This window comes from Platichthys flesus, chromosome 2, assembly GCF_949316205.1.
Source record: "Platichthys flesus chromosome 2, fPlaFle2.1, whole genome shotgun sequence".
Lineage (NCBI taxonomy): Eukaryota > Metazoa > Chordata > Actinopteri > Pleuronectiformes > Pleuronectidae > Platichthys > Platichthys flesus.
Genome location: NC_084946.1, coordinates 3,161,674 through 3,233,762, shown reverse-complemented (window position 1 = coordinate 3,233,762; position 72,089 = coordinate 3,161,674). Strand labels below are relative to the sequence as shown.

The 72,089-nt window shown below is 41.6% G+C and overlaps 4 protein-coding genes across 6 annotated transcripts; 1 reads left to right on the top strand and 3 right to left on the bottom strand.

The window, feature by feature from the left end:
* Positions 1-7,154: 7,154 nt before the first annotated feature.
* Positions 7,155-12,971, bottom strand: pdrg1 (p53 and DNA-damage regulated 1). 2 transcript variants are annotated; one of them, XM_062394604.1, is made up of 5 exons: positions 12,825-12,971; positions 11,613-11,688; positions 11,196-11,270; positions 10,478-10,558; positions 7,155-8,526 (listed from the first exon to the last, which is right to left on the bottom strand). In XM_062394604.1, the coding sequence occupies exons 1-5, from the start codon at positions 12,894-12,896 to the stop codon at positions 8,444-8,446; spliced, it is 387 nt and encodes a 128-aa protein (XP_062250588.1). In that variant the 5' UTR covers positions 12,897-12,971; the 3' UTR covers positions 7,155-8,443. The 2 variants fall into 2 exon arrangements, with proteins under 2 accessions (XP_062250588.1, XP_062250589.1); XM_062394605.1 differs by lacking the exon at positions 11,196-11,270.
* Positions 12,972-18,855: 5,884 nt separating this feature from the next.
* Positions 18,856-23,938, bottom strand: LOC133959522 (protein FAM217B-like). 2 transcript variants are annotated; one of them, XM_062394601.1, is made up of 4 exons: positions 22,341-23,938; positions 21,977-22,064; positions 20,905-20,972; positions 18,856-20,831 (listed from the first exon to the last, which is right to left on the bottom strand). In XM_062394601.1, the coding sequence occupies exons 1-4, from the start codon at positions 22,463-22,465 to the stop codon at positions 19,493-19,495; spliced, it is 1,620 nt and encodes a 539-aa protein (XP_062250585.1). In that variant the 5' UTR covers positions 22,466-23,938; the 3' UTR covers positions 18,856-19,492. The 2 variants fall into 2 exon arrangements, with proteins under 2 accessions (XP_062250585.1, XP_062250586.1); XM_062394602.1 differs by lacking the exon at positions 22,341-23,938 and having other exon boundaries at positions 18,856-20,824; positions 21,977-22,061.
* Positions 23,939-24,093: 155 nt separating this feature from the next.
* aldh1l1 (aldehyde dehydrogenase 1 family, member L1) lies at positions 24,094-47,641 on the bottom strand. The gene is made up of 23 exons (XM_062394600.1): positions 47,556-47,641; positions 45,186-45,324; positions 44,511-44,745; positions 44,263-44,428; positions 42,772-42,873; positions 41,745-41,834; positions 40,317-40,454; positions 31,991-32,116; positions 31,810-31,901; positions 31,140-31,287; positions 30,922-31,041; positions 29,912-30,039; positions 29,142-29,292; positions 28,922-28,992; positions 28,467-28,572; positions 28,279-28,366; positions 27,990-28,083; positions 27,808-27,907; positions 27,199-27,297; positions 25,732-25,897; positions 25,535-25,640; positions 25,228-25,427; positions 24,094-24,554 (listed from the first exon to the last, which is right to left on the bottom strand). The coding sequence occupies exons 2-23, from the start codon at positions 45,310-45,312 to the stop codon at positions 24,499-24,501; spliced, it is 2,709 nt and encodes a 902-aa protein (XP_062250584.1). The 5' UTR covers positions 45,313-45,324; positions 47,556-47,641; the 3' UTR covers positions 24,094-24,498.
* Positions 33,704-37,376, top strand: LOC133959548 (zinc finger protein 333-like). Its single transcript, XM_062394603.1, has 2 exons — positions 33,704-33,966; positions 35,969-37,376. The coding sequence occupies exons 1-2, from the start codon at positions 33,768-33,770 to the stop codon at positions 36,763-36,765; spliced, it is 996 nt and encodes a 331-aa protein (XP_062250587.1). The 5' UTR covers positions 33,704-33,767; the 3' UTR covers positions 36,766-37,376.
* Positions 47,642-72,089: the final 24,448 nt, after the last annotated feature.

The window sequence follows — 72,089 nt, the reverse complement described above, 5'->3', positions numbered from 1 at the left end:
CACAGATGTAAAATGCATTTATGAAACCATTAGGAAATGTATTTTTGCATGGGCAAAACAAATATTAGTACGGACTGAAATGTTACTTTGAATTGTCGTCTCCCTCACACATAACCGAAGACATGTACGTATATTGAACTATAGAACACACTATACAGCAACACATGCATAAGTATTTGAAAGTGCAATCTTATCCAATGAAAGAAACCAAAGCATTACATATTAATCATCAATGTTGCCACTGTAATATAAAAAAATTAAGCCTGCAAATAAGAAAAACAGAACCGTTCAATTAGTCACACCACATTCATCGAACTAACATGTAAAACTTGTAGTTGGGCTTTTTTGAAGCCAATTGTACTTACTCGATTCTTGCTGTTCTGGGTTTGTACCCTCATGGTTGAATGCAGTGATTGTAAATTTCTTTGAATATAAGCGTCAGCTAAATGATATATAACATGAAAATGTCCCTTTGCAAAGTCAGTATATATAGAACAACAGAACTGTATAGTGACTCACACAAAACAGAAGATAAGTTACAAAATAGACAGTATATATTGCATTACAGACATTTTCAGCAGTTGTGGAATGTTCTACAGTACAGACTCACATGTTCTCATTTCATTCTAAGGCAGGGACCCAGGGAGCCATGCACAGCTCCAAAGGCCCGGAGAGGAGACTCCGTAAGCAGTGTGAGAGAAAGTAGAAATGACCCCCCCGCCTAACTACAATTCTAGCACCACCACCCCACCATGCCTTCGCCCCAAACTTACGTCACCCTCCAACTGCTTAATGATCTTCCTTCAAAGCCCTTTTTTCCCATTTCAAGAAGAACACACCGTGCACACCACCCCTGTCTGCGGAATTCCTCCAGCAGCTCTGCATACTTCTCCCACTTCCGCTCTCGTTGGCCTCCTCCATCATTTCCTCCCATGGCACCATGAGCTCCGGTACTTCCACTTCTTGTCTATTGCAGCACCTCCCTGGTTTGGGTAACCCTGAACACCTCACTGAGGCACTTTAAGTTTAAGCCAGATACTGCTGCCATATGGGGCAATGCTTCTCAGGCTTCTTGGTAGTCCCAAGCACCTGCGAAGGCAACCAAGTGAAGAGTTTCTTCAATGAAGGATCCATCTGTTGTGCACTATGTAGAATTTTCCGCTAGGTCCGGTCCACTGATGCCATTCTCTTCATGGTAATCATCAAGTATTTTCCTGGAAGTCACTGGTATAGCGAAAATTGCTGTGAAATACATCTTGTGATGCACTTGGACACATCTTCAGTGCTACATCTTATAATTCTTGATAAACCTCATCATACTGTAAGTTGGAATACTTGATTCTAAATATTAAAAAGCTTAAAAATTCTATTAATTTCTTGTGAGTTTGATTATTATACATTAAACGTAAAATCAAATGACGTTCATATATTGTTATTCTACACACCAAATATTATATTTATATAAACATTGTACTTGCCATTTAATATTTACTTTTTTTATATTATTAACTTACTATTTTCAAAAGATAATTGTACTTGAGCCCTGGCAACTAGATCAAAAAGTTTGATATTCCAAACTCAGGAATATGGCAGAGAAACAGTTACCAAACACAAGCGGGCCACACACCTCATCTGATAAACGAGGAGCATGCGTTTATCTAAGAGAAACGCTCCGTAAGGACATAGTAAACTACTCAAAATATTGTTTTCACAAGTGTGAAGTGGTTGCAGATGTCACACCATGTCTGCTGACGAAGGCCAGAGGTGAGGAGCAGAGCCAGGGCTGGCTTCTCTCTCCAACAGGACTGAAAGCTGGAGGAGCAGCTCCCCCTGTGAAACACGCAAGAGAGGTAGTGGTCCAAGAAGAAATTGTCACATTGTCTGCAAAATAAATCATTTGTATTTGTTCTGGAGAGGCTCTCAGGTAATTTGGCATTGTTTGTGAGCAAAATCAGACTGCAGTTGAATACCTTCATTTCAATGTTGTTGTGACATGACGACAATATGAATTTGTTTTCATCATATTATCATCATACCGTAGGTGGTCGATTTAATCACAGTTTCACAAAGATAATTAGTTTTCTATTGAGTGTTTGGCCAGGCTTGATTTTTTTATGTTTCTTTTTCTAAGACACCATTGGGACAAAGTCAATTTATACAAATCAATATCATACCACAAAGGTTGTAATATCTGCCTCACACATTATTCTTAGGTTTCATTTTCAGGTTTATTTAACATTTGATACCCAAAATTGAAAGAATAAAAACTAGAGCACCTTTTCACAGCCTAGTCTCTTTACATCACCTCCAGTGCTATTTATTATAGTTGGGCAGGTGCACCATATAGATCCCCACACATTACTCACACCAGTTTTGCATTGCACTCCTATAACACTGTCAGACTCACATCTTCAGACAGTTTACAGGATCAAAATTGATGCGGCAGAACCAGATATGTCCTATTTATCTATGTCCAAACCTGCCACTTCAAGCCTCTAACCTGAAGCAGAGATGAGGGGTGAGCTCCAGATTTCTGCTAAACTCCCTTTTCATATAAGCTCCAGATAAGCTGAAGCTAACTCAAGTTACAATTAATCTGACTTGGATCCTCAAAAGCCACAGGAGGCTTTAAACAACTTAAATGCCGTACTGCTCCCTAATACGTGTAAGGAGACTTTGATGTGCAAAATTAGTAGAGTTCTGCCCCCATAAATAATTCTACTCTTTTGAAGGGTTTCCACTTATCTTTTGGAACCCCTTCCAACAGAAACCAAGATGTATTGTAAGTCGCTTTGGATAAAAGCGACTTAATGTAGACAGACAACACGTTTCAACCAGAATCCAGTAGTATAACGTCAATATGGGTATGGGTGGTCTTGGGTATCTGTGCCACTCCTTGGCACTGGTAACCAATGTAATACAGATTTGAATTTTTATAAACATCTGAGACCTGAGTTTGTATATTTATAAAGATAACTTGCTTCTTCTTAACAGAATTTGATTTCCCTGATTCTAAACATACAACGTACTCAGTTCCTTTACTTAGGTAACAGGTGTCATCAGGAGATGATATTTCCCCCTGGCACTAAAAAACTAGACAGAGCAGATCACTTGGTGCTATCGTAGTTTTACTGGGGTCAGACGATATTATATCATTCCAATTATAGCCTGACCCCGAACATGTGAAGCTCCAGGTGAATTCGGAAACAATGAAATGGGCATCAGGTGTGATGATCCTTTTACTGAGCGTAGGGTGTCATAAAGGGCGACAACCGACGCAACTTCTGGGGCACCTTGCAATAACCTAACAGAAAGAAGGGCATGTTTTTTTTTTTTTTATAACCCTTCATGACAGCTATTGTTGACCAGTAGGAGCACAGCTGAGAGTCTGCTTGAAGAGATAAAATGTAAACATGGTAAAACAAAGTGAAATTGTGACACGAAGCAAAGGTTTTTTTTAGCTTTTCAGAGCACAAGTACAATATCACAATATCATTCACACTGATTGTTCAAATTCTTGTCCCCAGAAGTCAGTCCTGAGCGCTTACTTTCCACTAATGTCACGCATCTCACAGAGGAAAGCAGATGGTGTTCGGTCAGGAAGGAATATACACTGAATGGTAAGATGTCTGTATTTATATAGTGCTATTTTCTTTCATTGATGACCACCCAAAGTGTTTTAGATTTCAGTTTTGCCATTCACCCATCGACACACACATTCATACGTAGCATCGGGGTGCAGCACTTTCTCCTTTCTCCTTTTGAGTTGAGTGTCTTGCCGAGGACATTTTGGAAAGAAATTATGATTCTATAATCATCTTAAATGACACAGTGGCCATCTTGAAAGACAAGATTACATTGTAGTCTCCCCCCAGCAGTACCTGAAGTTCTCAAACCCAGAATATCAAAAAGAACCACTTCAATAACCAAGAACATTTTTGAAAGTTGATGAAAAATAGTTATTACAAGAGTTAAATTATATCTGTTTAAAGTACAACTCCCACATTTTAAATTCTAAAAGCAAAAGAATTTAAATTTTGAAGCATCAATAGCCACTGGAGTCCAGTTGTTCCATTTGTATGTGTCAGGGTCGCTTTATAAATGTCAAGGTCACATTCATTAAAAATGAGCGCCAACATGTTACTCCTATTGTGCAGTGTCAGTTTTTGCGTTGATGTTGTAAGATGTCCAGCCAGCCTAATACAATGGAGAAAATCTGAACAATTTAAAAGTATAAGAAATCTCAATAGTTAAATGTATCTATATAGTATTAAATATTATTATTAATCTACACCTCCTCTCACCTTAATATGGTTTCATTTCATAGGACATTTCAAGGCTCATTCCTGAAGGGAGGAAATGAAAACAGGGAAGGGGGACTTTAGCTGAATCTCCTGCATCACAGGAGAAATAATATACTTTCTTTACATGGACTTCAAACATTAACTGTGAGTATTAACTGCCCCTAAATCAGACATTCCTGTAGAGCTGTGGAGATGAGGGCTCATACCAAACTCAGCAGGGAGGAGAAAAGAATAATAGCATCCGATTACTGTGGGTGTGAATATCGAGTCAATGTTATATATTATAAGAAGATAAGATGAGTAAATTATTGATCCCTGTTGGACTGTTTAGTTGTTGAAGTAGCTAAAAAAGATAAGAAAACAAAAAACGAGAGACTTCAAATCTAACACATGCAAAACTGCCTCTGAATATTTATCTAACTGTCATGTTTTGTGCCATTTGATTGACATTCATTTCCTGGAGGGACCTCGGTATGTGTGGATGTTTTAGCGAGGTCAGAAGGTTAAGGCTTCATGAAAAGGAGCTACGGTAAAAGGGACTTTAAAAAGCAATAAACAGGAGTGAGTGCCTGTTTTTGGATTTACATGTTGTACACCAGCAGTGTTGTTATATCACAGCTATCAAAATCCTGTTGAGTTGCCAGAGAATGTGAAGTATCTGTACCACAGACACGACTAGGCCTTCAGACATGGTCATCAAACAAAGGAGGTTTAAAGGTTCAGCTTCATAGGTTCTCATGTAGATTCTTGTGACCTGCACAAATTGGATGTGAGCCTAAATTGGTCTTCTTGTAAAGTATAAACCATGGCCCAAATATCCTAAAACAAATGGCAAACATGTGTGCTAAAATAGCACAAAACAAGTTTGGTCCTCCTTTGGTTGACATTATTGCTATGGCTTAATTGTTGTCCATTTCTGGCAAATAGAAGCAGACCGCCCTAGTGCCATGTGTTTCACATGTGGAATGAGCAAAATCTGTGCCAAAACTATTTTGCTATATGGGATGGGAGACTGTTTCTGGAAAGAGAAATTGCTATAGATGTCAAGGTCACTTTTATCTGTAGTGACAAGGTGGCTAAAACAGGCCTATGCGCTGCCGACTTCTGCTGTTTACACAGAATGAGGACTGGTGAGACTTATGCCTAAAAACAACAAAGTGAACTGAGCGAAGCCACATGGATACATGAAAGCCCTGCACAAACTGATGCTGACATTGTGGCAAACAAGCTTGTTCCTGTGTTTGGACCTCTTCACCACATGCAAACAGAATTTTAAGTCTTACAAACAACTTCTAAAGTGAAGATTTCCAAAGATTTGTATCCGTGTGAACATTTAAACAGAGCATTTAGGAACCAATGACATCACAGCATGACAGCTGTTGCTTTGTGTTATGAGCATGCACTAGAAACAACAACAATGGCGGCTACAGACCAGTTTCTCTATGTTAGTTTAGCACTGGGTCTAATTACAAGTTAGCAGCTAAATTTAGCATCAATGCATCACAATGCCGACATTCACAAGCATCTGCCTCACCCAATATTACGTGGATCCCGGCGCTCTCTGATATTTTGTTGGATCATTGGTGTACAATTTATCGCCACCTTCTGGCCAAGCATAGTTCACCTAGAAGAGTACAGAGGGAAAACAAATATTATGTAGTGCAGCTGGGAGACGTGAATGTTTTGGATCAAGCAGAGAAAACGCGGTAATTTTAGGTTATTTTTGTGGAGTGACATTACTGGGTTGGACGGACATTACTGGGAAAATAAAGCATTGTAAATCAGCGCTTACTATGGAGCTCAACTTTGCACTCTCTGACTGACTAATTTGTGAACAAACCCCTGCCAAAATCAGACACTTATTTCCTCACTCTTTGGCTTCACCCACACCTCAGCAACAGAACATACTCAGGTTTCTGCGCTCATAAATAGTCGATAACTTTCAGTAAAGCACTACTGCAGCTCTGCAGATTATGATGACATGGGAATGACAGCTAAATGAGATCTTTGTACTAGAAAGCCATTAAATAAGTCAGTTTCACATGGAACCATAGCCACACACACACACACATAGCTAACATGCCTAGCAGTACTCAGAGCTTCTCATGTGTAGCAAAGATGTTGAAATTCAAGTTCTCTTCCAAAGGGTGACAGCCGTTGAATGTGTTGATTATACAGCTTGTTAATCCAACTGTTGCAGCAATATCGCTTTCTGGCACACATCTGACCTTCACACTGTAATTTGATACGTCAATATAGCTGAGATACAATTCGAGCTGTATATCTGGCCTTTGCTATCTTTCCACTTAACACTGTCAAACGCACTATAATTACACAGTTTATGGATTTACGTTCACTCTTCTTGGTTGTGATTAATTTGGCTCTTGTAATCGAGTGAAGGTAAACAAAATCACAGTCAAAGTGCGGCGCGTCAGTATGTAACTCTTAGCGTGTCCCAGTGTTTGCTATAATTATCTAACATTTGATACGATCAGCAGGTTCCCATCCTTTGACTCATAAAGTCATCCCTCAGAGCTTATTCCAGGTCTGACAGCGCTGGCACGCAACCACAGTCTGAGAGTGAGCCAGGGCTACTACTGTATCACCAACGCCTCCGCACACACAAACAACCTACACATACCTCCTCTGTGACTGTCCCTCCCTTTCTCTTGCTGCCTCAAGCTATTCATGTCTTCTCATGCTCTGTGGCATGTCAGGCTGGCCAATTATAAAGCAATAACAACTATTTTGCAGTTAGCACATTAGTTGTTTATCACAGATTCTGACTTCTGATGCCTCCTTTGAAAAAAAATTAAAAACTTTCACAAAAAAAAAAAAAATTAGCCCGAATGGAAAAAAATAAATTTATTCAAAGATTGGATGGTGAATAAAAAGAGGACAAAACATAAAGGCAATATAATTCCTAACTTTCAAACAGGATGCAAACAATGACGTGTTATACAATAAAGAATTTTTTCACACAACACAAAATCAAATCTTCATTTCCAAATTTCAGTCAATACCTAGCCACATAACTGGTGTGTATTACATAATGTGTCAGGCAGTGCATTGATACTCCCAGAGAACAAAGAAGGGTTGTGAGGCTATGGAGGCAGAAGGTGATATCAAGGCGCCATGTCTGCGCTGTACACCTTCACTGCACTGCCATCTTGTGACTATGAACCAGCCTGTATTGATTTTTCACTGGACTACAAACTAAAACTATATATATATATATTATAGAGTCAGTTATTCTGCTCAGTTCCATTGTTGGTTGTAACATTGTACCTACAAAAGTAACCAAACACCATCAGTTTATAAACTGATTGTGATCTATTGGTGTGCACACTGTGAAATGAAGGGTTGTTAATGAGCTCACATTCAGTTTGCAGTGTGGAGCAATTTATCTATGTTGACGTATTTTTGGTTACGTATCCTGTTGTCATTGTTGGCTACAATGACACTAACAGTTGATGAAAGGCTTTTGACATTGCAGTGTTTTCACTAGGTAGGTGCCTCGGCGTCACCCAGGCGAGATTCCAAAGAAGCATCATCACTGCCGGTTTTTCACACTCGGCAATTTTTACAGATGCAGGACACCACTTTCTGTGGTTAGATCAACTTTTAAGCATTCAGCTAATTTAGCTGGTTGAAAACTGTTGATGATAATGTATGTAAAATATGATGACAATAATTCAATATTTATGGTTGTGTAACATTGTTGTAATACTGCTATATTTTACAGTATAAGGTCAACATTACTTTTTATTTCTTGGCAAAAATGTTGTTTATTTTATTAATTCATAATTTCCCTATTTAACTGCCTATCAATACTATATAAAATCACATATCTGGTGATATGGAATTTCATTAACATTGCGCATCCAGTTTGCATGGAACCTCATCAAATAAGAGATTAGCGAGAACATTGAAATGTACTTTCAACCTTAAATGATCTTTGTGAAGTTTTTAATGAGAATACGATGTTTGACCGAAGCTGAAAAAAAGTTGACAGGATATGCAGATGTCAGGATGTTGTGGCTCCATCGGGATTCTGATTTACAGTGTCATCACATCATCCACAGGATAAAACATTAAAGCTCAGAGGTGGCAGGGGAAGCTCATGTCTCAGAAAATCTTCATATCTTGAAAATGCTGTTCATAGCTTTGATTTCACCAGTTGACAGAGGAGAGAGATTGTAGCCTCTCAGCTCAGGGTTACCTGCAGACAAACACAAAGACAGATATTTCACAGTACTGTTGGGATGATCCTGCATACAACCAAAATATTTTCACTTGCACTGGATGTTATTGTGGCTGAGGCATTTTTCCAAAAATAACATGAAGGACATGAACTTTATCAACTGTTTTACCAGGGGAATAATTATTGAATTGAAACCCCTCCTTGTTTGTTCCTCCAAGTCTGCAGCTATCTGACTGAACACAGAGCAGACTCAGTTCCCTGCTCACTCCTCCAACAAGTGGACCACTGGGAGACATTTTTGTTTAACGACACATCTGCATTAATCAAACATCTGGAGACTGGACGTTCCTCCTATGGAGATTGCAGAAATATTTCACATGTGATGACAGCATTTCCCCATTTGCTTTTCCTCTCAACTTTGATGGGTCACACAATTTCAAGGGACAAAGGTTAAAAGATGAACAGACCTGTTAACAAAAAATAGATTCTTTTGACCCTTTAGTTAGTCTATAAAAGCTGAGTTTAAACAAAACCACACATCATCCCTCTAGAGCTTATCTAAACATCCTCTCTGTGGAGACTCTAATTTGAGCTCAGTCGATTTTGTGCAGAGATCCAATTAGCATGATGCGAATGGTACTCTCATTGAGATAGCATGTCTAAACTGCATCACAGGTATTAAAAGCAGTCGAATCTCTTGTAACACTAATTGAATAACCATGTTAAGGCTGGATAATGTAGCAGCACACCACCATCTACCGCCTTAAAAAGGACCTTGAAATCATTATATTAGACCTTGGATTTAATCAAAACAAACAGTCTCAATAGTGAACTGATTATTGTTGAATTCTGCAAATGAACTTACAACAGCATATGCTAGAAACACCATTATCAACATCAGGTGGATAAAAGCACCAGTGTCTGTGTCTCTATCTTTGTTCTCATTCTTGTTTCCATACATGTCTGCATTTGGTTTGGTTTGGAAGCATTGAGAAAGGAACTTAAAATACTGCTCATAGTCGAACAATTGTATTCACTTCAGCTGCTTTGGTCCTCAGACTTTTGTAAGATCACATTCATGTATTCAATTTTAGAAAGTAGGGTTTTTTCAGAGTTCATAATCTGCGTCATTGGTCAGACCTTCTGGAGTGAAACAAGATTCCCTCTAGGAGTAAGACATGAAGGTGCCCAAGAAATGAAGACATGTTGATTGCCTCCTGGTGGCTGGCTGCAGTATAGTAGATAAACACTGCTCCCTCTATGCTTGCAGGTGTGCTGTTTGCCGGCCTTGAACTATGCATGGCACCGGATGTAAGATGGACTGTGGCACACTCCATCTCTCTATGGTTCCTATGAACTTCTAGCATCCTCCCCCATCACAACTTTCACCATCACTCAAAAACGACGGAGTGTTATACAGAGGTGTATAATGAAACCAGTGTGTTGACATATCTATTGACTCAGCTTAATCTGAACATAAAAGGCATCACGTATTGAATGTCCAGGGTTGCACTGCATTGTGCAGATGTTCACTGTGTTTGTGTTAAAAGATAAAATCTTAAACTGGCCTAATTGCCCATATAAATTTCAGACATGCATTGAACTCTCCTGATAATCTCCTGACATTCCCCAAGGGGCTGTATGAGATGGCATATGTTCGAGTGAGAGGGTTCGGAGTTCCTCTTGCCAGCCCCCTGGTAAAAACTCTGGATAATGTCTAATAGAGCCCATGTGAAAACACAGCAGGAGATCGTCCGCAGGACATCCTCCATAGTTCACGTCTGAAAACGGCTATAAAGTGGAAAGAAACTGAGAAGAATGAGTGAGCCTTAAATTAAATTCTGTCTTTATACTAAGCTTACTGCCTCCTGTCTTTTTATTCTCAGTCATGAGTGTATTTCTCAAAAAATCTTAACTTTTCCTTTATCACATTGTGTTGCCAGCTAAACAGTGATGATGCTCTCCATACCTTGCATTTCATTGAGATGGTTGACTTTCGCTTTCAGTTCTTTATGAAGGTCGTTAATCTCCTTCTCCAGCTGCTCCTGGTCTATAATGAACAAAGTCCAGAACAGGTTTGGTTGATCATGTTTTGCGATGATACAGCTGCATGTTAAGTTTGGGATGATTTCATATTAAGCTGATATTGAAGTGATAGAAATAAATACAACCCGTGCAGCAAGTCTGCCTTTCTTCAAATTTTACTTTAATTTTACTGCAACTAATATTAATTGCAACATGTGTAATGTTTGGGCACATATCCACCAAACCACTAAGAACTTAGATTAGAAGATACACGTATTTGTTTACATTTATTTTTAATGTATTTTAGAAATGCCAAGTAAGGAGAACTCAGATGTCAAGACGTGTTGTCTATGTAGGACAGCAGTAAAGACTAAAATAAGCATGTGCAGGACACATCAGCACAGGTAGGGTACTAAGCACTGACTGAGAAGGGTCTGCAAACTTTTACTCATACCACAATTGTACTTTCTTTGTTTCAGTCTATAAAAATAAAAAGTGTCAAGGGCATTACTGTGTGAAGAAAGGCTCATTGTATCATCTATTGCAGGGTGTTCTACTTTTATCACTTCAATACATGGTATTTGCCCAGGAGTGTTCAAACTCAACTCATAATATTGTTGAGGTACGTTGTAGTACAAATGATATAAACGGGTGTTTTTTACCTTTCTCAATCATCTCTCTTGTCTTTGACTTGGGGAATTTGATGAACATGTTTCCAAAGCAAACCTTCACTTTCTCTGAAAAGGAGTTAATTTAATGTTTGGTTCATCTACAACCAATATTACATCTATAGACCTTATGCAAGATCAAGATACTAAAGTGTTGTTTCCACTTGGGGCTGTGGCAATATTCCAATAGAAACAATTATCATAATAAAAATAATCCTAAAATGTATTATTGCTAAAATATTGTGTAAATCAATTTAGCACTGCTGAAATAATTAATGTTTCTTTCTATCCTGATGCAATAACTTTGTGGTCACATTCCAAAATGGCACATATTAGTTATTATTCCTACCCTATGTGCTGAGAAAACGCCTCTCACTACAGTGGAGACACAGATGATGAGGCGTCACTCACCTGAATCGGCCATTTCAGTTTTCAGTGCGTTCAGGGCCTCTCTGTTCTTGTTTCTCTTTGAGTCCAGGTCCACAATCTGAAACATAACAGAGCATGGTATTTGTCAACATTACACAGAAACAAATGCTGAAATGGCTGTGATGGAAATTCCTCTTGAGATTTTAAATTATGAAGTCTTTACTATTATAGTCTTTATAATAGTAAACTCTGCAGAGTTTACACATCAAGCACGGGTGCTCAAAATGGAACAACTGGCTGCAAGTTCAATAGGACATGCCAGAACTAATACAAAGAGGTTCTTGATAAAACATAATAAGAAAAAATATATGAAATCCTCCTCACTGTCTATCTGCTGTAGCAAATTCCCTGTTTGCCAAGGTCACAGGAGTGAGACACCTAGTCAGGGGATTTCACAACCTTAGACACTGGTCAGTAGAATTTTCCATAACATGTCTTTGTGCCTTTTTTTAATGAAATCAAGCTAATGGATTAATGAGTAGAACATATATTACAGTCATGTTAATTGGTTATGCTGTATAAAAGCTAAATCTGTAACATTGTCTTGTGTTGCTCTCTCAAGCACGATCTCTATAAAACAAAGTTTCAGCTCTGACACAGCAGCATGTCTGTGGTATATATGTTTTTTTCTTTTATTCGTTTCTGGCATTTGTGCTCCTTCATATTGAGGTGGGGCAATTATTAGACACCATTTCAACATAATACAGTTAAACAAAGTTTAATAAAGTCCAGGTCAGCTAATGAATCCAATTGTTGCAATCACAGGCAGGGAGAAGTAATATGTTCTGTCTGAGGGTTAGAAAGAAAGACCTTCAGCCTCAAATCCACACGGAATAGGTCGTGGGATTATAGTTAGCATTGGTCACTAATGTTGACAGTATTTGGTTATAGTTGGGCTGTGTTGTATTTGTTATGCCATTTTATTTTCATTCATGAATTATCAACTCTCGGGTTATTTTTCCCCAGCAGATATTTGGACTCGTCACAGTATTAGAGACCCCGGTGTATCATAGTTTACACTGAGACATGACGCAACAAACATTGTAACTGTGATGGGCGCTATTATGAACAGGCTGTAAACCTAGTTAGTTAGCTTAGCTGCTAACACTGTGAATGTCCCCGGCTCTTGTAGCTAGTGTTTCCGCCCCCTGAGAACACATTGCTCTGTCTATGCAGCTGTACGTTCCGGGCTACCTGCTGTTTAGTGGTGAGGACGTCCTCCGCTGCTTCCTCCACTTCTGTCAAACGCTCTACAACAGCGTCCATGTTGGCTGTGTCGCTACAAAAATAGGTCCGGCGTGAAACAACGACGCTTTACCTCGCGTACGCTGTGTAAGTAGACCCGCCCTGCCCTGTTTTTGACTGGCTTAGGTTTGGACATGAAGAGTGATGAAGGATATCAGGGTTAGCCAATCATAGACCAGCTGCCAGAAAGCTGCATAGTAATAATTCCCCACACATTAAAACAACTCTCTAACACACGACTCCACGGTGGTAAATGTATCATGGTTGTTAAATAATGTCTAAAGAAGTTACCACTTTTCAAAATCAAAGCAGAGAACAATAGTTCTACCAAAATGTTAGTTGTCTGTGTTATTCATTATTCGTGTGCGAGTCGCTCCCAGCCACACATACAAACACACTCACAAGAACACGACGTTGCAATTACAACTTTATTAACATCACACACACTGTATCAGCAAACAAACACAACCATGGACAAGTTTCTGATTCGTAAAGGTCAGGCAACCGATGCGCCAGTTGCGAAGAAGCCAAAGCTTTGCAAATATGACGAGAGCTATTTGCAGTTTGGTTTCACCGTCACTGGCACGACTGAGCAACGTCCTCAGTGTGTTGTGTGTGCCGAGGTGCTGGCAAATGACAGCACCTTATGAGTCATTGAGTTCAGTCTCTTCATCGATGCAGAGTCCACATCGTGATGCATTTAAGAATAGAGACATTTCCAGACCTCTAGTGTGGAACGTGGTGAAACTGAACCCTTTCAGGACCCTGAAAAAAATAAAAAACATAACTTGCTCTGCCAGGGTGTCTCTTTTGGCTCTTTTTGCTGGTCCCAAGCCCGGATAAAGGAGGAGTGTTGGACGTAGAGCTGGCAATGCCGCCCCACTTAACAGTGCTGCGCACATCATTGTGCAGCACACATCATCCTGCAGGGCACATCATCAACGTACATCATCGTGCGGCGCACCTCATCGTGCGGTGCACATCATCGCGCACATCATCACCGCACATCATGACCGCACATCATCCTGCAGCACTACAGCGCACATCATCCTGCGGCGCACATCATCGTGCAGCGCACATCATCGTGCTGCCGACCTCATACTGCAGCGCACATTATCCTGCAGCGCACATCATCCTGCAACGCACATCATCCTGCGGCGTACATCACCACAGCACATAAACTTGCTGCGCACACCATTGTGCAGCACACATCATCCTGCGCACATCATCAACGCAGATCATTGTGCGGCGCACATCATCCTGTGGCGCACATCATGCACTCACGTCATAATGCAGCGCACATCATCCTGCAGAGCACATCATGGTGCAGCTCACATCATGGTGCTGCGCACATCATACTGCAGCGTACATCATCCTGCAGCGCACATCATCCTGCAACGCACATCATCACCGCATATAAACGTGCTGAGCACATCATTGTGCAGCACACATCACCCACCGCACATCATCAACGCAGATCATTGTGCTAAGCATATCATCCTGTGGCGAACTTCATCGTGAGGCGCACCTCATTGTGCTGCGCACATCATTGTGCAGCGCACATCATCCTGCGCACATCATCAATGCACATCATTGTGATCATCCTGTGGCGCACTTCATCATGCAGCGCACCTAATTGTGCGGCGCACATCATACTGCAGCGCACATCAATCTGGCGCACATCATCCTGTGGCGCACATCAACACTGTACATCATCCTGAACGCACATGATCCTGCAATGCCCATCATCCTGCTGCGCACATCATCACCGCACATAAACATGCTGCGCACATCATTGTGCAGCACACATCATCCTGCGCACATCATCAACTGTGGCGCACTTCATAGTGCAGCGCACCTCATTGTGTGGCGCACATCATACTGCAGCTCACATCATCACCTCACATCATGGTGTGTCGCACATCATCACCCCACATCATCAAGCACATCATCACCGCACATCATCCTGTGGCACACATCATCCTGCTGCGCACATCATCCTGTGGCTCACTTCATCGTGCAGCGCTCCTCATCCTTCTGCGCACATCAACCTGCAGCGCACATGATCTTGCAACGCACATGATCCTGCTGCGCACATCATCACCGCACATAAGGATGCTGCGCACATCATTGGGCAGCACACATCATCCTGCGCACATCATCAACGCACATCATTGTGGCGCACATCATCCTGTGGCGCACTTCATCTTGCAGCGCACCTCATTGTGCGGCGCACATCATCCTGCAGCGCACATCATCCTGCAGCGCACCTCATCCTGCAGCGCACCTCATCATGCTGCGCACTTCATCCTGCAGCGCACATCATCCTGCTGCGCACATCATCCTGCAGCGCACATGATCCTGCAACGCACATCATCACCTCACATCATCGTGCCGGCACATCATCACCCCACATCATCGAGCACATCATCCTGTGGCGCACATCATCCTGTGGCGCACTTCATCTTGCAGCGCACCTCATTGTGCGGCGCACATCATCCTGCAGCGCACATCATCCTGCAGCGCACCTCATCCTGCAGCGCACCTCATCATGCTGCGCACTTCATCCTGCAGCGCACATCATCCTGCTGCGCACATCATCCTGCAGCGCACATGATCCTGCAACGCACATCATCACCTCACATCATCGTGCCGGCACATCATCACCCCACATCATCGAGCACATCATCCTGTGGCACACATCATCCTGCAGCGCATATCATCGTGCGGTGCAAATCATTCTGGCTCACATCATCCTGCACATCAACACTGTACATCATCCTGCAGCACACATGATCCTGCAACGCACCTCATCCTGCAGCCCACATCATCACCGCACATAAACATGCTGCGCACATCATTGTGGCGCACATCATCCTGTGGCGCACTTCATCGTGCAGTGCACCTCATCGTGCTGCAAACATCATACTGCAGCGCACATGATCCTGCAACGCACATGATCCTGCCGTGCACATCATCACCGCACATAAACATGCTGCGCACATCATTGTGCAGCACACATCATCCTGCGCACATCATTGTGGCGCACATCATCCTGTGGAGCACTTAATCGTGCAGCGCACCTCATTGTGCGGCGCACATCATCCTGCAGCGCAAATCATTCTGGCGCACATCATCCTGTGGCTCACATCAACACTGTACATCATCATGCAGCGCACATGATTCTGCAACGCACATCATCCTGTGGCGCACATCATCACCGCACATAAACGTGCTGCGCACATCATTGTGCAGCACACATCATCCTGCACACATCATCAACCCACATCATTGTGTGGCGCACATCATCCTGTGGCGCACTTCATCTTGCCATGCACATCATACTGCCACGCACATCATCCTGCTGCGCACATCATCCTTCGGTTCACATCCTCATGCAGCGCACATCATTCTGGCGCACATCGTGTGGCACACATCATCATGCACATCATCATGCAGTGCACATCATCCTGTGGCGCACTTCATCGTGCGGTGCACATCATTCTGGCGCACATCATCGTGTGGCACACATCATCATGCACATCATCATGCAGTGCACATGTGGCGCACTTCATCGTGCGGCGCACCTCATTGTGCCGCGCACATCATACTGCCACGCACATCATCATGCCGCGCACATCATCATGCACATCATCATGCGGCGCACATCATCCTGCAGCGCACATCATCCTGCCGCACATCGCACATTATCCTGCAGTGCACATCATCCTGCGCACATCATCAATGCACATCATCGTGCAGCGCACATCATCCTGTGGCGCACTTCATCCTGTTGCCCACATCAACACTGTACATCATCCTGCGTTGCACATGATCCTGCAGTGCACATCATCCTGTGGCGCACATCATCCTGCTGCGCATTTCATCCTGTAGCGCATATCATCCTGCGCGCACTTCATCCTGCGGCGCACATCATTGTGCAGTGCACATCATCCTGCAGCGCACTTCATTCTGGCGCACATCATCCTGCCGCACATGGCACATCATCCTGCAATGCACATCATCCTGGGGCGCACATCATCCTGTGGCACACATCATCCTGCCGCACATGGCACATCATCCTGCAATGCACATCATCCTGGGGCGCACATCATCCTGCGGCGCACATCATCCTGCGGCGCACTTCATCCTGTGGAGCACATCATCCTGCGGTGCACATCAAAGGAGGAGGTTTGGAACTATAGCTAGAAGTTCCACCCCACATAACAGCCTTTTGATTCAATTTGTTATATTAACATTTAACAATAGAGGATAAAATCGATTTATGTATGTATGTATGTTGAGAAGTGATGGCCTATTTCAATGGAAAGATTAAAAAAAAAAAAAAAAATCAACAGAAGAATACCGAAGCATATTGCATTCACTTTTATTTTTAATTTTTTGGTGCATTTGTCTTGGAATTTCCGAGAAAATTATCCCAGAAAACCGGAATACTTTTGTTGTGAAGTGAATGTTATACGCTTCTTTAGCAGAAAGCTTTTTTAAAGTTCTAAACATATTATGGGTGTTTTTTTCTCACTTTCTGTACGTCCTGTAGCAACCATTACATTATGCAAATTAGGCGATGACGTCATTTAGCGATATCTAGCGACTTTTAGGACAGCCAATAGCTACTTTCCTTACTGAGGAGTTGGCAACACTGTGTAAGTGTGTGTTATCAGAAATGGAAGAACATGCTGTAAGGACAACCATCTCAAGAGCACTCAATCAATCAGACCATAACGGTGTCTACTGGACAAGCATCAGACTGTCAGTGAGGGACCAAGTCAACGACCAGACCGACACCACAGATCCTCTGTGGAGAGACCTGGAGAAGAGTTCTGAAGACACCTTCGATTTCAATGTGACGGAGCCTTAGAGGCACTGACAGAAAGAAGGGCATAAACTGCCCAGATTCAGGTGAACAATGCTTGTAGAGACTTTACCTATACGGTTAATCCAAGCTATAACAAAGGGCCTTCTACAAACTAGTGAGTTAGAGGTTTGTGTACTTTTGTAAAATAGGTTTCAGATGTAGATTTTCAACGAACTAGTGCATTGCCTGTTCTAAACCTGCTTGGTTGGAATAGGCTGTCCTCTCAGTCTGTTCAGAATGATTATTTGTCATTAGTGAGTCCTCCTCAAACCGTTCTACTATTTACTGACACTCTATATATTTTTTTTTGCAGAGCTTTCTAAAAAGACTATGATGCAGAGTGAAGTTCAAAAACTTTGTATTTATCCTACCCTGATTTATCTGCAGTGAAGATTTGTAATAAAATCTGACTGATTTGTATCATTACTATTCACTTGTGTGGCTTATATAAACATTTGAATGGTTTCATTCAATTTTAATGATGCTGTTATTTTTTCATACATTGCATGTCAAAATACAAGCCCTGTAATTCCGCTCAACATTAAGCATTGCAGAAGCAAACAAACATTGTGGTTTAACCTTAAAAACAAATTGGCAAAAAGTCAAAGATTGTGTCAATGCTGTTGCCAAATCTGCACCTGTCACAGTTCAGTCCTTCACTATCTCAGACTGATATGGTGAAATAAAAATAATCAAAACATCAAAATAATTTGTTGGGACAGATATTATAGGTCACAGGCTGCGATTTGGCAACTGCTGCTCTGGTTTATCCAAGTATGTAGAGGTAGACACATTCAACTCGGTCCACACACTGACGGCCCTGCTCTGCCCCCACTGACTGCAACAGAGCACTGGTTGCCTGTTAATTAAAAAGTCTATCAATATTGAAGTATTGTGCATCCAAATAACACCAAACTTAGCACTGTACTTTCCTGGGATATTAACAATACACATGCCAAGTGTGAAGTCAATAGTTGAACAATTCACAAGAGATATGCATTCCACATGCTGACAGAAAGACCTTTGTGGAATAAGGAAGTACTTTTTCAAAAAAAGTCACAAGTTTTAACTTTTTCATAGAGTATTATTAAGTGTAAACTGATCTGGGATGAAAATAGAATTTAATAAACTCTTCCTCCTATTCACGACAGCGACGGAAGAGATTTTAGTGAGAACATCCAGCAGACACAATCAAAGAGAAGGTGACAGAAATAGAGCAGTACATGTCCTTCCCCATCCCTTGATCGATCCACAAATGTCAAAGTTAAATCATTTCATAATTAATCAGAAAGCCTGAGGAAAGGGAAGAACAAGGCTTACATCATAATTTCCCTCATTTTATCAGTCACTTTAAGAAATTGCAGCAGTCAATCATAATTTGTCCGTAACCATTAATAATGTTTGTGAGGCTTTTCTGTTTGTTGATTGGCAGATTATTCATTTACATCACAAGTAATACTGAAAGTAAGAAGAAACTAGAAAAGTATTGATATTAATACCCACATGCACATAAGAGGTATGTTACAACAAATAGTGCCGTACAGCATTGGATTACACATATTTATGTATTAATAATAACCTGAGAACAGAGAAATATGGAAAAACATCATATTCTCAAACTAAATCTTCAACGTCATCAGCTTGCTACTCTTTTCATCAATACATTCAAACAATGAAAATTGTAAACATTTGGAGAGTGAAATTACAGACTTACAATAAATATCCTACAGAACTCAGGTTGTTAAGTAACAAATTCAACATGTTTTGGTCTGTTTGGCCTGTGAACAGGAGGGAATTTGGACCTTGGTAAATTGTCCATTATGGCAGTGACAGCATCTGGTTTTATTTCTTGTTCATTCAACTCAGCTGTTCTCTTACGCTCGGTTCCTCCTCTTCTACACTCAGAACCACTCCGTCTTTTCTCCCATCCATTTTGTCGTCTCTCTACTCCTCCACCTTTCCTCTGCTCCGAGTCACTCCTTTTCCTAGACCCCCCTATCCTGTAATCTAATGCATCCCCCCGTTCTCCAATACTTGAGTCCCTGTCGGTGGAATGAGGCCTAGTGTTAGCACCTTGAGCCGGGTTGCGGATGTTGCCAGAGGCCTGCATTCTCCTCAGGTGGCTGTTGGCCCTCACAGGGCTGCTTAACCTCTGGGCTTGGGAGCCCGTGTTCCTGTCGGAGGAGTGCACCCGGCTCTCACTGTAGCTCCTTTTTGGGAGCGATGCAGCTCCTCTGGGCTCCGGCGTGGGGCTCAGTCTAGAGGGACGGGTGTGGCAGTGGGTGGAGCGGCAGCATGACGTTTTACAGGTGGAGAGGCGGATGCGGCACAGAGAGCAGGCACAGCCGGAGAGCAGGGTAGAGTGACCGGCCAGGGTAGAGAGGAAGGTAAGAGGGAAGGCACGCTGACACTGTAGGATACACTTTGGAGAGCTGAGGCGTGACGAGGCAGCAGCTGGTGACCTGTGGCAGCTGGACGTTACATCTGACACAGCAGACCTCCCACTCTCCTCCATGACAGTCTGGATCTGACGCCACTCCAGCTGCAGCAGCCTCTCCAGGTACGTTTCCAAACATCCCACTGGCCTAGGCCGAGACGCCCCCAGGCCTTCCATGTTGTAGAAGAGAGCCAGCTGACTGAGGTTCCATGAGTTAAAAGGTGGAGGAAGGAAGTCTGGGAAGTCATACCCTCTGCTGCCTTGTAGTGTTGGCCTATGGCTGCGGGCAGGGCAGTCTTCAGCCTCAGGAACATCTGGCCTCAACTCGAGCTGTGGAGGAACCCGACCAGAGGGCAACACAGGACCTCTCTCTGACTCTGACAAGTCGGTGTCAGTGTCACTGTTACAATCTCCGTGGCTGCTCAGACGTCCCACCTCTGGTTTTGGTGATAGTGTGTCCAGATTGGGGCTGGAGTTAGACAGGTGGTGGCAGGGAAAGGCTGGTGTGTGTCTGCCCCCTCTGAATCCTGTGCGCTTCTTCTCCCTGTGGCCGGAGCGCTGAGCAGCTGGCTGCACCTTGGGCTCCATCCTGTCTTCTGCAGAGGTAGGTGGATGGGACTTTGAGTCCAAGGTTCCCTGAGCACTATAAAATAAACATAGTTTATCCCAACTCTCAGGAAAATAAGAATGACATCATGTTAAAAAAAAAATCTCACCTGTTTTGAAAGGTGTTGCATTTCGTCTGGGGGGGGTGGGGCTTGTGCTTTCTTCTTTGCTGCATTCTCTGTAATTACAGCGAGACACTGTTACACCTGCATAGATGTGAACAGTTCATTCGACACAAGTTCAAACTAAGGCTGCATGGTAAAATGTTAGATTATTATGTTTCCTCTGCAGTGGTTTGTTAGAGGCATTATGCAACAAAACTCAAACTATTTTCATGAAGGTTTGTGGAAGGATGCAGTGTGGGATGAAAAGAACATTAAATTTGAGTTCAGATCCAGATCAGGGGGCTTTAACAATCAAAATCAACATTTGTCAGAGAAATATTATTGGTTCATAAGGGGGCTGTATGATCTTAATGGAGGTATGCACCTGAGAGTTCACTTTGTAGATGAATCACATGATTAATTTCTCAATTAATCTCTTAAGGTGCTTTCAGACATCTCTGGATATTCTCCAGAAGGGCTGTATCTGAGAACTTAAATGTCCCAGTGAGAGCATCCAGATTTTTTCGGGAGTTCTCTTCCCAGTAACTGTCAGAATGTCTCAATGAGCCTATCAGAGAAAACAGCAGGAGATCCTCCAGAGGAATCACTGCTAGCAAGTGTGTCGATAGACGTTTATAACACACCACAGATATAAAAAAGAAAAATCACAAAAAGAATACAAATTCTCCAGATGAAAAAGTGGTGCCATACATTGGAAGCCCGACAAAGAAAGAGTAGTTTTGGTGATGAGGGCAGACACTGGCGTTGATGTATTGTAAAGAAAATCACATGATCTCTGCAGCAGATCTAATGTATCACATCCTGCCACTGCCTGCTGCACCTGAACACTCCAGAGTTTTCTGTGAGAATCTCCTGCTTTGCAAACTTCGGACAATGTCCAGAACCAATTCTGTTGACACCCAAGTGGTCTGAAAATGGCTTATCTATTAATCACATTGGAAAAGCTGATATGAGAGAAACTTTTTTCTGCCCTATGGTGAATTAATATAACTACAACCTCTGCTGATAAATGTTCTCGTAATTCACGCCATATGTTTTAGTTCCACTTCAGACTCACCTTCTCGTTGTTATTCTCCTGACTTGGGAACATATACTGTAGCTGCAATGACTTCCTTTGTGGCTGGGGCCGGATTCCCATTTTGTTGCTGTGGAAAAAACAACAACCTCATGTATTAATTATTAAACACAACCGCTGCTTAATAAAAAAAATAAGATTTAAGAAAATTAAGAAAAAAGGAATGGAATCCACAAACATCAATGGATACCAGAGCCGCGGACATGGCGCTGATGTTCTGTAATAACCTCAGACTGTATATAAATAATAACACACCGGATGAGGAACAACGAGCGGCTCGACAGGCGCTCCCGTGTCTGTCTCCACCATGGACGATAACAACATGTAGGATGATGTGAGACTCTACCTAGGATCATGAGGCCTGTTGTTGCTCTTCTTCCTCCGGATGCTCTCCTGCGCCTCCCTGATCCGCACCCTGCTCTCCACCAGGAGCTGAGGCTGTGGGACCCGCTCCTGCAGCACTGAACCCATCAGCACCAATGGCGAGAGCCGCAAAACATGTCGGTGCTGATGGTGCCAACGTGTGTGTGTGCGTGTGTGGTGGGGGCTTTGATCAAATCCTGTATTAATTATTTAATTATTATAAAATTCAGCTGCCGACCAGCAGAGAGCGCTCCCATCCATGAGAGTGGTGCAGGGGCGGACGTCTCATCTTGTTGTTAGAGGGAACAACACACACATATTTCTCAAGTTCCTGAGGGGGCAGTGCTCCATAAGACGGTAGTTCACGCATGCACAATAGCAACATCCATTAAGTGAAATAATGGTAATACTATTAATTAGATTTAGTTTTATCGGAGACGCATATCTGCCATACATGTTACCAGACACTGAACATGTATGGCAGCTTTTGCTGTTTGTGTGTTATTTATACATTATTAATTATCAATGGCAGCCATCTACATGCAGTAAGAAAAATAGTATCTAATTACTTTGTGTCAAACAGTCCAATATAAAATAAAAATCATCTTTAAAAGATCAAGTATTTTGAAACCAATAGTTTAAGTGTAACCAAGCAATCTGTATTTGTACTTGTAACAGCAGATTGCCTGTAGGAAGGGTTATGCCTGTAGGAAGGGTTAATTGGTATTTAAGGAAATACATAACATATTAAAATGATAAATAAATAGATGAATAATTAACTAATCAACATTTATTCTTAGACTTAGCGTTCAGTCATCTAGACTACTCTTACTTTCAGTGACCTATGACTTAGGGCTTTGCGATAACATTTTATCAATTCATTATTGCACTATAATTTTCAACATTAGCCATACAACAAAAGTACAATATGTATTGATGTAATTCGTATGCATTGTGCAAGCACAGTGATAACACAATCAATATATGTCTATAATTACTGTGATTCTCAGCTCATATAAAAGATCTTCACCCAGGAGCAAAAATCTGTCTTTAAAATTAAAATAATAAATGTGATAATTACCGTCATAATTATTTATATTGCCTGGTAGGAACATTTTCATTTTGTTATCAATCAATCACATTTTATTGTAACCCTTACCCATATTCACAAATCATTCAATTTTCCTCATTGGGCTTAACACAGTGCAACATCCTCTGGCCTTAACCCTCAACAAGAGTAAGGAAATTTTGTCCATATCGCACTGCAGTTGTAGGATGACTATTCAGATCTTGTTCAAAGTATGAACACAGTAGTACAGAAAAACTTTGTTACAAGTAGAAGTCCTGAATACTAAGAAGGATTAGGATTAACTAAGGATTAGTAAAAGAGAATTAACATCAATCAGTATATATATTATTTTAAGGCAATAGGCACTGAGGCAAGGCTGGCTTGATTTGTTGATAACCATGATGCATTCAGGAAAAGGGGAATTAGTGGCACAAGAATATGGAATCAGATCTTGTTCTTGCAGTGGACAACTTACTCATACACATGTTACTGTACAACAAGCCATACACTAGCCTCATATTTATATATATGTGTGTGTGTGTGTGTGTATATATATATACATAAAACTTTCCTAACTGCAACTTCATATTTCTTAGGAAGAAGTACTCCTTTTGAATGCATGATGAGTAAGATGAAACAACAGTAATGAAGAGGTCCACAGCAGCAGTGTGCTCAGCAGTTTTCATTGATAAGCAAACATGATTAGAAATGTTACCTTTCTTGAAACTCTTCTGACCTAATGTAAGCCATATTACAAATGCATACAATCTGTTTTAAATGCCACCTTGTTTCTCAGACACACTGGTGGTGAAACAGTCTCGGGAGTTACGTGATCTAGCTAGAGACATGCTTCATTTTCATATTACACATGGCTCAGTTTAATTAAAGGTGTTAATGTGAACAATTAGCATGTCAAGACTTTAACTCAGTCAATAGTCACTAGTGAGGGAACAAGTCTGGAGACATGACTACAGGTCAGTGCTGGTGACAGATTTCCCTTCACATGTCTCTTATGTCAGTTTCCACACACACATCGGTGCACACAGGAAGCTGATGTCCTCTATAATGTGGTTTAATACTCAATAGTCACTGCCTTTGTCTTCAGGTATTCGTTGAGAGCATCTTGACCTGTTGGAGAAACAGAGACTGACAGTGAGTATGGATGCGAATCAAGAAAGGATGTGTTCGCTGTCCTAACTCAACACCCCACAACAGCTTTCAACATATCAACAATAAGATGCAAAGAATTAGGGGCTTATTTGTTGGAAAGTACTTTTCGGTTGCAATATAACCCGCTTCATCTTTCAGTGTTGGTGCTTAAATCGCTATGAATGTTTTTTGTATGTTTTTTACATCCTGGGAACTACGTACAACAGCTATTTCTTTCATTGCATCGAGTAAGATGCAAGAGGCAAGGCAGAAAGGTAAGAGAGCTTTTCAGATTCCTGTGGGTTTGTAACATGGAAAAACACAAAGGCAACTCCTTCACTGTCAATGGGAAAGAAGACGATTTTACCCACATCTTAAAAAACATTGTAGAGTTTGAAAAAAAGAGGAATTAGCATCTATAATTTTGGATTTTAACAATGGAGAAAGAACTAGAGCAGTTAAAATGAGGCTTCGGGAATGGATTTAAATAAAATAAGTTAGCATCTTCCAAAAAATTGCAAAATACAATTTCCTCTTTTCTTGGACTATGTTACCTTGTTGTGGTGCATTGAAGGGAGTTTACATTATATACAAATGCTGTACATAAATGAAAGATCTACAGCTACAGAGAAACAGCAGCAGTTTTTCTTACCCAGGTCTTTACCAAATCCAGACTGTTTAAAGCCTCCGAAAGGCGAGGCCACATCAGTCTTGTTGTAGGTGTTGACAAATACTGTGCCGGCATTGAGCTTGTCACTGACGTACAGAGCTTTGCTGATGTCTCGTGTGAAAACACCCGACGCCAGGCCGTACTCTGTGGCATTGGCCCTTCTCAGGACATCGTCCACATCACTGAGACAAGTGGACAGAGAGGAGACGTCACAGTGGAAGAATTAGAGCAGAGAAGAAAACACTGAGGTATAGTCTTAATGATACGAAGTAACTTGAGTTATCCTTACTCGCCCTTGAACTTGGAAATGATCATGACGGGTCCAAATGACTCCTCTTTTGCGATGTACATGTGGTCTTGAACGTCAGTGAACACCGTGGGTTCAAAGAAGAAACCTTTAGGAAGGAAACACATTGTAAAGACAGCACATCATCCAGACACATGGAGACTGTATCTCACTACACTATCGATCTTCTGTTGTCTCACCTGGTCGCTGTATCTGCTTGCTGCCACAGATCAGGGTGGCTCCCTCCTTCACACCAGTCTGACAGAACTCCACCAGTTTGTCCAGGTGGGCTTTGTGGTTCTGAGGGCCGTGGTCGGTGGATCGGTCCAGTGGATCACCAATCTTCATCTTATTCACCTCCTCAACCTGAAAGAAAAAACATCCAAGCTCTAAAGTCCAACTGACATTAGCTTTAGTCCTCCCTTTTACTTTCAATCATCAGAAAATAGGTCTCTGATGGAATGGCTCCTTTTCCTGCAGCTGGTGTGTCAGTGCTTGATTCACAGTAGCGGGGGAATGACTGTGTGTTGTGTGCCACTGGTAGGTCTGTGTCTAAATACATCCAACACCAGAGTACGAATGCAATAGGACCCAAGAGTAAGTAGTTCAGGCTCTCTGATCTTGTGGAACATCATCACTGTTGTTATGAGGCTTGAGGGAGAAATACTGAGGAAGTCATCACTTAACAGGTGGTCGTCAGAGCTTGTGTCATTATATTCACTCTTTGCTCAGATTTGTCCTTTGAAAAAGAAAATAAACCAAACGAGAAAAGGATATAATGTTTCCTGCAGATCTCTTCTGGCAAGGAAACTGAAGCCTAGCTTGTTTTAGGAAAATCTGCAATCTGTAATATTTATGGTGTTAAATGACAGTTTTGGAATTTCATTCAGGAAGTAAAGCACTTTTGTCAATCTGTCAGCCCGTTGGCTATAGAATGGTTTATTGTATTAGTGCAGCCAAGTGGAAATTATTTACAGAGGCTTGAGAAAGTGTTCAGGGAGACTTCAGAACTGAGTGCAGCCAAATATTTGGCTCTTGAAGAAAAGCAGAGTGTAGATGACCTCAGAAACAGCACATACAGCCAAGACAGCAGTGGATTCTCTGACTGTCCTTGTGTGACCCAGTTAAAGCCCACAGGTAAACCCCATAGAACATCTGTGAAGACACCTGAAGATCATAGTTCAGCTCGCTGACACTTCCCATTTAATGCGTAGAGCTGGAGAAAATCCAAAGATTATCCGGGAGTACAAATCACTTAGATTTAATCAGGAAGAAACTGGATGCTTTAAATGCTGCTAAAAGGTATTTCTATGTAATAATATATTAAAAGGTTTCAACACATTTGCAAATGAGAGATTTCAGTTTTTTAATTGAAATATATATGCTATAATCTAATGTTCATTGTACTACTAATTATCTGGTGAAGATTGATGGACAAATTTTATTTTATTTTATTTACTAATAAATCCTGTTTCTTTCCTCATTGTGTTGTCTCAACATACTAACTCTCAGTTTGCTCTGGTGAACCCTGTGTATGTTTGAAGCTCAGTATGAGGTGTGTGACAAATTAATAAGAGACATTGAAGCAGTCGTATGCTTTTCAGACATGTGAGGTTGAAATCTGAAATGAAAAACATCAGCAGTGTGAGACTGATAAAGACACGTACCACTTTTTTTACAAACTGGTCATGAATGGTGTCTTCTACAAACAGTCTGCCGGCTGCGATGCAGTTCTCCCCCTTGTTGAAGAATACGGAACTCATACCCTGAAACACACATCCACACGCACACACATTATTATGAGACTTATCACATCTCTTCCTCTCTCCACCAAGCCCTTCACCGACTTTGTCTCCATAGAGAGGAGAAGTGTGTTGAAATTGTGGTGAGGATTGAGGCTCACTCACTTAAATATATACTGCTCCCTGTCTGCTTAATGAGTCTGGGTCCCAGTTCCCAGTTTTATTCCTGTGTGTCTGTTGACAGTTCATTATCCCATATTATCTGCCAAAAGTGTAAAAAACTATATAATCTTTTTTGTTTGTTTTTACTTCTCATTTTATAATAATTTTGTGTCTAACAATTTGAATTTATTAAACTTCCTTAAAGGGACTTTATATTCTACAAGTCAACTGGAGCACATGGACCTACGCTGTCTCATCTGAATGTGTGAAAAGGTGGTGGTGAGAAATCGTCATTAAGTGACGTGACATGTTGAGCTGCTAGTTACTGTCAACTCTGCTTCTGGGGGCGTTACACATTCTGTAAGAACTTACCATGCGCACAGCCTTGTCCATGTCACAGTCACTGAAGATGATGAGTGGGGATTTTCCTCCGAGCTCCAGAGAAACTTTCTTCACGTTACTGACTGCACAACTTTGAATGTATAACAGCACAGGTGAGCAACAGTGATGCGCTCAGTTTGGATCAGGCTTGGTTAATACTCTTGACCTCTCACCTCTTCATGATGTGTTTACCGATCTCAGTGGAACCCGTGAAGCCCAGTTTGCGGACATCAGGATGGTCAGACAGACGTTGACCCACCAGAGCGCCTTGAAGAAACGCACAAGTTTAATGACAGCCTCAGCAGTCAGCCTGCAGCTCATAGTGATGCTTGGGAAGAAAACAAGTGGCTTTCATGCTTTGATGAGCTGCCCGTATCTGAGGTTAATTTGAGAAAGACCTTTAAACAGAAAAATCATTAAATGTATTTGCTGCTCAGTCAGGCTGAGTGTGTGGGCTCCCACCTGCACCAGGCAGAATGTTAATGACACCCTTGGGCAGTCCTGCCCTTGCTGCCAACTCAGCAAACTTCAGTGCTGTGAGCGGAGTCACCTGCAAACACACATAAATGTTTGCAAATGTGTTTTTATCCACTCAACAGTATTTACTACAGGCTGCGCATTTAGGCTTGTAACGACAGAGCCTGACTGACCTGAGCAGGTTTGAGGACGATTGTGTTTCCAGCTGCCAGGCAGGCGGCCGTCTTCCAGGCCAACATCATCAGAGGGTAGTTCCAGGGAATCACGATGGCACACACTCTGACAGGAGACACAGGGAGGACTTCACTATCTGTCTCTCTTAATTTATTTATATACTGAGGGGAAAATATGCTGTTATGATTCAAGTTTAAGGTGTTTGATAATATGTCGAATCAGCATTGATTTAATCAGTTATGTATATACTCACATAAATACTGGTGGAGTGACACAAATTATACTAATGTTTAGTGATCCAAATGGAAGAATGCATCCTGTTCCACGGAACAACGGATAGCCACACCACAGCACCAACTACCAGCATATGGTTAGAATGTACCAGTTTTCAGTAAACTAAAAGTTGTGGATATTTGTGAAATAAAAAAATGTAAGCTTTCTCTGTCATTCTCACCCTATTGGCTCCTTCTTGGTAAAGGTGAGGTTACGGTTGGGTCTGGCCTGGTTGATGGGGATGGTGCTGCCCTGTGGAAAAAGGACACAATTTATTTCTATCTATTGCTTTCTGCTGCTTATTAGCCATATAGGACTGTTATTCAGTATGCAGCATTTATCGAATGTCAATCTCATATTATGAGGGACACCACTATCAGGCTTAAAAGCGGATGTCGTACTTGGATCTTGTCACACCAGCCAGCAAAGTAGCGGAAGGTCTGGATGGACATGCCCACGTGAGTCTTGAGGGCCAGCGTGTAAACAGCTCCTGAGTCGATGGCTTCAATGGTGGCCAGTTCCTCCTGGTGCTGCTCCATGAGGTCAGCCAGCCTGCAGACAGGGAGGGAGTGCCACTCACACAATGGAACAAATAAAACTGCAATTCCTTTTTCTTCTCAGAGGCACAGAATGACAAAATATGGAGCTGCTTACATTGACAGTGTAATGTAAACACAAAGTGAATATATATCTATTCATTCATCAATTAAGCATCCATCTATTATCTTTAGCACCTATCCTCTTGAGAGTCACAGGGGCCAATCCCAGGGGAAACAGATATAATTTACCTAACCACAGTCTGCATGTTTTTGGACTGTGGGCCTGGAGAAACCCTACGCAAACGCTGGGAGACCATGCAAAATCCAAACAGAAAAACCCAATCCAAACCAGGATTTGAACCCCAAAACTTCTTGCTTTGAGAGTTGTAACCCCTGCACCACATTGTCGCCTGTGCCCATGCTCCAACTGTCATCAGCTTCTATTTCAAATGTTGCCAAATCAGATTTCCCTGTTTATTTACATGAAATTACCATTTCCTTAAACTGAGTCCTGTACAATTCAAACCAATAAGAGGAGATCAGTGAAATAAAGAACTGTATAAATTATCTGTATGAAATAACTAAAATTGTATCTCTGGCAGAAAACCGGTGTGTTCCTGTGGGTTACTGACTTGTAGATGAGTCTGCCTCTGTCTCTTGGGTTCATTTTGCCCCACTCTCCCTCCTCAAACGCCTCTTTAGCCGCAGCCACGGACTTGTCCACATCACTTATCTGAGCCAGAGACACTTCACAGATGACCTGTGGGACAGAAACAGGTTGAATATATATGAATGATCACTTGAACTCCAGCCCTCCCCTCCCTGTGGAATCAGTATGGTAGGATGCGATACAATATACAAACAATATTCTGTGTAATCTTTTTCTTTTTATCATTTTTTTTAATCCTGGTGATGAAGTCTGTCCTACCTGCATTACATCAAAGTTAGACCTGTGCAGACCTTGTGTATGCATCTCGAGTGATCAGATCACATTGGACAAGTTCAGGCGTGAATACACCCAAGAGAAACATGAGCACACATTTGAAATCCCATTACTCAGACTACATTAGTGGTCCAGGTCACATGTGGCAACATTCTCTTAGATGTGTTATCACACTACATAATGAAGGACTCAGCTGACGTCCTATGGCTTGCATTATGAACCAAGAATATATATTACAGGTGGCCACTGCTGCCACAATATTAACACTAATCCCCACATATTGATTGATCTTCTCAAAATGATATATATATATACATATATTATTAATTTGTTTTCTTCTTTTCTAAACTGTACTTAATTGAAACATTTGTTACAAATAGAGTACAGTTGTGGTGGAGGTATTCAGCACTTCTACTACTACCACAGTGTAAAATAATATTAATTAAGAGTACAAATCTTAAAATGTTATTACTTAAATGTATTCCAAAGATAAAGCACTAACAGCAAATATAAGTAAGAGTACACTTTTATGTATTCCATTTTATTCTCTCTATCACATACACACACAACAAGTACATATCTGTACGGTCAAAATGGCTGAAAGTTGTCCACTTGTGACTGTATCCCAGAGGGACATGTTAATACCAGTTCTGAACAGGAACACCTCTTACATAAGGTGACAGTTTGTCTGTCTCTTACTGTGCCGTCAGTCGGGTTGATGGTCTTGTAGGTCTTTCCTCCCTCAGCATCAACAAACTCTCCATTGATGAACAGCTGATGAGGCATTTTTATGGTCATATGGTTTATGTCCTTCTCTACCTGAGGAAGTAAAAATTGTACATGGTGAACATGTTGTTACCTTGGCCAATCAGTGATAAGTATCAGTGCAGTTCTAGGTGATTTTGAATTGCTCTTACATAATCAACGACCAGCTCCTCTTCACCGTCCTCCCCTCTGAGCTTCCTGACACACATCTGGATGAAATCGTGGTATGTGGTGTTCATGTAGATGTCCTCATTCTGCAGCTGGCAGCTGCTGGTCCGGAGCTTCACCTCTTCTACGAGCCTGGAAAAACCCACAGAAACAAGAGAGAGCAGGAGAGAGGAGAGAGTTATTGCTTTGATTTGATTGAAGCCACAGCCTTTTAGAGACAGCCTCTGTTGGCCTTCAGTGGTATGGACAGGGCTGCTTCACTCCCCAGACACCACAGATATGAAACTGTGTAGTTGCGTAATACTGTCCGAATATTAAAAAATAATTTCCTTGTTTAGGAACCAATGGACTTAATTATCTGTAGGGCTTTAAAGTGTGACCACAGGAGATCAGACTTCAGAATATGAGAGCACATCATGCACGTCCACGATTGATTGGTAGATTTTCCACATCAAACCATCCAACTAGATTTGTTTTTGTCTCACAGATGTTATTTGTAAAGTTCTGGACAACGAACCCATAACTTTTTATTTGTATTTGTTAGCGCTAACATTCTAACCTCTGCATCCGTTAATTAGGATGTTTGAATTCTGGTAATTGTGTTCATATGACTGCAGCTCAGTTTCAACACACGATCGGACATAGTTTCATTACCTGACCACATCCATGGAAGTAGCACCAGACTTGAAGAAATCAGTGGACTCTTCAATCTGACTAACATTGCTCAGAATGCTCTGCCACACTGCCTGTGAAGAAACATGGCCAATAGTTTTTTCTTGTTTTTAATGACAAACAACATACATTTTGTGGATGTTACTGAGCAAACATGACCCACCCTCATCTGCTCAGCAAAGGTCTTCTCCTCCTCTGTGAGCTTCACAGCAGCGCTGCTCCCTGAGCTGAAGTACTGTGCTGCAGCGATCATCTTCCCATCCTCAAACTGCAGATTCTTCACCATGAGCTGCAGAGCAAAGAGAAGGAGGGGATTATTAGATTAACAACTGGATATATGTGACAGCAGTTTCCCCCACACCATTGTTAAAAACGATCAGACCAGAAGGGTTATACTGACAGTCTGTTTATTCAGTGTGTCATCAGGATAAATCAAAAGTCATGTGAGAGTTTCTCACAGTTAAGATATGAATAGATAAAATAAGATAATCCTTTGTTAGTCCTAAAATGGGGACATTTGCCATGTTACAGCAGCAATGGGGATAGTGAAAGTAGTAAAATCTTTAAAACAGTTAAAATAGAAATGACACATATTTGTAAAAGAAATATATGCAGTAAACAAAATTGCACATATGCACAGACAAAAATGATTATTGCACAGCTATAAAGTTAAGGTGGATTTGTTCCTCAGTATCAGAAACTGGAGCATTAGAAGTTGTACAGTCTAACAGACACTGGGGGGAATCAGTCTCACTGCATGAAAGGAAGATTGTGTGTCCGCTAGTGTCGCTGCAAATTTCGGTGGAATTTCAGGTTAACGACTACTCAGCAGCATTGAGAAAATTCAGGGGTCGACAGAGAAGAAAGATGGTAAGATTTGATTCATTAGATCATTTTTCAGTTACATATGTAGGTGTATGTTGTCATTTAACTGTGCTTATTGTACTGATTGTGTTTACAGCTGATTGAAGCAGGACAGATGACATGGATCCATACTTCCAAAGCCAGGAGCTCACCGACCTGTGTACCACATTTCAAATTAGACTGCAAGCTACACTGGATCTCACAGCTACACACCACAGACGTTTACACACTGGAGAAGATTCGGACAGAGTCCCACAAAGAACGTCTGACCCAGAGGCTGCAAAGAGACATTTCAAACTTCACCTGATCGGATTTTCACTGGCTAGGCCAGTTGTGTTTGTACAATATTTTTGCTGTATGTAAATAGAGCTTTGACTCAACATATATCTTGTTAATTTTTTTCCCCTCTAGAATATGTTCAACACATAACATCAAGCATCACATGAATGAATGTATAGTCTTCAGTAACTGCAGTGCTTTTGGTAACGCCTTACTTTTAATGTATATGTCATAACTATATATAAATTATTATTATTATTAATATTGTGTGGGAGATGTTTACCCATATGTGTATTATACTGACCCAGGGTGACCAATAACGGCAGTCTGTTGTTTCATCCAGTTGTGAAGTGAGATAAGCTCTCACAAGCGATTTCGCTGCGACTCATATGATAATTAGATCACACCTTCGCTCTAAAACTCCCCGGCAGCACTTCCCCCCTCCCTAGCCCCCCCACTGGGTATGTTTCTGCCCTTTTGGGTCCACTCAACTGGCCCAGCAGACCGTTCCAGAGTAGAAGACTGATGCCCACTGCATGAGCAGATACAGTCTGATCTGGGATCATTATTATTCAATTATTCCAGTCTGCTTTCATGTTCATTTAATCACCTGCTTTACTGAAACGTAGAGTCTCTTAAAGTTAATTCGGCAGACTGGATTTATTGGCGCTACACTCCAGGGCAGAAGGTGGCGGTGTAGCACATATACGCTGTTTGCCAGCCGCCAACAGGGCAATAAGAAGCAGAAGAAGGCACGCTGCAGTTGTCTACCAGACATAGGACCGTTTAGTAGCAGAATGGCAAACGCGACGCTTAAGTCGTTGAACGTGTTTCTAACGGAGAGGTTATCTTCTGTTGCGCTGGACATCTACGGGTTCATGGAGAAGAGTCTCACTGACTACCAGGAGGAAGTGAACCGGACCAAACAGGAGAACCAGAGGCTGCAGCGGCTGCTGGACCTGGTCTACAAGCCGGAGATAAGACTGCACAGGGCGGGTATGTGTCTGACTGTGCACGGCACCTTCAGCGAACTAGCACTTTACATGTGACATTACCTGTGACAATACACGTTACAGTACACGGTACAGTACACAAGTTAAAACGCACGGTATTCTAGCTGGTGGCAGTGGGCGTGTCCAGAAGGGCAACCAGCCTTTTCTATTTCCGTGCAATTTTCAAAATAATTTTGAAGCTTTTAAATTCCACTTGAGATGCAAGGGTAGTCATACAGTTCCGCTCCAACGTTTAATAAAGGGTTTATTTATAAATTCAGCAGATTCTTGATATACGTTCTAAACATAGTTACGTTAATTATCATTTAAAGCAGAACTACACTTCCGGTCAATTAAAAAAAATAAAGAATATATACTTTCTTTATATTGGTTATTCCTTTTATAAATCACCAGTCTGTGTGTTGTCATTATTTATTTGATCCCATAAGCAAGTTTATGAAAGAAAAATTTTGAATTAGTCCCTTCCCATATTAAAATCTGTTTGGTAGATAAGTAACCACACCCTTTTTACACTGGGTGTCCTTGACTCACCGATAGTAACTTCCTTGCTGTGTTTGCCATGAATGAACACTTGTGTAAAGGAGTGGTTTTTGAAGCTTTGGTCTTGGTTAAAGAGGAGTTTTGTCTAAAACACAAACCCTACTATGACATGATGTAAACAAGGCCAATGAAAGAAAATTATGGCCCACTGCAAGCTCACCCCGCTATCTCCTCCGGCTTGTCATACATTGTATAAGTTTACAAATTCTATTGTTTTAACCCATTTTCTGGTTAAATGTGTCCGATTTAGGGCTCCGCAATATAGCCCAAAAAATAAAAATCTCATTTGTATAAATTTAGCCCTAAACACTGTTTAAATTACCTTGTTTCACCTTCTGATCATTGAGCAGTTGTGGGTCTAACCCTAACCCTTTTTCTTTTTTTCAACTGTTCTTCAACAAAGTAAGTGACCGGTAGCTTCACGTGAAGGCGCTCTAATTTCAATGTGTAGCGGAGTGAGTGGGGGCGGAGCCCCGGGGCCTGCGTGTGTGTCTGTGCTCAGAGCAGTTTGAGTTTACACACACAAGCCTTCTCTCTTGCTGGAGTGAACGTTGTTCAAGTTCATCATTTGTAAACTGATAAGTTCGGTTCAGCGCTCAGAATATGAAAAAACTGACAATAACCGTTTCCGATCTCTCGTCAACTCGCTAGGATTCTTCACCTTTCTGAGTTTCTACCCTCCTGATACAAAAATATGCATGCGTACAGGAGTTTTCTGGATGGGCGGGGGAGGGAGAAGTCTGTTGTGAGAGGGGCAGGAGAACAGAGAAGCAAAACTTACATGCTGACGGCTTAACATTTTCACGTGACAATTTATACTCAAGGTTGCTATATAGTTATTTTATACATCGCTAGTGGAACTTCGAGTATATTCGATATATCGCCCACCTCTAGTCTGATCACATGGTTTGTGTGTGTACGTGTGTTTGGATAACTGCGTGTCGGAGAGAGAGGAAGAGAGCAAACGGGACGAGCTGATGAATACACATGCAGCTATTAAGGCAGATTAATTTCATTAAAGAAAAATATTGATCAGTGTCGTTATTGTGGCGTCATTTCAGACAAATCAACCTTTAAACTAGTCAGCTGGGGGGGGGGGCAGCGGAGTAAGTGTGTGTGCCATTACCTTTCCCTTCACTACGTGAACTGCCATGCTGCGGTAATATGTTGCTTTATTTCCATTGTTAGAAAAAATACATATACCATCACAGCCCTATGACTGTTGTGTTTTCTAGTGTCCGTTATATGAAAGTCTTTTCTCACTGTTTGTCAAACCACAACTTGTATTCGACTGCTCTTCTGCTGTTAGGATGACAGTTCACAGCTTGGTTCATTCAAGTATCCCAACATCTAGTTCATGTGTAATTAAAGAAATGCTTTACCCCAAAAAACAACACAAAGAAAAAAAAAAAAATTGTATCCTATTTTCCTATCCACTGTTACAGATTCAAGGCAGATCGATTTGTCCACACTGGAGGTTTGTGTTCAGGACAAGCAGATACAGACGGCATGTATTCCCAAGGAGGAGCCGGATGACACAGACAATCTGACTCAAGTAGTCACATTTGGAGAGAATGAGGAAAATATGATGCCAGAGAGACTAACTCAAGTTGAGACAGGTGGAGAGCACGGTGAATATGCAGCGCCACACAACCCGACTCAAGTCATCACAGATGGAGAGCACACAGGACACGAGGAACGGTCACAATACGAGCAGACACCATCTTCAGGATATACCAAGAAGAACAAAAAGTTTTATTGTAATATCTGCTCTCTGTCTTTTTTGAAAAGGGCAACAGTAAATTTGCACCTTGCAGTTCATGCAGGAAACGGACTACTGAAGTCCACCGGTACAGAGCTCGTCTGCATTGATTGTGGTAGAGAATCTAAAAGCATAAGTCAAATGATCAGTCACATTAAAACACACACGGGCGAGAAATTGTTTGCCTGTCCCATTTGTGGCAAGGGATATAAATTCAAAGGTAACATGAAAGTACACATGCAGAATCACAACGAGGAAAGGCGGTTCGGCTGCGACATCTGTGGGAAACGCTTCCACAGATCTTTCTCCCTGAAAAGTCATTTGAAGCAGCGTCACATGGAGTACAAGGCATTTGGGTGTACACAGTGCAGCCAACGCTTCGCTCTGCTCATCGAGTTTAGACAACACATGAAGAACGCCCACAGCATCACCTCTGCGAGGACCACTGCTAGATTGGCAACTCTGAGACCAAAGAGTTAAAACCATACTTTCTTCCATCTTTGAGATATTTTTTTCCGGCTTTTTGCCTTCATTAAGAGTGTTATCGTGAAATGTGAAGAGAGAGCAGGGAAGACAAGCTGGCGGAGGGCTCAAGCATCTGTATGGTGCAGGATTGATTATTTTTAGGATTGTTTAAATATTTGTAGTTGACATGCTTCCACAAGATAGCTTAAGTTCATAGTTAACAAATGTGAAAGTGTGGAAAGCTGCAAATGCAAATAAAAATGTTACAAGGGCTTTACCCGTTAAGTTTGGCTTTCAGGTTAATTTTTTTCTTTCAATTCTGACAGTTATCAATGTGCCACTCTGTTCTTATTGGCTAGAAAACTGCAACACCGATAATAATTAAACACTGGTGTTTTTGTATTTTTATATTCTATTTTAATTTGTGTATTTCAGTGTTGCAAGATTTTAAAAAAGTGATATATTCAGATATGCCAATAGTAAGAGAACGTGCCAGTTGTGCTTTAAAGTGACCTACAGTGCTTAGTGTACTGATTTGAGCCTGAACTTTACTAACGTGTGTACAACTAAAGTTTGATATATTGAACATGTGTACGTCAATAAAGAACCTTTTGTTACCTTAACAATTCATTGCCTTTATGCTATTTATGTGTGATTAGAGTACAAACCTACTGATTAGATATTTGGCTGAAGTAACTAATCTGTCCTAGTTCATATCGGTCGAACAATTTCCCATGTCACTTTTACTCAACAACCTTCAAGCATTTATCCTTTATTTTTGAGGGTGGGAGGGGCAGACCACAGTTTATCTAGAGATCACGCGCGGGCGCTCCCGTCAACAAACCATTCGATAGGTTAAAGAGTAGGCATGGTTTCAGTTGACCAAGATTTTCTTTGACTGCAGCCCTTATGGAAAGATGAGAAGCATTGCAGACATGCTCAGACATGATTTGAAAAGAGGTTAAAGTTGTGCATCCTATCAGCTAACCAGAGTTTAATCTGTGCATAAAATAATAAACACTACAAAACCATTCCCTTGGTCACATTGGCTGAAATACCATTTGGTAAAAATCTGCATTCAAGCATATTGCCTCTGAGACGTCTGATTCATGTTCTGTACATGATAGACGGTCATCACAAGGAAATACATTTACATATCCAGTAACATATAAACATATCCTTTTGAAATTCACTCCTTAACCATCCCATTTTTGTTTCACACATTCACACAATCTTCTGGTTTGTCCCTCAAGAAGATGGTGTGACACAGAGGCGCTGATCAAAACAATCTCAAAGGTAAAACTCCTGATGCGTGTGGATTAATGGAGCACTATTTAGCGCTGATGACTTTGTTGCGTAGTACACGGATAATGCATTTCTGCTTCCATCCTTGCAGATGCCAAACAGCCAACTAAGCCGCCAGCCATGGAGGAGATCCACCCCATACAGAGTCTAAGTGGGCACCAGTGCGAGCCAGGACCCTCCCATGTTAAAGAGGAACATAGGGAGGAATTGTGGATCAATGGGTGCGAGGAGCAGCCTTCAGCTGAGGACAGTGATGATGAGGATGCCTTAACAAAAGAACTCATCAAAACAGTGCAGCAGTTAGAGGACTGCACAGCTGCAGAGGAGAGCCAAGAGCCAGTGCAAAGGACTGAGGAGGATCCAGAGCCCTCTGAGGAGAAGACCAGCACTACCTTATACCGCTGCCACATATGCAACTACATATTCACCAAAAAGACAGTGCTCACATGGCACCTCAAGACACACGAAAGCAAGTCACATGACGGCAAGGGAAACTTTGACTGTCACATATGCGGCAAGCACATCCCCTGTCAGAGCAATCTGCAGAACCACATGAGGGTACACACAGGGGAGAGACCCTACAGCTGCCACTTCTGTGGCAAGTGTTTCAAACTTAAAGGACACATGACAGAACACATAAGGACTCACACGGGAGAGAAGCCTTTCAGCTGTCATATCTGTGGCAAATCCTTCAACAGAGGCTCCACTCTGAGAAAACACGTTTTAGCCAAACACAAAGAGGAGAGGCCATACAAATGTGAGGATTGTGACGAGTTGTTCACTGAAAGACTTCTGATGAAGACGCATATGCGAAAAGTTCATGGTGTCAAATTGTCCGCAAGTCTAAGTACGGTCTAAGACAATCTGACATAATTTATGATGCATACGGTCTAAACTCTGAGTCGAGAATAGGACTCAGTGCTAGCATCGGTGAGTTTCTGTAATAATATTATTAAATCAAAAATCTTTTATTTCATATGAAGCAAAACTTCTTAAAGAACATAGATTCAGTAAAGTGTTACCGTTAATACTGTGTATTTATTTGTGAGTTAGACATCTGTGTCATTGCATTCTGTATGAAACAGGAGGTGATTAGCATAAAGGTTGCAAATAGGGTAAACGAATCAGTGTGTATCCCACATACTGAATCTAGTGGTGAGGTTGCAGATTACAATCAGATGAATACCTATTTCTTTTCAAGTATGTAGAGGAACCTACAGTGGCCTTCAGTTTGCATAAACATGTTGAAGGTCCTCTCAAGACCAAGCGCTTGGTTCGTCCATTCAAGGCTACTGTAGGAAGATGGAAGAGGACTTGTGGCCTATGTAGATTTGCAGGGCTTATTCTGAGGTAACAAACAATGATTCTTAGTTTCAGGTGATTATATTGAAGATATTACTATGAATATGATTTTTTTTGTGCTGATCTAAATCCTGCACACTGGAGCTTTAAAAGAGAGGAAAAAATTAAACTTATCACAAAACCTTTCTGGGGTAACATTATCAACTGTGACTTATTGGAGTCTTGTTGTAGAATAATAGTGTTTGTCAATGTAGAGGTACAGAATAGAAGATATATATATATATATATATATGACTTAAGGCCACTTGGAAAGAGATATGGAGAATAAAGATGTAACGTTAGCAGAAAAATGTTGTCGATTTATGATAACTAAATTGAGAAAAGGTGTACATTTACAAGAGTAAAGTCATTATATTACAGTAATAAAATTGTAATTCAACATTATAAAAGTCATAATATTAGGAAAAAAAAGATCTTGAAAAAACAAAACAAGGCAGCAAAGATAACTGTCTCACCATAATTCCCATCATGCTGGATCCAACTTCTTGAATCAAACCATGTTTCTCAAGAAACTATGAAATCCCTTCTAATAGAACAGATTAATACATGTAACCAATGAGTGTGTGGTTCTTTCTTCAGAATAAACAGTCTTACAAGTCCATACACTGTTTAACAAACTTGTTAATTGCAACTTAATCCTCCTCTATAATCTTACAACTTATTGTGTAAATTCTTGACTTTTTTACTCTTATATTATATTCCATTTGCACCCAAGATAATCTAATGTTCATTAAATCAGATTCTCTCTTTGAATAGAGAGCAGCAATGTAACACAAGTGTAGTCAGACTGCGTGTCCGAGCCTCTCCAGAGATTCGTTTGATAAAGTTAGATTTGGAATACGCTGCTGTTTCACAGAGCTCTCCTACTTGTGCGAACAGAGTTTAGGATGCTGACTTACTGCCTTGCCATCGTTGCCAAACAGCACCAGGCCTGCTTTGGTGATCACGCCAGGTCGGCTTGCTCCGGCGATCTCCAGGGACTGACCGTCCATTTTGGTGCCTGCATCCACTAAAGAGGAGCCGTAGAAGGTCACTTTCTGCAACAACAGAGACACAGAACAGAGTTCAGAGGAAACAATGTTTAACAGAAAACGCGGAGGCAGTTTTCTAAAATGACACTAAATCCATTTTCAGACATGAACTATGGAGGATGTTTGCAGAATTGGGCATGTTTGCCTTACACATGAATAAAGCAGCAGGAGATTCTCCACTCAAACATGCTCACAAAAACACAAATCTCCACCGTGTTCAGCTGAAGGGTGGTGCGGCCAGCAGAGGAAGGATGTAATGTATAAATTCTACTGCAGAGATCACACGTTTTTGTTTACAGCAACACCGGTGCCGGCCCTTATAACCAATAGATGTCTGTTTCTTTCTAAAATATTCGTTATCTTTTTGTTATTTTTCAGTTTCGCGTCTGTAGCATCACCAACATTATCAATGCCTACTGTGTATCCTGCAGAGACTCCTGCTGTTTTCTGACATAAGTAAATTCGGACATGCTCAGGAGTTTACATGGAGGCTGGCAGGAGAAACTCAGGGGCCCCTCTCTTGGATATTTACGATATCACATACAGCCCTCCGGAGAATGTCTGGAGATTATCTGGATGCGCATGTGTGAAAGCTTGTGTAAATAACAAAAACGTTTCAGGCAGATTGTTTTCCTCCGGGGGGAAACTGCAGGTGTATTTTTAAAAGTGAAACGCTGTATGGATATCCAATAACAGCATGTCACAGAGGCTCGCTGCACTGGCCACTTCACTCCTTGTTTAACTGGCAGCAACACTCCTAGTCACCCGTAAAATAATCCTTAACATCATTATGGAACTTTTTACACAATAATATTCAACTTGCAATGATGAGAAATCTCCAGGAGAAAGTAATTTTACTGCATGCTATGACATGATTCATATTGTGTGCTCTAAGGAAGGATGCCTGGTCGAAACAAAGCGTACATATTTGACTCATTTATTCTGAGACCTGTCAAGCTTTTGTGTTGGTTAACTGTGTAGGTGATTGTCCAGGAATATGAGAAGATGTTCTGAATAAAGTTTTCTTTTTGCTATTAAAGCTTAAACCATTGTTGTCTCAGCCCACAGCCCTGTCAGTCCCGAACATGATATGTATTATATACCGTTTCAAATTGGAGCAGCTCAAAGTGTGTTAATTGTCATTGCAACATGACAAGCTAATACTCTCATATCTCTATACTATACTTCAGAATTATATGAACCATATTCTTCATATTTAGACATTAACTTCTGGTCCAGGATAAGAGAAGAGAAAATATAGTATTACTCAGTCACTATGATACAGTGTCGTGTTACCTGTCCATCCACCTCTGCCCAGGCACCAGGCACTTTGTCGTTTCCTCTGATCCAGTTGTGGAGAGCTTCAGCCGTCTGGCTCCAGTCAATCTGTCAACAAATAGAGACGACTCTTAAATCAAACATTTGAATTACCACAGAGATTACTCCTCATGTGTCAATGATACAAAATTCATACAATAAATCACACTTTATTTGTATAGCCCATGTTCACAAATCACAATTAGTCTCATAGGGCTTTCCAGAACAGAAAGAGACTCATTCAACAACTAACATCGCTGTGTCAAAAGTAGACTGTTCAAAAGTAGATACTCTCATGACTATTTCAGGTCATTAGGATGCTATGAATGTATCATAAGATGCTTTGTGTCAGAATAAATGTATACCTACCCCTTCCTACCTACCTCCATCATTATTAGTAATATTACAAAATGTTATTGAAAAAATAGAATTGTATCACCTTACTTGGTACTCATAAATATGAACTTTCATATAAAGAGCCTCGACCGCTTTACAGTTCTTCAGAGGGACTGTATGGCCAAATGTTACCTTTACAGCTTAATGCTTAGAACTATAAATCAGGTGAGAGTGCATCACTTTCACATCACGGCTGTGGCACAGGAGGTAGAGAGGTTTGTGTACTGCCAAGAAGGTCAGCGGTTTGAGCCCAGTCTCCCCCATTCTGCGTTCTTGGGCAACATACTGAAACCCTGGTGACTCAGCGTGAGTGACGGTACTGCACATAGAGTACATGGACTATCAATGTGGGTGAATGGGTGAATGTCAAAACTGTACTCTAAAGTGCTATGAGTGGTCATAGAAATGGAGAAAACAGCTATAAAAATACACACCATTTACCATCTTAAAATAAAGGCAAAAATGCCAAAAAAGTTTGAATTGATCAGATCTTTTAGTTCTAAAATCAATGACTGCCTTCTCAAACATCAGCACAGAGGACTACACAGCCATTGGTGAATTATGCAGACTCACTACAAACGGGACTGAGTGACCTGTCCTTGATTATCACCTTAGCATTGTCTTTCTTCTGGATGCACTCGTACGTGGCTCCCTCCTGTGGCTGTGTGATCCTCGGGGCCTTCCCTTCTGCAATTAGCCTCACTGCGTCCACCTAGAACCAGATCAGTGTGGCAGATACATTAACACAATCACTGTGGACCTTGTCATCACCGTGCTCTCCATGTTGGGAAACCCTCTGCAGGCATCTGGATAACGATGGGCAGGAGGATCCATCACATGATGTGGATTTAGATAGCTTTACCTGTGAGTTGTCAAACTTGAACCAAAACTTTAAGAATAACAATAAACCAAATGAAGAGAATGATTGGAGACTTGAGTTTTACCATAATAAATTGCACATTGAAAGTCTAACAACGAATGGAAACCCATGACTGCTCGAAACCTGAGAAGTCTGAGAAAATACTAGAGACAAGGTCCACATTTGGGGGGCTGGTGTGGATGGATGGGTCAACATTACACAGGACTTTGACACAGACTGAGATTATGTTTGTTTCCTCTTCGATAACGACAGTCAACATTGTTTCTTTTATCGATGACTTGCTTCAACCTAAACTACAGTCTTTTCCTAAAGCAAACCAGACAGTGACACATGGTGAGTTGCAGCACAAACTTACGTGTTAATTATTGTTAACTTGATGAAAAGGGTCTGAATAGCCTGCCGCTCCTACTGTACTCACGGGTAGGAACGAGTGACCTATGTGGTGGTTTATTTTGAAGGACTTGTTTGAGCTTGATAATTTTTACACTGCACTCAATATTTGAATGGGAAAAAAAATCCTCTGACAAAGCCACTGTGCAATAAGCTAAAGCACATAGTGGAGCACATGACTTCTGAAGAGCGACTTAATCCTAATGGAGACAAAGAAAAAAAGGTAGAGTGATATCATAGCTACATTTGCTGGTTGGCCAGAAACATCATTCAAGATGAATGGTAATGTTTCAGCATGCCGCCTGCGTAAATAGGCAACAGTTTGTTAATATGTAAGCTATACCACATCTATATTCATGAGAAATCCCAATAAGTCCCACGTGTGTGATTTTCATGTTGCTGAGCGAAACAGATTAATAAAACTTTTAAAGTACATTCAATAAGTAATAAGTAAAGATGTCAATGCTCAGTGACCTGATGCAGACTTAACAGCTAATGACGGCTACGTTTAGACTCTGGACTACTGACCGACTTTAACCTTGCAAGGATCAAAAGAATTGATAAAATGTAACTGTGGCAGTTGAGAGCAAGGACACAGGTTTGTGAAAAAAGATTAAGATTTGATTGTGATTTAGTTTGGACTTGGTTTCAATTCTTTATAATGAGTGTGTGTGTGTTTGTGTGTGTTTCCTATGCACACCCCTGTGTCTCATGTCACTATTGCCATATTCTACTTTGTTAAAGCAGCTAGCTCCATCTCCACAACCTCAGCACGTAGCTTAGCTTATGCTCTTTTTTCCCCACAATGCTTTTCCCCCTCACCACACTTACTGTGCCCTTGATTCCCTCTGGAAAAAGGAACCTCTTGTAGATAGTGTTGACAGTGTCATTGGGTTCAACATCACACTCCCTCTGCAACAGGATTGGTCCGGTATCCAGTCCGTCATCAGCCCAGAACACTGTGAACCCGCCCTTTTTGTCCCCGTGGATCAGGGTCCTGTTTGGCCCAAGATGACAGGTAAACAACATGTCACAGCATGACCCCCAGAGCCAACCTGATGGACATGAGCATCACTCACCAGTTGATAGCAGAGGCCCCCCTGTGGAGAGGCAGCAGGGAGGGGTGGTAGATGATGGAGCCGTGTTTGGGGTGGTCGATGACCTCCATGGGAATGAACTGGGAGCAGAAGGGCAGGACGTTTAGCTCAGCACCCGTTGCCTTGTACTGAGCCACCACCTCGAGGATGGCCTGGCCCTTCACGCGCCAGCGAGGGAACTTGAACACAGCTACACCATCCTTCTCCGCCTCAGTGCCTATGAAGAAATAGTGTCATCAAACGCTTTAACTGTTCACAAAGAAACTCCATGAGCTCTAGATTTTAAATGTGATGTTATAATTAATTTGATTAATTTGTTGGAAATCACAGTTTTTGCAGTCCCCATGAACCGTCTCTGAAGTTGCTGCAGCCCCTACATGCAGTTAGATTTATGAGTCATGCAACAGCTGCAGTGTGCGTGGAAATGTCATAACCCCTACAGCAGTTTAAATTAAGCCTTACACAATATCAGTTTAATGGATTTGTCTGGCTCTTCTCTATTCTTTGAAAAAGTTGAAAATCCAAATGTAGTTTTGTTATATAATATACTGCCTGTTTTGTACTCGATGTAAGTAAATATTCAGATAAATCCTATCGTCTATGCCATGTTTTTGAGGCAAAGCCAGTTTTGCAGGTCCCAGTCAGTGACGTTCTCACCCAGTGGGTCAGCCTTGCCGTCCTTGTCAGGGATGGTGAACACTCCTACGATGGTGTGGCCCTCCTTCCTCAGCTCCTTGTACACCTCCTGTCCGAACAGGCTCTGACCAATCACTGCAATCTTCATCTTCACTGCTCACTGTGGAGCATTAACACACAACAAGGTAACCAGACAATATGTATTTAATTGTTGTAAGCAAACAAAGTATATAGATTAGGTTCACATGTGAGAGAAACATTTCAAATGAAAAATGTGATGGTTTTCATGGATTAACGTTTCTTATATTTTTTCAAATGTAGGCATTTTTGTACAGTTAAGTGTATAGTTATCTGTGAATGTGTACATGTATACTAATATATTTTAAATATATTTTACATTTTCACGATGTACATATTTCTGTTTGAATGACAATAAATTCTTCTTTTATTCGGTTGCCACTATAAAACAAACTCAAGCTCATTTGCATATCCTTGTTTAATCACAAACTTCATTCGGTGGACGGACTGACTGAATATGGATGGAGACATGTATCTTCATGTATCTCATGCTCCTGTCAGGTTAGACTGTATTCACACGTGTTTTCCCATGAAGCTCCATGACTCTGGTTTGTGTGGACAGAAGCTCCAAGCAGTTACATGACGACTCTCACTCACACTTTACGCAACCAAGTAGTCTTCACTCTGTGACCAGGTCCAAAGAGCAGCTCTGTGTTGTTTTCACCTCATGAAAGTGAAAAGGTACACCTTGCTAAAACTAATGCAGTCTAATACAACAGGCCTGTAGAGAGGCGGTGGTCTAGTGGCAGAAACTTGGACTATGGGCAGAGAAGGTCTCTGGTTCGTCTCTGGTTCAACTCCACGGAGAGAAAACAAAAGACGAACCTGGATTGATCTGTCCAAAAATCCAAGAGTCTCCCTACCCTGTCTAGTGCCCCTGAGCAAGGCACCTTACTCCCCCAACATCTGCTCCCCGAGCGCCGTACATGGTCGCTCACTGCTCTGTGTGTCCTGCACACAGATGGGTTAAATGCAGAGGTTAAATTTACCTACCATTGCATGAGTGTGTTGTGCATGTCTGTGCATGTGTTTGGTATAAATAAACATATCTTAATCTTAATCTTAATGAACCTTCTTGTCATAATGATTATAATCTTCAGTTTCATACTGAGAGTTGTTGATTCAGCTACCACATCCTTTCAGAGGACGGGGTTTGTATTCCAATCAATGAATTACCTTCAAAAATGTTGATACCATTGTCTTGTGTAGGAAACTAGCGAATTAAATGCTTTTTAACTATACAGGTTGTCCAAACTCAAATATACATCGGTACTTCTCCCAATAATATAATTTACTATTTTTATTATTATTTTTTATTAATTTGTTCTTATTTTAGGTATTGTTCACTTAAGTTTACTATTCTGATTATAGCATGAGTAATAATGAGAAGGACTTAAGGAATGATCTTTGAATGACGATAATATCAAAAAAGGAGGATGCAGTTTTTATTGATATTAACTATATCACATTATACAGCACGTTCCTATTGATAGAAATGTAGTGTACAAAATTATATAACTGTACAACATGAAATAGTTCAACTGCACAACCAAACTACATTGAATAAACACCTCTCTTAAATGACACAAAAATGATGTCTACAAACACATTAGACTGTAATGGTTGTATCCAGGAGTACCTAGTTGTGCATGTTAAGTACTGCAGATCTATTTTCTTAGAGGAGGCTGAAATTTATAGTATTCATTTGTAGCTGATGCAGATGTCCAAGATTCTGAAAGCATTTTAATTAAACATGTTTTTAAACTTTACGCCGCTGTACGGACATATATGATTTTTTACTGTCATTGCTTCTGTTCTGTAATATGAATACAAGCTCACACAATTATACTGATATGCTGACAATCATCCAACCATCATGCAGCGTATAGTTGATCAGTCAGAGTAAAGTTAAAGTGCTCAGTAACCATGACTGACAGATTATTGACCCTGGCCAGTCAGGGGGCGGGGCGGCCCTGCTGCCAACCTGCTCCAACCAATCAGACGCACAGACACGTAGGAATCGCTCGATAGCCCATTGACAGATTTAAAAGTCCTGCTCTGAAGTTAAAGTTAACTCCTGCTCATATTTATTCTTACTCACTGTACACGTTGAAAAGTCATGGTTATATCATTGCAGCTGTAAAACAGCAATGTGTGTCTGCGTGTGTGAGGAACAATGTGCACTCTTCAACCACATAAATAAGCTCCATGCACCGTGCAAACAAACAAATATAAAACAGATAATAAAACTCCTTATAACAACACTAATAAGGACAACAACAAAAATATTAATACAGTATCATATGTCCTTACCCTCCTTCTTCTGTGCTCGCTTGAAAAGAGCAAGTGGTCGCGCACCGGTGCTTTTTCATTTGCACTCTCAACCCCCTATGCAAGCAACCCTATTACGTCACCTGCAAACACAAGAGACTGATTGGTAAGGGCGGGCCGCGAGGCAGCAGTGGCCGACCAATCAGCCGCGGCCCCCTTCTCTGAACGAGAGCAATCGGTCAGGAAAATGGTTTGTATAAGTTTCAATTCCATTTATATTTCTTTATAATTTTTAGATTTGAATATTTCCATTTATTTATAAGAACTGTATCTAACTTATAATGACTTTACTGGTGTCAATTTTGTCTTGGCTGCTGTCGTATGACATAACATTTCCCCATTGTGGGGCTTATAAAGGACAATATCTTTTACTACTCATAATCATTAAAGAATAAATCAGTGTGTTTAGTGAGTGAACTGAGAATAAGAGTGAGATAAGTTGATTGACAGTAAACCTGATTAACTTTATGATCCTGGAAAATCTGACTCAGTTCAACCTCTTCGCACAATTCAATCAAACACAATACACACAGTGCAGCAGACACATAAACAAGTTGTCGTACCCCAAAAGTTGTCATACCATACCTGTGAGTGCAGTTTATCTACTGACACACGAACAAACCACAAACCTTTCACTCATTAGTTCATTTATGTTTGTTTTTTTTTCTGAAATAAATTACACTCAGGGAACAAGGCAACTGAAGGTCTGCTGCAACCTTTTCTTTTACATTAATGCTGAAGAGCTTATTTTTGCCATCGCCTTTTATTAAATCAAATCACGACTCATTCCTTACACTGCACAGTAACTTTTACATTTATTTCATTTCTTATTATTGTATTTCTTCATTTTTTTATTTATTTTTCTATTGAACTCTTTAATTTTGCTCTGAATGCTTATTTTTATGCCCGGTCTTTTAGCACTTTTACAATGTTTCCTTTTATATTTCCCGTAAAGCACTTTTAATTTACTTGCTGCTGAAATGTGTTTAACATATACAGCCTAAGGTGAAAGTGTTTCCCACTCCTCCTCTTGCTGAAGAGGTTGTTTTAAGCAGTCCAGAGATGTGTATCGATCAATAAACACTATCCCCATTTTCTTTATCAACCCTAACCCTAAAAAAATGGTTGATGAAATGATTTAGAATTCCCAGACCTGTAAAATAAAGAGCATAAACAGAGGATGGTCTATTTACAACCACAGACTCTGAAGAGTTGGATTAAACTGTGCCCAAACTTCCTGGTCCATGACAACTGTTGCACAACCTGTCCTTAGATAAGTTGAAATGTCCCAGCAACACACACAGAGACCATTTCCTTGTGATATCAGATTAGTTTTAGCACTGTCATGGCACTGATTAGATGAACTGAAGCATTTACTCTCGCTAGTTGGTAGTTTCATTGTCTTTGCCTTTAATGAGGTCTGCTTGCTTCGGACCAGCTGCAATTTGTGGCCATTTCAAAGGAATTCAATGGATATTCCAGTCAATATTCTGTTCAGGATTTCTTTATTTTTCTTTATTTAATTGTTCAAATCAGTTTCTCAAAGCAGACTTGGCCAAGATGGAAGACAATTTTGTCACAACAGCAAATACAGACAAATATAACTGTCACCCACCACAGGAACATACAACGGAAATGTGATAAGACTATTCAAAAACACAAATGGAAGATGCAGAAACTGACACAATTCAAAAAAATCTGAATATCTGATATCATGAGGAGAAGGTCTGCAACCTCTGACTTCTTCTAAGTCAACAACAGTTAGTATGAATAATACATTTAAAAGCTACAATACTAAAATAGATGATTTTTTCCATATAATAATAGACTGAAATTCACCTTCAGTTCTGACATTTTCCTGTCCTTCTCTCCATTGCTGCATGATATATTTAAAGCCTTTTAAAACACAGGCCACAATGCACATCTCGTTACATACACATGTTAGGAGGGAGGAGACTGAGGATAATTTGATTATCATATTCACAAATACACGATGGAAGTAGAAATATGGTAAACGTCATACTATTCCTTCAAAATCTTAGATGAAAACAACATATTAATGGTTTATTAGTTTTCTTTGCAGTCTCTTAGGTTTTGTAAAACAAGACTTCTTTGTTTAGAAAATTGTTTATCGCCACATTTGGACTCTGCCCTGTGTTTGTTTCTTGGGAGAGCACACGTCTTTGAGTAACTTGAAAAATGATCAAGCAATGGGGGAATGTCTGCACACATATAGTGAAGACGATCAAGCAGTACAGTACAGTGGTGCATAGGTTAACCACGTCCAGCTAGGACACATACAGAGTCCAGCATCTCTAAATAATACAGTAATACTGAATAATCCTGAGTAAAACAGGGTAAAAATATTAAAATTTTAAGGAAAAGACATAATTTCTCAGTATGTGATTTAAGTAATGACCCGTTTTTTTAGCAGTGACGATACTTGTGAGATTAAACCACTTCAGGCTCTACGTCCTTGGGCAGTTACAACTTGGCAGACACCTAAACAGGTTGTCACACCAGACAGACATTGTCTAATATAGCAATAAACAGAACAGAACTCAACTACAACGCAGCAGCAAGCACAACCTAATATAAAGTGATAAAAAGATAAAAAGGGTTAGGGTTAGGGTTTGGGTTAAACAAATTATCTTTTCACTTCAAAAAAATCCTCTGTCACGGTTTTTCATATTACTATGATTAAACATATGATTGTTATCATAAGAATCTGAAAGTTTATATGAACCCTGTTAGGAGAGTTTATCTGTTGATTGACTCATTTTAGATAGAATTAGAGTTTAACCAGGATAAAACAGAAGTACTGATCATTGGGTCAAAGTATCAGAGAGAGAAACTGTCCTCCAATCTAAACACATTAGGACTTAAGCCAAGAAGAGAAAAATCTAGTAGTAATTTGTGGCTCATATGCGAGGTGTCACAAAAACAGCATTTTATCATTTGTGAAAACAAGTGAAGCCATTTCTCTCTCTGAGCAACTCAGAGAGAGAAATGTACACTTTCATAATCAGCAGGCTCACAAGTGCTGACTAAGACCAAAAACACCGGTTGCCTGTTTATTTTGATTTTACAATCCTCTGTCTATAAAGCATTACATGGCCTTGCACCTAACTGTCAGAGATGGACCATGCAGGGAGGCTCTTTGAACTGTAATAAATTAGTATGAAAGGTGCTAAATGAATAATGTTCGATTGATTGATTGATCTCGGTGCACATTCAGTAGGTCGTTAGTGATTTACTCTCTGCTCATCACAACCAGTGGTTTTATAACTTTAATTTGTGGGGCTGTTCTGTCATGAGTTGTGACCAAGTATCCAACATCCTCTACTTAGACAAGAAGAGAAAGATTCAGCTGATGTCACTTTATCGGCTGTTTCCTTGTGTTTGTTTGTCTTCAGTAATCACACAAGTCAATGATCCACTCACTGACCTCCCTGTCAGACCAGCAATGCTGACAAGATGATTGGATGTTCTCAGAGTGTGTGTGTGCATGTGTGTGTAATGCATGTAAGCAACATTGAGTTCCCTGTGCTCGACTTGACCAAATCAAAAACCCTAAATCCAGCAAAAAAAGATAAAATAATCTTGAATTTTGTTTGAAAAGTGTTGAGTATGACAATAGTTATTTTTTATTTCACATCACCTACAAACCGGCTGTTACACCAGTATCATGTGGATGGATTCTGTCAAGTAGTTGTGCTATTGTAACTCTTGTTTTCATACACAAGAGGTCGCACTTTGCTATAAAACAGGCTCCAGAACAGGTATCAATGAGATCAGAAGTACATACATTCAGCTGTCACAACTTTATAATGTTCTTTTTTCATTTGAACTCTTTTGTAGTTTGTGTGGCTGTTGAGCTGTATTGTGCCAGGAAGTGTAACTATCGTATAAGGGTGGACAAAATAATGGAATCACCTGTCCATATAACACAATACAACAGCATAACACAGTGCAGCTTTTTGATCAGATGAAACACAGATTCAGCTCCAACTGATGAGTATTCATTAAAGGACTAGTGTGCTAGTGCCAGACTGCACGTAACGTGTTCCTAATAATCTGTTATACAGTGTGTGTTAATGTCCCTGAACTTGATTTATAGACATGATTTATTGAATAAAACTTTGCCTAATATTATTTACCAATTAATCCATTACTGACCTCAAGATTGCTTTGTAGTACAGCATCCTCTGAAGAGTCAGCTCTGATGTTTTGATCAGAGTTGAGAAACAAATTCATAATGGAACGCTGAGCTTTAATTACAAACTATCTATGTATGTAATCAAAGATGCTTTTGGCTGCATTGTGGGAAATATAGGATCCAGGATTTTTGCAGCTCTACCCATAGGGACCTGAAGCCCCCTGCTGCTTTGCTTTCTATTAAACAAATTCTATCACGTCAAGTCACCCAAACTTAAGGAATGTGCAGTATTTCAATACGGTAGGTCACCTTTAAGATGGAAACCTGGACAGAAATGTCAGGCTGCCAAGCAACTTTATGAGTTTGAAATTAAAAAGTAAACTTATTTAACTAAATACAAGTTTACTAATCTTCCAAGGATATGGTTGGAAATGTCTTTAGGTTTTTACAATTTGAACACATTTAAAATTGTGAAAACATCTTTTGGGCTGCCCACAACCAGACTATTGCTCACTGTTGACTTTGTACAAAACATGATGCCAATGAAGAAAATGCTTTGTACACTGCAGTGCGGCCAGCAGCTCAACAGATCCATCATACAGATGATAATTACAACTGTGAGCGTGAGTGTGGATGTGTGTGTGTTGGTCATGATTGGCTCTCTGGTGGAGTTTCTGTTGTGTATCCTGCAGACTGAGTGTATTTTCACACTGAACTCAGGCACCACACTGAGATTCACCGGCTATAAATACACACTGTGAAGAGTGTCTCCTCCTTCAGCTTTCCTGGAATAAAACTTAAAACACCTGCCCCCTCTACACACACACACACACACACACACACACACCCACACACGCATGCAAACGCACACGCACACGCACACGCACACGCACACACACACACACACACACACACACACACACACACACACACACACATACACACACACACACACGCACACACACACACACACACTCATTTCAACAACTCATAGCTAAACTACTAAATTAAGTAACAGTGGGGACATCATATTACTGTGAGTTACCGTCCATGAGTAAAAGAGGGCACTATTTTGGTGTATTCACAATGTGTGTGCACTATACAATACAGTATGTGCATGTGTTTATGTTGGCATCACATGACCCTCTGTTTAAGGCCTGGTCCAGGCCGGCCATTTTCACCTTGGCTGCTGGACTGGCACTACTTGCAGTCCCTGAAAGCACCACGAGGTATAAAAATAATATACAGCCTAGTTAATAAAAAATCCCAGGACGGTGCCAGGGGTTCAGACCAACCACTTACGTAAGCCCATCCAGTCACAGAGCCAAGGGGAACAGAGGCAGCTGAAGGCACAATGCCTGAAAACTTTTACTCAAATGAGATGAGAAAGTGGAAACTTTCTAAAATAAAACTGCTGATTCAATCTGTGAGTGGCCGCTTAAAGATTCACACCATCAATTTTACACATCAAGGTCAGTTTAGCAGTCCTACTCAGCCTGAGAGGAAAACAGTTTTATGATATATTGTGTGGCTCTAGTGAAACTTTTACATAGCCATCATACTGGAGTTATTGGAATACAATGTTATGGAAGAAGCTTTTCAGTTGCATTATGGGAAATGCAGTGTGCAGTATTTTTGGGGCTGGACCAATGTTGGGGACTCAAAGACCACACTTGTTTTATTCCATACTAAATATCATCCAAAGCAGCTGAGGGAGAAAAACAATGCTTAGTTATCAGTAATAGTAGTTTCTATGAATTTAAAGGTCAAAAGATATCATGTATACATTTATCTTTAACCTCTTCTTAATCTGGTTTAGTTGTATATTAAATAAAATATAAAAAATATGTTAAAAAAAACAAATAGATGAAAATAAATAGAAATACAAATAATAGATAATATATATACATAATAATAACAATTAATTTAAATAAAATAAATAGAGGGAATATGTACATATTATATATTGATATAGTCAATTAAAATTAACTTGACAAAAAGACCAATAAGCATTTTGTTACTTTTTAATTAAAGCATATTTATTTCTTATGAGTAAAGGTATTTAAATATATTTATACACATTATTACATTTTGCTGCTTCAACTTTATGTGGTCTGACCAGTAGGCTAAGGTTAAGCTTAACCTATGTTAGCAGATGTGATAAACATATATGGCTTTGAAACTGACATACTCTCCCATTCTGACTTTGAGACTCTTCTCCACAATTTGCAGTCACCATTTTACTATGGTCATTGTCACTTGTGGAATCAGTTTTTTTCTTTCAGCTATGTTGCAGAGTCTCAGTGTAATGTGTAAGAGTGGAATTCACATGGCTGACGGTCTCAAAGGTTGGAGTTTTCTGTTCCCTTTGACTTCCTTTGGTTTGACTGTAAAACATCACACAAACAAACAACACTGAGTGCAGAGTACTGATGTGACAACACAGACACTGAGGGTGTGGACCTTGAGTTAAAGTGTGTGCTTTTGCCTTTAAAAAAGTCCTGCTCAGTGTCTGTGACCACTGTCTGCCATTGACTTTTCTCTTGCTGAGCTTCTGCCCTCTTGTGGTGGCTGAGAGAGCTTTGAGCGCAGGGAAAAGCAGCGGAGCCAGGAGTGTACTGATAGAGCTCTGAAAATGTCTCAGTGTGTTGACATTAAAGATGTAGATTTGCCCTCAGACTGGTCCCACCCTGTCTGGATGTTATTCACAGCCGCTGTGTCGGCCTACTGTGAATCACAGCCTGTAAACCTATACAGTGGTGTACTGATGGTGAGGATGGGTTGAGGATTTTTAATTCCATCACAACCACCATCTGCAAACAGCCTGGTCTCTTTCAAACCTGATAGAGTCTTTACCAAACCAAATATAGAATAAATGAGTCTTTATGTGAATGCACTCATGTTAAATGTGCTGAACCATTTAAACATATTTTCAGAATTATTACAGTTTTTCACAATTGTTAACACACGTTTTTCAAAACATTAATGGTTTTCTCAAAACTGCACACAGAAAACTGAAAACCTCACACACAAAATGCTAAACCTGACACTCCCTTTGCAAGAGGACTCTTTGCCATCAAATCTCTTACCTGTTCACAAAATGGAACTCGATTCATTTGGTACACACAGCCATTTTCAAATGACACACACATACCATTCATTGAGTACACACAACTAAGCATTTGCTTGCACACTACCAAGCATTTACAGTACACTGCAGTGCAAAACTGAAAACCCAATCATCAAAATGGAACACACCATATGAATGACAGTGACTCTGGAGAATGAGCCATTTCTCCTTTTGTTAAAGTTTTTCTCAGTTGTTAACACACAAAAAGCGAAAATTCGGCACAATTTGCACAACCATCACTTCATGTACCAATCACTCGACCCAATTTGGCACTACTTCACACTCCCTTATCTGCATTAGACTCTGACTTTCATTCTTTACACTCTGATGTCAATTACACATCACATTGTTGTCAAAACACTACATACAATGCTCAGTTGTTGCACACACTTCTCAAGTAAAATCTCAAAGCATCAACCTACAACACACAAATACTAAAATCTCTTTACATTCAGGACTGTTGAGAAATTTCACCTCATTTTCACAGCCGAACAGGAGACAGAAATTGTAGATGTGGTTCGTGAGAACAACCCTCTCACACTCAGACAAATAAAAACTAGGATCCTGGCTGACAATGCTACATTGAGAAATGTCCAGACCGTCAGCCTCTCTACATTGGACCGTATTCTTCATAGGACTGCCATGTGGATGAAACAAGTGTTCAGGGTCCCATTTGAACGGAACACAGGCATGAAGGAGTTACAGTGAGAGTTTGTGCTTGTAAGTACCAACATTCAGCACTGACACATGCATGTATTGTACCTGTAATCCAATATTGTTCCTTTTCTAAAGTGTCTCACTTTAGCCCACTGTGTTGACCTCTCTGTGTCCATACTGTAACTTGCATTGTCATGCTGTCTGTGTCAGTGGATTTACATTACATTACATTACATTTCATTTAGCTGACGCTTTTATCCAAAGCGACTTACAATAAGTGCATTCAACCCCAAGGGAACAAACCCAGGACATATCCAGGAGCATGACACAGCTGTGAGGAATTATTTTCAGCTTGGAGGTGGAAGATATATAAATGAAAACCAGTGGGACTGGGTCCCACTGCTCCAGGCCATGGAGGAGGCTTGTGGCGACGTGAGTGTCGAGGCCTGTCAGGGCTTCATGCGCCACTCAAGGTGTTTCTTCCAACGCTGCTTGGACAGGGAGAATATTGCCTGTGATGTGGATGAGGCCCTCTGGCCAGATAGGAACCGGAGGCTCCATTTTTGTGAAGGGGGGGGGGGGGGGGGTAACAGTACTGTACTGTTCTCTGTGTGTACTGAAATAAAACTTTTTTTTAATGCATATTTGTGTGCTGTTTTATATTTGACTATGAAAAAAGTAGGCCTACACTGAGACATTTTACAAAAAGAGAAATTTCTCATTCACCAGAGTCACTGTCATTCATATGGTGTGTTCCATTTTGATGATTGTGTTTTCAGTTTTGCACTTCAGTGTGTTGTAAATGCTTGGTAGTGTGCAAGCAAATGCTTAGTTGTGTGTACTCAATGAATGGTATGTGTGTGTCATTTGAAAAAATGGCTGTGTCTACCAAATGAAAACACAAGTTCCATTTTGTGAACAGGTAAGAGATTTGATGGCAAAGAGTCATCTTGCAAAGGGAGTGTCAGGTTTAGCATTTTGTGTGTGAGGCTTTCAGTTTTCTGTGTGCAGTTTTGAGAAAGCCGTTATTGTTTTGAAAAACGTCTTTTAACAATTGTGAAAAACTGTAATACTGTTCTACTTCAGATATATTACTTCTTGCTCATAGTTCTTATATCATATAAATTTGTTAATACTGTACTATTTCCTTTATTTACTGCTCATAGTTCTTATATCATACAATACCTGTCAATACTGTATTATTCCTTATATATTTGCTACTGTACATATCTTATTTATTTACATTTCATATACGCACAATACTCTGCACTTTAACTCCTTTATTTTGCACTTGTGGTTAGAGGCTAAACTGCATTTCATTGTATAAGTACTTGTACTGTGCAATGACAATAAAGTTGAATCTAATCTAATCTAATCTAATCACCCTTTGTGCTGCCACTACACAGAATGGGGTCCTCCTCGGTCACGATATGGGCCCTTACAACACACATCACATTCTCACATCTTTGGACCGATTGTACAACATCGTCATAGCAGTAAACCACATGCACCAGATGCAATACACTGTCATCTGGAACAATGTGTCATTCCACTGCTCTGCTCTGGTCAAGAACTGGTTTCAACACCATCCACAGTTTACAGTAACATACCTTCCACCATACTCTCCGTCTCTAAACCCAATCAAAGAGTTTTTCTCTGCATGGCGGTGGAGGGTTTACGATCTCCGGCCCCAGGCTCAGGTACCCCTCATTGAATCCTGTACTGGATACAGAATGTTCTGCTTGTCTGATATTAGCTGAGCTTACAGTGTTATGCACACTCCTGTAGTAGCATTGAAACTGGGACATGTTTTATTGTGATTCTCCATGTTGACTTGTTGACTGATTTGGGGATATGAAGAGAAATAAATTATATTTTCATCTGCATCATTGTCTATTTGCACTTTCTCTGTGTACTTTAGTTACAGTACTCTAATCACTGAGAACTGGAATTGCTAAAAGTGTTTTAGGTTAGCTACAGCAGTGTATAAGTGGCTCAACAGAATTAAGTCAGATGAAGCGTGAGTGTTTCATATGGTAACAAAGTATGGTTTTGCTAAATTAGTGTATAGTTTAAGCAGGAGTGTTTCCATTTGCAAAGGATCTGAGGTGTTCTGCTGATTGGGTATGTGGTTGTGCTGATTGTGTGTAGTGTTTTGAAACACCAGGCCCTGTTTTGAAAATTCTTGCTTAAGCAATAGGAAAAAACTGTAACAGTGATGTCAAAACACCGAACTACAGTGCTTTTTTCACGAATTCCCTGCTCACACATTTTTGTCTTTCACACCCACATCCCTACATGTAGCTTAAACTTCTTACTGAGGGCGCAGGGCTCAGACACATCAAAATGTGTGTCAGCCACCTTTATGGCAGCATGGATTTACACGGGTAATCCACAATCTCCCTTCCATTACAGAGCAGGTGTTTCCTCTGCAGCGCTCCAACTGTGTCCCAGTGAAAAGCCCTCCCAGCTGTTTGCTCTGTGGTCGGTTTCTGTCCGTCTCCTTCACACTCTAAATCTCCTCCGTCATACCATGCAGATGGTTACGACAAAAGAAATGAGTTGTACACGTGTTGTATTCAGGCTCTGATGACCACATATTACCCACAAACTTACCCAGTGAAAAGCAGGTGTTACACAATGTGAAGCTTTAAGTTTGTTGAAAGACAGTCAGAGAAAGCAAGGTTACCCAAAGTCTATGAGACGTTGTTCTTATTTTAGAGTGCAGCATAAATCAGAAACAGATCGTGTTGGTTGCTCTGACTCTTTTTTTCTTTTTAAGAAAAGGATAGTCATGCCAGATACAATTCATTTATTGCCAGAAGACTGAGCCAAGAAAAACCATTAGAGAATGTGACATGGAAAAATGTATGGAATGAACATCTCCTGAATACAAATTATCTCTAAGATGCAGTAAGAAGTTGAGGGTGGAGCCATTACACCAAAGATAGCAGGGGAATGTACTCTCTGTCCAAGTCTTGTGCATATGTTGTTCGGTCTTTTGGTGAGACGGAGGTCTGGAAAGCGTGAACTTTACAATCCATTGTAATATCAAACATTAAACATAAATTGTATGATGTCTGCACAGTTGGTTCGGACTTACCTGAGTTTTTTCCTTTCACAACAAAACAGAAATCTCTGGAGTGTTCAGGTGAGGGGTGCTACAGCAGACAGAGGCTGTATCAATTTTGTTGTGTACTTGTTTACAGCACATTGACACCGCCATCTGCTCTTATCACCAAAAGCTCTCTTGACATCTTTGTCAACGTCTTCTATGTGTATGACACAAATTTCTAATTCTGGAATATTTGTATTCTTTACCATTTTTCCGCTTTGCGTCTGTCGCCTTTTAGAATCGTCTACAATGTGCTTACTGTGAATCTTGCGGAGGATCTCCTGTTGTGTTCTCACATGTTCTCATCCGGAGGTTACTAGGGGGCTGCTCGGAGAACCTTGTGTGTAAGTCTTGAGCAAAACATCTTATAAGTAATGAGGTGGATGTAGGAGTGATTCAATTCAATTCAATTTGATAAAATTTTATTTGTATAGTGCCAGATAATAACATAAATTATGCAGATTGAATATTGTCGAGACCCTACAAATTATACAGAGACACAACAGTTTCTTTTCAGATTGAACAAGTTCTTTGGCGACTGTGGAGACAAAGAACTGAGAGAAACCTCTAGAACCAGACTCAAAGTGCCTGGTCATCTGCTTCCAACGTGTGACGTGATGAGGACAGCAGCATCAAATACTGGGACTGTTAACACAGGGCAGGTTGGCTCCAAGGATTCATGCTGTTGACTCCAGATTGGGATTCTATCATCTGCTGCCTCAGCCGAAATCCTCATTCATCAGACAAGGCAACATTTTTCACAGTTGAACTGTCCAGTGTTGGTGAGTCTGTATAACTGCAGCTTCACATTTCTGTTCTTGGCTGACAGGAGTTGAACCTGACGTGTAGAGCATCCACCCCATGATTGTATGAATATGCTGGTGCATATGGATAATGGCGAGTTAATATGCCCTTTTTATACATCCAGCAGTTACAGATAAGCATGTTTACACTTTTACATCGTTCTAAGGAAGTCCAATAGTCCCTCTTTTTCAGTTGTTTTTGGTCTCTACCAACTTCAGAAGGAAAAATCTGGTTCTTAAGCTACAAAATCGCTCTTCTGTGTTTATCATTAAATATCTTTAAAAGCATAATTATTAAGTGATGTTTTTTCATTTTGAAATTTTATGTATTGTTTAAGATTAACAGGTTAAGATTGCAGGGGCTTTAAAAAATGTGGTACCAAGTGAGCAAGCATTGCTACTCTACTGGAGCTGCTGTGAATCTAAACTGACTCCACATAGGAGCGATCTACAACCTTTTTGAGAGCTGCCTTTCCAGAGGGGAATAACTGCGCTGCCTGCTGAGACTGAGAAGGGGACATTGAGCCATTTGTGGTTCACCGGAGGCCTGTTGAAGAAACAGCAGCCAGACATTCCGGGCTTGCATGATAACTCCTGATGAAACACTCGGCCTTTGCGCTGCTTAAGAAGCGTGGTGCAAATACCGTCCCATAATTTCTCCCTCAAATTCTACTTAGATACAGACTGAGACTGGAGCCATTATTGAAATGAGCTAGTTCCGTCACAGTGGTCCATCAGAGAGCAAGGTTGAAACTAATAGGTCGGGTCACTGGGCTAAAATTACTGTACCAATTATTTGTTTTACTTACAACCTGAAAACAGCCACTGTGTGAGAGGGCCAATAAACACGTTCACCAGCATGGGCCATCCAAGTTATGAAAGCAGTAATGGAGGTTTGAAAAAGAGTCAAAAGTACTTTCTTTCTTTTTTATAAAGTATAAAAATATGAATCACTCTGCAGCATTTGTGCACATTTTGAATAAACAAGTTTGTAACAATGTAACAATATCCAATCAAATAGTTGTTAAAACCATACAGTCCATGTCTTCCTGGCTAGATGTGAGCCCATATACATAGTACCGCTGTCTCTATCCGTTTTTTTACACCATTTTACTGTCTCGTTAGTATTGGAACTTGGTTTCTTTGGTGGCCTAAACAAACATTGCAAAGAGGACTAATTGGCCTATTTATACACACGCACACACAAACACAACCCCACATGCACATGCACATGATTTATGTGCTCGAAGTGTGAGCAGATAAATTGTGAGCTTTGACTTGAAACTGCAGATAATTTAATCATCCAGTATTAGGAATTAAACAACATTTCTAAAATTGTATATTCCCTCCCATAGATATTTGGATGATTTATATATTGTCTTAACTTAACGACCGATTTCCTTCATCTAATCATAGCGTAGCTTAATTTAGCCAAGCTTAGTTTGTATCTAAATATGTGAAACTCCATGTATGCCCGTCTCTGTATCCCTTTAAATAGAGGTCCTGTATGTTCTGACCGGGCTGGTGTGTTCTCTTATGCGATTTAAATGCTGTATCATCCATCTCGCATCACAAATATCTATCCTGTGTTGGTGTTGACACACAGTCAGAAAACAGCTTAATAAATGATGTAACACATTCCTGGTTGGAAGCTGTGAGTTTACAAAGCCTTAAATAACACCGTTGGACTGCGGTCAGCTGCTGGATGATTTCAGTGCACATATCTGTGGACAGAGGCTTTGCTTTGAGCAGTTTTTGGACTGGTATTGGTCTTAAAAAACTCTGATTCTAGCATCGCTGTGATGTGTTCTTTCAGCTTATTTTCTTGGCAGAGCCCATGAAACCAACCTCGATTTCCACGCTCCAGATTTGACCAGATGTTTTTCCAACTCACCTGGGGCTTGTTTTCCAAACCAGTACTCCACCACACTCTTAGCACTGTTTATTATTGAGATGGCACATATCAAAAGTCCTGTCTGTTTGTGGATCCAAGATGGCTCTGAGATGAGCAAGAACATGAAATGAAGTGAGAAAGAGCACAGTACCTTGTGCAAGCCGTGGACTACTTGTGTGATTGTTTGAGGAAAGTATGCAGGGCTATGCTGTAAATCAACACCAGAACCTTAGTTGCTGGGCAGGGATTCAAACTCTCAACCACCTGCAGAGTCCGGAGTTCATTAACTTCTCTGCACATAATATGAGCCCCAGGAACACTTTTGCAGGCTTCCTCTGGAAGCACTTTGTCAGAACCTTGAGGAGGCAGAGGAGAAGAGGGACAACATTTGTTGTCAATTTAGCTCTAGCTCACATGAAAGCAGCCCGTGGATTTATGGCACCTCAGTACGCGCAGCCATGTGCTGGAGGTATGCTGCATCATGTGGATGTGAATACTGAGCAGGCGTTCACTGCCTTGGCTTCCTATTTTACACAGCTGAGCTGCGCAGGGAGTGACCTGTCCATCACACAGAATGACCCACCTGCCTCACCCACTCTAACATGTATTTTGGGAGACTCATTCAATGCCTGCATTTGTTTCAGTTCAAGGTCTGTGAATCCATTTAAATATGACACCACAGCTGCAAACTATGCTGATTATATTTATGATTAATTATCTAAATTTTTTTAAAGAAAATTGTAGGGAGACTCTGATACAGATCTAAGATTTAATCTCCTGTTTTTACACAGATAAACTTCCCTTTTACCATTAAACTTGAAACAGCATCTGAAGTAAATTCAGTTTGAACTGAAAACGAAATGAGACAAAGTATTGAAGATAATTTATCCACACAGCATACATGCATGTATCATATATACAGTAATGCCGTTACTAAGTAACGCGTTACTCTAATCTGACCACTTTTTTCAGTAACGAGTAATTTAACGCGTTACTATTTCCAAACCAGTAATCTGATTAAAGTTACTTGTCCAAGTCACTGTGCTCTACTATTTTGGTATTTGTGGTTAACATTGTGTTCACAGTGTAACCATTATAGCTTGTTTTTTTTCCATTAAAATGTTGTTATCAAAGATGAATGCCAATTATGACTTAAGTCGTCAGACGTGTGAGCCAGTGTAAACAGGAAAGCAGACTCTGCAGTTGGTTGCATAGTTACATTAAGAACTACAAAGTTGAAATAACGATAGTAAAAATTTAGCAGGGTTTTCTATTTTTTGGACTGACGAAGAGGTGGGACTATTACTGACATTTTGCAATCACTGCTGGTAGTGAACACAGTAGATCTCAAATAGGTATTTATCTTTTCTTGCTGGCAGAAGCCTAACGCCGGGTTCACACCGGACGCTGAAGCGACGCCGAAGTGACGCCTAAGCGCAGCGCCAAGCCAGAAAGGCAGCTGGCTCCCATCTACTCCCATGTTAAACCTTTGTCCGGGTCACACCGGACACTGAAGCGCCGCGCCAAGGCTGCCTAGCGCCGTGCAGCGATCGTTACGGCATCGAGTCTATTTTTTTGCTTGACGCGAGCGTATCATGCCAGGAAACAAACTGAAAAATGATTTTAAATGATATTAATGACATATTTTATATGATATAAATGATCAAATATGCATCCCATACTTGAATTCCCCTTCTGTTATCCTGGAGTTTAAATTTTACCAATTTTACCAATGACATTATTAAATGTCCCCCTCTGCTCATCCACTGCAGCCACACAAGCAGCATAAATAAAAAGGTAGAGGGGGGGCTACGTATTCTCCACATAGTCTTGAGTGGAGAAAACGTAATGTACCCTCGACACCCGACATTTAACGGAGCAAACAGCGGAGAAGTTCTTCAACATGGATGACATTAAATTAATAATTGAAGTGGAGAAGTACAGTGAGTTGTATGATCCTCGGAACGTAAGAGACAAAAAGACACATGTCGGGACACTGTTGCAGTTATGTTGGAGCAACAAGTAAGTATATGCTTGAAAAAAATGATTAAATGCTGTTTTTACTGTAGGCTGATAACAGCAAAAGCATGTGATATTAGCGCGGCGCTGTACTTCAGCGTCCGGTGTGAACATCCAAGCGCCGGCGTGCTAGGGATTTGCGCGGCGCGCACTTTGGCGTCACTTCCGCGTCCGGTGTGAACCCGCCGTAACTGGATCGTTTGGAGTCCTTGTGTCTGACTCCTCTCAACTGGGGTCCTGCAGGGCTCGGTTGGGGGCCCCCTGTTTTTTTCACTGTATCTGCTTTCCTTGAGAGATCATAAAAAAAAGGTATATCAAGTATCGCTTTTTCACAGATGACATCCACCTAAAAATAACATGCAGGCCTAGTGAGATATTTAGGTTATCTAGCTTCTTAAATGCTACACAGCGATTGGAACTGTGGTAAACTCTTTAAAACTTGATACTCTGTTGGTAAATGGTCCCGATTGTTGCAACAGATTCAGTCATCCCTCTTGCCTGGCAATCAGGTAATAAATATTTACCAGGTATGTTTCTTTATGCACTTTTCGCCCTGTAAAGCACAAGACAAATGTTTCTGTCAAAAGTGTTATATAAATAAACTTTTTCAAGTCATGACCTGACTGAATCCAGAAGCGAATGCAGGTGCCTGCATCATAATTTCCAAGTCTCTCCATTTCTGCTACACAGGGGCAATTCGATTTTAAACTAAAATGTGTTCTACATTTTGTTGAAACACAAGATGAAGCCAGTGGAGGAGAGATGTACTGGCTGAAGTAACTACAACTGCTTGGTGTATTTGTTGTTGAAAGCCGGAGAAGCCAGGGCCGTTGTGTGTGGGTCAACAAGCCCATCTGGAAGCGCACACATCTTGAGGACTATCACCGGCTCCTCCAAGAGCTGTGTCTGGATGACACAGCTATCATTTACAGCACTACCTGAGGCTGACCAACTAGCTCTAAGTCCTGTAGTTTCAGTCTCAGGGTTGATTGGCTTTCGCGACACAAATTTTAAGTATTTCCACTCCAGCACTAGATCGAAAATTTGCATCACTTCATATTTTTGCAAAAAAAAAAGAAGCAGTTAATCCATATCCAGTCGTTTTCACTCCCAAAGCATTTTTGGCATTTGAGTGCACATTATAGATGAAGAACTGGATGTGGCACTAACAACACACTTAAAACTATTATTTGATAATCATAAAACAAAATGTTTTGCTCCTATCTCCCTTTACAAACTTCGGAGCTCTCTGAATAATCCATAAATAGAATGTATAATTTTGGAAAACTCAAAGGATTGTGTAATCTGATTATGCAGTGCTGTGTGCAGGCATGGTTGTGTGGATTTTGGTACCACAGATTTGCTATATCTGTTGACCATCTCCTATGTTAAATGTGTCATCTGCGTTTAGGATAATGACTCATGAATTTTCAGTACAGTGGGAGCTTTATGTGAATGTTTAAACCAGCCAGCACTCAGATGTCAGCGGTCCTGGAGCTGAGCTGGAGCAAGCAGCCAATGTTCATTTCAATCAGGCCTGTAATCACTCACAAGCACCAGCACAGAACAATTAAATCCAAAGTAACAATCTGGGCTGTGAGTATTTCACCAAGATACAGAACTATCACTGACGCTCACACACACACAGAATATCTTACCCTGATACCGATGACACTACAAAAAAGATCAAACGTGAACTCAACTGTACAAGCTCACAGGCTCCTCTCAATTTACACCATAAATAATTACAACAGAGTACAAAAAGAAAGAGAAACATTGTCAGTGTAAATACTCAAAAAAGCTTTTCAATTACAAGAGTAAGTTTACTCTCTTAAGTTGTCATGAACAGGCTGGTCTAGTGAGGTCACCTGGTAAAAAACAGCTGATTGGATTGGATTGGATTACTAGTTGATAAGTTATATTTCATAAAAGAGTGTAGGCTAATAGTTCTGCTGGAGAGTGGAAACTACAATTCAACAACTAAGAATGGAATTAGAGGAGCAAGTGAGCTACTCTGGAACTTACTTACCTCAAATAAAACCTCTTACCCTTAAGATTTTGTAAAGTGGAAACTAACACTATGTTTACACAGTGGGACCAAGTGCCCAGAATCATATATCCCCCCCAATGTGATACAGATCTGATTGTTTAATGACAGTGTGAACAGCACAAATCACATGGAATCTGCTCTTTTTTAGATCACTTTCATATGTGGTTCTAAATCAGATTTTTTGAAAAACGACTTTAGTCTGAACATCCACGCGACCTGTATCTTTAATCAAGGCGACTATCACGTCAAGATGAACATTCATTTAAATTGTATACAGTCGCCCGGCGAAACAAACATGGAAGACAGCTGTGATGGAGGTAGTCAGGGGAGGTGCAGTTTGTTTTTACAACTCACAATTACTAAGGGTGAAACGTCTGTACAAGGAGGGGTCGTCTGTGTTTGAAAGCAACAGAAAAATTTAACTGAAAACGGTCACATCTGGCCTCGATGTTTATTAGCGGCTTCTTTTCCTTGTTTACATCTGTACACAGCGTGCTGCGTGTTACTACGTGTTGGTCTTCTGCACATCTGAAACACATCAGGGCCATGATGACCAGTTCACATTAGAGTCTGATACTGTCCAGATTTGAAAAGTAATGATAAAGTGGACTCCTATATCACAAAATCAGATCTAGAAAAAAATCTGAATTGAAAACTAAAGCCTGAAACATGCTTCTGCGACTGCGTCTGCGTCTTTTCACGCCGCTGTGGCGCAAGACTCGTTTTCATTCATGCTTCCCCATCCGTTGCGCGTCTTACAAAGCAATTCCGCGCCAGAACACTAGGCGGAGTAATGCTTTTTGTCGAAGATGACCTTAGAGACGCCTTCTTTCTTCTTCGTCGATTGTTTATTTACATAGCCACTGCGGCTCCTCGTAGCCTTTTTCTGGCGGACAAATCCGCCAGTCAGTGACAGGTTATACAAGTGATCATACTATCAGATATCTTCTGCCAAGTGCTCTTCTATTTGGTCCATATTCGTTCTTCTAAATCTTCCGTGATTTCTGCCGGTATTATGGGGCATGAAACCGGAAATGCAGCTCCAGAACGGATGTAGAGCAGACCAATCACAGCCTTGCGGGCTGAGTGAGCTTGCGGAGCTTTGCCGTAAATTTTAGAAAAGGGGGTCGACACCCGTCAGCACGTAAGGAGGGATCCATAAGCACGTAAGGGACCCGGAAGGGCTCTTGCGCTTACGGGCCCGTGAAAACGCAGAAGCATGTTTCAGGCTTAAGGCCTGCAGTGTGAACGTAGCTCAATCCAAGTCACAAAGGTCTGGTGCCACAACATGACATCACAAGGTTTCCATGGTGAGACACACAAGGTGACGCACTATTCCGTACACGCAGCAGACCATACACGCACTGTTTTCTACCAAAGTTGGTCTGCCCAGTCTCCAGTGCAACGTCACCGCAGACCAACATAAACCCAGTTTATTCGCAGCTTTTAAAGCAACGATTCATCGTGGCCACGGGTCATGTTGGGTAAGCGGTCCCCAGTTGCAGGTCTGTTAATAAAGGGAAACAGCAGAATGGTTCTGTGAAGGGAACAGAGAGCCCAGTCAAGAGGAAGACAAACCGCAGACTTTGATATCAGTGGTAGCTCGGACGAGCCCAACGCTCAGGCTCAGACAAATATCAGGCTGATCTTGGAGTTGCATAACAAACCTCCATCTGTTTCTTGAACAGGCATATGTACATTTAAAACAAATAAGTCACTGTACAGTATGTCTTGGGAAAAACCACAGGTCTGTCTATATGTTTACAGTAGGTATATATATATGCTGATAACCATTACTGAGAGGAAAAATGTTACCTTGCCAACAATGTAAAGAGTAAAACGCAAATTTTCTCTAAAACCCCTCTTCATGTGATAACGTGAAATGTTTCATCTCTCATTCAGTTGGCATTTTTTGTTCAGTTCGCTGTCACTCTGTTTGCCACTTGGCACAGGCGCAAGTCAGGAAAAAATCACAGAATTTGAGGAATCGACTCAGAACTCTGCTTCAACTGTGCGAGAGGATGAAGTTGGCTGACCAAACTTTCTTACATGTTTTAATCGGAAGGTCTGTCTGCCAGTCTGGAGTAATCGTTGCGCTTCACAGTACAGCTGCACAGCAAACGATGCACATCGAAGCTGAAAATCATAAGAAATCAGGTGAACAAAACAGCCTAACTCGTACAATGTATGGTTGGCTTGAGAGTAAAATTCTGCAGGGAATTTCATCGGTAAGCTGTAAGAGACAAAAAACATTCGTCCATTAATTTAGTGGGAACGTGTTGAACAAAGTTGACCAAAATCAATGCAACAGCACCAGAATATGTCACCTTTTGAATTACATGCATTCTTCTTCCTTGTGTTGTCACCTACATTACCGGCAATGCAACTCTATTCGCAACACTTCTTCAGTGTTCTTCAGAGGTTGGGGTGTGTTATGCTTGAAAGGGTTAATTCAGCCTAGAGCCCCTGTGCTATGAGGAGCAGACTGCAAAGGTCTGCTACACACACTTCTTTTTAACTCCACTCCAAGGCATCTGTTTCCTGTTGCCAGGTGACCGCAAAGACCACTTTGAACAGTAACAAAGCTAGCTTAACTAATGACATTAGCTGATTCCACTATCTAATTAAAAGCAGAGAAAACAAAGCAGCAACTTCAAGCTTTCCCTAACTCTACAGAGCTGAAGAAAGGCCTGGCTGTTTCCATGTGATGGAGAAAAACCTGCTCAGTATTGTCCAGCTTTCAGCTTTGAGCTCTCACTCATCTTTCCATGAAACACAACACACATCAAGTGAGTATAAGCATGGTGCGCATGGCATTTAGGCGCTTTAAGAAACAGCTGGAAAAAAAGACTGTATTGTTACATATTTAAGGATTTATGGACCCAAAATCTAGACATGCGTCCAAGGCAGGTATGTGTAGTGAAGAAAATATGATTTAAAAGGCTTAATAATGCTCAGGTTGGTTTCCATATCTATCAATTCCACAAAAATCTGTCTGTGTGGGACATTTTTCATGAACTGTTCATCTTGTCACAGGGAATTATTCTAAAGTAGCTCTGGATTAGTAAATATAAAAATGGAAATAGGAGGTAGATGATGAAATTAACTGTATTGTCTCCTAAAGCTGGTTGCAGAGTAAATGATGCAGTATATATAATAATGTGCACATTGTGTGTATTGTTCCATGTAAAAGGCCATTTTATTGATCCTGCTCTCAAGGTTTTGATATCAAAATAACAAATCCAGAGAGACGTGGACTAGTGGCAGAAAGTGCGGCTATCGGACGGTGGTCTCTGGTTCGAGTCCAGGGAGTGACAACAAGAACAACATACCTGGACGGACAACACCTGGACAACACCTGGATCTGTTCCACACTGTCAAAGTGCCTACCCCACCCCACTGTCTAAGTGCCACTGAGCAAGGCACATTACTCCCCTAACACCTGCTCCCTGGGGCACCATGCATGGCTGCCCACTGCTCGGTGTGTCCTCCTGTGTACACCGGATGGTCCATTGCAGAAAAACAAATTTCCCCCCTTGCATGTCGTGTGTGTGTGCATGTGTGCATGTGTGCATGTGTGTGGGACCAATAAAGTGTATCTGTATCTCAAGAGTTACAGTGCAATTCTTCTCTTCTTCTCACCCTGTTAAGAGACGTCCCTCTGGCCCATCTTGTCACTTTATGATAGCGTGACACTGTTGTCTCTGGGGACGTGGAACGTCACCTCGCTGTGGGGAAAGGAACCGGAGCTTGTGAGGGAGGTGGAGCACTATCAGTTAGATCTGGTGGGGCTTACCTCCACCCACAGTCTCAGCTCTGGTACCGTACTCCTGGATAAGGGTTGGACTCTATTCTTCTCCGGAGTTGCCAAGGGCGTGAGGCGCCGGGCGGGTGTGTGGATACTCATAAATCCCCGGCTGAGCGCAGCGGTGTTGGAGTTTACCCCGGTAGACGAGAGGGTCGCCTCCCTGCGCCTAAGGGTTGTAGGGGGGAAAACTCTGACTGTTGTTTGTGCGTATGCACCTAACAGCAGCTCAGAGTACTCGGCCTTCTTGGAGACCCTGAATGGAGTCCTGTATGGGGCTCCAGTAGGGGACTCCGTAGTTCTGCTGGGTGACTTCAATGCCCACGTGGGCAACGATGGAGACACCTGGAGAGGCGTGGTGGGGAGGAACGGCCTCCCTGATCTGAACCAGAGCGGTCGTTTGTTATTGGACTTCTGTGCTAGTCATGGATTATCCATAACAAACACCATGTTCGAACATAAGGGTGCTCATAAGTGTACCTGGTACCAGAGTACCCTAGGCCGAAGATCAATGATCGATTTTGTGATCGTGTCATCTGATCTGAGGCCGCATGTTTTGGACACTCGGGTAAAGAGAGGGGCGGAACTGTCAACCGACCACCATCTGGTTGTGAGTTGGATCAGGGAATGGGGGAAATTTCCGGATAGACCTGGTAAGCCCAAACGAGTAGTGCGGGTGAACTGGGAACGTCTGGAGGAGGCCCCCGTCCTAGGTATCTTCAACTCACACCTCCGGCGGAGTTTTTCTGGCATTCCTGTGGAGGTTGGGGGCATTGAGCCGGAGTGGGCGGTGCTCAAAGCCTCCATTGCTGAAGCTGCGGTGGCTAGCTGTGGCCTCAGGGTCTTAGGCTCCTCAAGGGGCGGTAACCCTCGGACACCGTGGTGGACACCGGTGGTCAGGGAAGCCGTCCGATTGAAGAAGGAGGCCTTCCGGGATATGATATCCTGGAGGACTCCTGACTCGGTTGCAGGGTACCGACAGGCCCGAAGGGCTGCAGCTGCTGCCGTGTCGGAGGCTAAGCAGCGGGTGTGGGAGAAGTTCGGAGAGGCCATGGAGAAGGACTTTCGGTCGGCACCAAAGTGTTTCTGGAAGACTATCCGGCACCTCAGGAGGGGGAAACGGGGAACCATCCAAGCTGTGTACAGTAAGGATGGGACTCTGTTGACCTCAACTGAGGAGGTCGTCGGACGTTGGAAGGAACACTTTGAGGAACTCCTGAATCCGAATAACACGCCCTCTATGTTGGAGGCAGAGCTCGAGGTTGATGGTGTTTCATCGTCAATTTCCCTGGTGGAGGTCACTGAGATGGTCAAACATCTCCGCAGTGGGAAGGCCCCAGGGATTGATGAGATCCAGCCAGAAATGCTAAAGGCTCTGGGTGTTGAGGGGCTGTCATGGTTGACACGCCTATTCAACATCGCGTGGGAGTCGGGTACAGTGCCAAAGGAGTGGCAAACCGGGGTGGTGGTTCCCCTGTTCAAAAAGGGTGACCAGAGAGTGTGTGCCAATTACCGGGGCATCACACTTCTCAGCCTCCCTGGTAAAGTCTACTCCAAGGTGCTGGAAAGGAGGGTTCGGCCGATCGTGGAACCTCAGATTGAAGAGGAACAATGCGGTTTTCGCCCCAGACATGGAACTACGGACCAGCTCTTCACTCTCGCAAGGATCCTGGAGGGGGCCTGGGAGTATGCCCATCCGGTCCACTTGTGTTTTGTGGATCTGGAGAAGGCGTATGACCGGGTCCCCCGGGAGAAACTGTGGGAGGTGCTGCGGGAGTATGGGGTAAGGGGGTCTACCCTCAGGGCCATCCAATCCCTGTACTCCCAAAGCGAGAGCTGTGTTCGCGTCCTCGGCAGCCAGTCAGTTTCGTTCTCAGTGGATGCTGGTCTCCGCCAGGGCTGCGCCTTGTCACCAATCCTGTTTGTGATATACATGGACAGGATATCGAGGCGTAGTCGTGGTGGGGAGGGGTTGCAGTTCGGTGGTCTGAGGATCTCGTCACTGCTTTTTGCAGATGACGTGGTCCTCATTGGATCATCGGCCTGTGACCTTCAGCACTCACTGGATCGGCTGGCGGCCGAGTGTGAAGCGGCTGGGATGAGGATCAGCACCGCTAAATCTGAGGCCATGACTCTTAGCAGGAAACCGATGGATTGCTTACTCCGGGTAGGAAATGAGTCCTTAGCCCAAGTGAAGGAGTTCAAGTACCTTGGGGTCTTGTTCGCGAGTGAGGGTACTATGGAGCGTGAGATTGGCAGGAGAATCGGAGCAGCGGGGGCGGTATTGCGTTCGCTTTACTGCACCGTTGTAACGAAAAGAGAGCTGAGCCGCAAGGCAAAGCTCTCGATCTACCGGTCGATCTTTGTTCCTATCCTCACCTATGGTCATGAGGGCTGGGTGATGACCGAAAGGACGAGATCGCGGGTACAAGCGGCCGAGATGAGTTTTCTCAGAAGGGTGGCTGGCGTCTCCCTTAGGGATAGGGTGAGAAGCTCAGCCATCCGTGAGGAACTCGGATTAGAGCCGCTGCTCCTTTACTTAGAAAGGAGTCAGCTGAGGTGGTTCGGGCATCTGGTAAGGATGCCCACTGGGCGCCTTCCTTGGGAGGTGTTTCAGGCACGTCCAGTGGGGAGGAGACCTCGGGGAAGACCCAGGACTAGGTGGAGAGATTATATCTCAACACTGGCCTGGGAACGCCTCGGGATCCCCCTGTCAGAGTTGGTCAATGTGGCCCGGGAAAGGGAAGTCTGGGGCCCCCTGCTTGAGCTGCTCCCCCCGCGACCCGACCCCGGATAAGTGGACGAAAATGAGATGAGATGATGAGACACTGTTGTGTCTTGTAGCCCAAAGCCTGAATGTGTAAGAATGTTAAACACAGACTAT

Bases quoted from the DNA above. Each gene is read 5' to 3' on its own strand.
- pdrg1 (XM_062394604.1), bottom strand. From the start codon at position 12,896: ATGGACGCTGTTGTAGAGCGTTTGACAGAAGTGGAGGAAGCAGCGGAG. The intron at 11,689-12,824 runs GTAGCCCGGAAC...GTTATGTTTCAG, and splicing joins TCCTCACCACTAAACAGCAG to ATTGTGGACCTGGACTCAAA. The intron at 8,527-10,477 runs GTATGGAGAGCA...GTTTGTCTGCAG, and splicing joins CCATCTCAATGAAATGCAAG to GTAACCCTGAGCTGAGAGGC.
- LOC133959522 (XM_062394601.1), bottom strand. From the start codon at position 22,465: ATGGGTTCAGTGCTGCAGGAGCGGGTCCCACAGCCTCAGCTCCTGGTG. The intron at 20,973-21,976 runs GTGAGTCTGAAG...CTGTAATTACAG, and splicing joins AGGAGAATAACAACGAGAAG to AGAATGCAGCAAAGAAGAAA. The intron at 20,832-20,904 runs GTGAGATTTTTT...TTTATTTTATAG, and splicing joins TGCAACACCTTTCAAAACAG to TGCTCAGGGAACCTTGGACT.
- LOC133959548 (XM_062394603.1), top strand. From the start codon at position 33,768: ATGGCAAACGCGACGCTTAAGTCGTTGAACGTGTTTCTAACGGAGAGG. The intron at 33,967-35,968 runs GTATGTGTCTGA...CCACTGTTACAG, and splicing joins GATAAGACTGCACAGGGCGG to ATTCAAGGCAGATCGATTTG.
- aldh1l1 (XM_062394600.1), bottom strand. From the start codon at position 45,312: ATGAAGATTGCAGTGATTGGTCAGAGCCTGTTCGGACAGGAGGTGTAC. The intron at 32,117-40,316 runs GTAAGTCAGCAT...TTTGCTCTGCAG, and splicing joins TTGGCAACGATGGCAAGGCA to CTCATGGTGAAGAATCTGCA. The intron at 28,084-28,278 runs GTGGGAGCCCAC...CGTTTCTTCAAG, and splicing joins TAACATTCTGCCTGGTGCAG to GCGCTCTGGTGGGTCAACGT.